Raw genomic sequence first — 72089 nt, forward strand, 5'->3', positions numbered from 1 at the left:
TATTTATTTACCTAAGCACGGGGCTAAATAACTAAGCTGTTATCTGGGACAAAAAAAGGTTATTAAAAACATATATATCTTTATAGATCTAGAGGTCGTCATCAATTCGTACTAGGAGTCGCAAGTAGCTGATATACTAAGTCATCAGGGCACAAGCTCTACTAGATATATAAAGTCAGAAGTTTTGTAACCCCGGTTACACTTGAGAGAAACTCATTATAGATCTAGGCATAATTATGAACAATGACCATTAAAAAACTTGTGGGGTAAAATGAAAATAGATCTAAATAAAATTTCTTTTGATACATTGTCAGATGATGCTAAAGGTTCCTGAAAACAATCAAATGCACACGCTAGGTGAGATGTGCGATTGAGATAGATCTACTGATAAAATTCGTAGATTTTAATCCAGCCTAAATAATTACAAAATTCGTTAGAAGTAATGGATTTTGATTTTCGATTTATGATTTCTTTTGTTTGATAAATGCCCTTGGTGCACTAAATAGTCGACAGCAACGTCAGAAATACTTATCATTCCATCTTTTTTATCATAGACTAGCCATCATATTTTTATGAGACATCCTAGATTGACAATATAGCTGAAGGGTATTAATATTATAATTAAAGCTTTAAAGATTTAATACTAGACCAGACAATGAATGATTTTTTAAATAATTTTTAAAGAAACCAACTCATATCATGTTTGGCGAGATGGATGTTGCGTCTACATTTGTTCTGGTACTGTTTTTGAATTTGTAACTTTCCTAAGTCACAGGCGTACGGCACATTTGCCATGCGTATAATGGTAAAATTATCATAAAATAATCACCCCTTGATAAGATGATCAAGAACAAAATTACTATCCAGCACCCGTTTACTATGTAAAATATATACTTTATAAACGGGTGTTGGATAGTAATTTTGTTCTTGATGATCAAGTGGTATTATTTTATGATAATTTTACGATTATTGGCATGGCAAATGTGCCGTTCGCCTGTGTCCTAAGTTTAGTTGAAGGATCTTAAGCTCAAAATGCGTCACCTGGCTTGAACAATTGTTATGCTGTTGCCATCCGACTGTCATGATCATACCCGATAAAAACGTAATATTGCAACGATTACATATTTTGTGTACATGTGTTTCATTTTTTCACTAACAATTAATCCAACCGCTTAATTGTCAAAATAAATGGAGTGTTTTTAAACCCGAGAAATTACATTTTTGTTAAGAACTTACTAGCCTTTTTAGTTGGGACGTAGTCCCAACTAGTGCACTTACAAACCCGAAATTTCCAACCATACAGGGTAACGCCCACTGCTGTGACGTTTCATCGCCACTCTAAATGCTATATTGTATTCTAACATATCAAGCTAAGCTGAATTCATAGTGATCACCCGACCATGACCGACGCATAACCGCCGCGAGTGAAAAATAGTGCTCTGAATTTCTGAAAACTTCGATTTATTGCAAACAGAAGTGGAGACAAGAAATTTATTTTTTGAAAATAATGTGCAATTGAGCTTGAATTACGGTATTAGAAACGTAGCGGATATAATTTGAAAGGTCACATAATTCTATGAATGGGAATATGAATTCTATGAATGGGATAGTAAATTAATTGGGTCATAGTGCTTGACGGCTTGCAATATTTAACTTACTCATCCGCCTTATCATCACATTTTTTTGTATTATATTCCAGAATTTTTGAAAAAGACATTATTTATCGGATAAATTTTGTAGTTTATAATTGCAAAGTGGATATTGAAATAGAATTAGCCAGAGATGTAGATAATCTATTCGTCTCTGAATTAGCCGATAATTAGGTTAAATGAATCCGACAACTTCCGGTATATTTTTCGACCTACTTCACGAGCATAATTATCAGCCTGTTAAGCTCATAAGGTATGTTATAAAGCAAAATATGTTATGAATTTGATGACTAATAATATTATGTATATTTATTGATGCCAATTTGTTTCCGAGGACTAAAACTTTCGTAAATAATTTCGAAGTAATTTGGAGATCTCGAGTCTTTCGTACCCAAGACATTTCGATCATACTTAGACTGCAAAACCGACAGATTTTACAAATTGATATTACACAGATGTCTGCCTTTACAGGAAAACCGGCATATACGCCTACAATTTTTTGGTCTTGCCACGGCCGTTACGTCTCTACCAAATGGGGCACATTCTTGAATATTTCAGAATAATTTTATTTTGACCTTTATAAATTATTATATATCTATTTAAAGTCTAGCCATTTCATTTTGGGTCATCTTTTTACAATTTGAATAATTATTCTGGAAAAACGAAGTGCGCAAATGATCTAAAGGTTTGTACAAAGATTAGTGTTCTAAACATTCATCAAATGGTACATTTATAGTATCTGGAAAAAATATTTCAGTCCCATCATGACAAAATACCTCAATGGAACCCCTTTAAATTGAATTACACTTTTTTTAATGTATGGGTAAATTCCATTTTCAGTGGTTGAAATTTTTCCTCTTTTCTGATTAATCAAGCTATAGTTTCCCATTTATAAAGCCACAGGTTGTTTTGAAAGTTGAAAAAAAAATCACTGCCACCTTGATAATTGTTAACCTGAAAAATCTTCAGGCACTTAAAGGGATTTGAACCCCAGACCTCTTGATTACAAGGCAGACACACAACCATGTCGCGAAAATGTCAACACAACAGCAAGACTGTTGGAAATGATCTATACCTGTTCTCAATACATGGTTGAAGTAATTTATCAGTGTTAATTTGACATTTTATATGATTTAACAATTTTTGACACTGCTGATATTCACATTTTTTTCACAAATCTACATGTAAAAAATAGATATCATAATAAAATGATAGAACATTTTCTATTTTAGTGGTAATACTGTGGAGTAATATGAAGAAATATTATTAATATTTTATTATCATAAATTTTTCAAATTTTAATTATGTCATTACATGCTGTACACAATCATATTATAGTGTAAACATATATATACATGTACATTGTATAGACACATATATACATTGTATATACCAGAGACGTTAAAATACATAAAATGTATTTATATGTCTCTGTATATACACACACTAAGAGAGTAGTATTGGATGGTTTTGAAAATGAAATCTCTAAATTGATATTTTCAGGGAAATAAAAGATTATTTACTTTAATATTCACTTGGAAAGGCTGGTACATGTAGCTAGAAAAAAGTACAGTATAAGATTAAAGAAAGACTAGAAGATTATTACAAACAACAGGTACTTATATAATATTTAATGTATATTTCACAAACCAAACTGTTTTCCAAAAAAAATGAATGAAAACATGCATTTTTACCAGTGTCACCACGGGTCAGATTAACAGACCCATTCCCAGTGGCAAATAATGCCAAATATGCTTTTTTTCTTTTCCAAGTTTAGAAAAAAATCATAAGTCAAAATTCCGTTATCAAAGGTGACAATTTTTCTTCATTCCATTTCAATCCAATATGGTACCAGACAGATGATGTTCAAAAACACATTCCATTGTCAATTTTTTATGCTTTGAATGATATACAATTTGTTGGATTAACAACTTTGTACATGGTACTAAATATTTTTCCCAATCAAGATGCAAAATTTCTTAACCCATTACTTCATGAGCATTTTGTGAAAATGGCTGTTTCCATTGAAAAGTCTCCCGTTACAAGTTCAAATTGCTATAATACTATAAAAACTGCTTCAACACTAATCAAACTTGGCACAAATGTTGACTGGACCATTGCCCTTGCAACAACATGCTCAGGCTTAAATTTTCTGTTCCCATGGCAACGAGGGGACATCTCAAAATTGCCCAAAATCACTACTTTGCCTCGATTTTTTCAATCAAAATTGATTTCAAAGTGATGCCACTTCTCAATGGATTGAGATATAGTCAAATGCTTTTCAGCGTTGGTTACATGTTACCTTATGATCAATCTGGGGTCATTTACAGCCTCTCACAAGTCCAAAATTTTCTTGGCATCATGCTTAGAATGGTTTCACACAGGTCAGTAAGACCGGTGTACACAATGTACTGTCTGCACATATGTGTCAGAAAAAATATCACAAAAAAGCAATTTAGTATTACTATGAGTATTTATTAAAGAAATTGTATTTCAAATGTATTTAAATAGTATTATTGAAAGTCATTTTGTATGACAGACACACAAATCTAGTGCTCTGCATTATAAATGTAAGAAGAGACAAATAAGATAAGCATTTTTTTGCAAATTATTGCACTTCATATAATTTTTATTGCTTTTTTTTAAGGTGGACATGTGTCACTGTCAAGCGAATGAAGATAAGCATCACACTCGGTGGGAATCTCCAGTTTCCAGATGTAGTGATCATAACTGTATAGGCACCATTAACACTTTGGACTAGTTGGAGTATTTTAGAGGGCTAGTCTGAATTGAATCCCCTGTCAATAGTAAAGGCCAGTCATGAACATTGTGTTGAAGGAAAATGTTAAAACTCGGATTTTCCGCTTAACCAATCATTACTTTACCTTATATTCAGTGCGGTAATGTAGGAAATGGTTACTTTCTGGAACAGAGCTATCAATTATTTTTAATTTATTAGCTTGTTAGTGTTATCGTCGAACAGTTGTGAAGTAAAAACATCGCAGTTTGACTGTATACAAGTTGCCTTAAAGAAAGTATGTCGAAATCTTAACAGTTATTCGTTGATTTTGTAGAAATTGACTAGAATTCACCTTTGTTAACATGCATCGCTTGGACGTCGAAAACGACATGCAATGACATTTCAGTGAAATTTGGAAACTTGCTCGTATTTTGGAGCATTTTGTAGGATTTCGATGAAGTAAAAAGTGTTTATGATAGGATACATTATTCCTAGAGACAACCATAAAGATAAAATAGTGATCTGGTGTATTTTTACCGAACAGTTCTTGTTTGTTTTGCATGATATTTTTCTCTCGTTAGGGACCTTTATTCTTTATATATAGTATTATGAGCATATATATGGGTAAATGTGGTATATAGTGTCTGTGGTTTTAACATGTATCTTAGCTTGCCTGGTGTAATGATAAGTAATAAACCTGAGAATTGAAACTATGAGAATAAATTGTTGTTATTAGTCCCCTTCTATTTTCATTAAGAGGGGACTAAAGGCTGATCCATTTCTGTATGTCAATGAAAGCTGAAAGCTGAATTTTGCTATAACTTAAATGGTACAAAAGTAAGGTTCATCATACTGGTATCTGATATAGAACTATACAGAGATTTAGCATGTTATTATAATTTATGCTCCTATGATTCTGGATAAATATCTGTGTTCATTCCATACAGACTTGTACTTTTGGGGAAAAGGTTGCTCATGGGAGGAAAATATGTTTTTAATGGTGTTTTTGAGATTTTAGTTGATAAAGGAAAAAAAAACATAGTCTGTACTTAGGAAGACATTTGTCCTTCACACTCTTGTCCGAAATATGAATATAACTAGATATGTATTGAAGGGATTTTATGTAAACTTCACAAAGTGATAGAGACTTTTAAGAGGAAGTGCAATGTTCAAGAAACATAACTCTACCTTGCTTCATGTTTTAATTATATTCCTTAAGTTAAAAATGCTTATTCCAAACTATCACTGAATCTACATCAACTTGAACGACTCGAATTTTCCAATGTGTCAAAGAACCATAACTCCATTCCTTAGTTTTTAGCTCACCTGTCACAAAGTGACAGGTCAAGCTTTTGTGATCCCTTTTCGTCCGGCCGTAAACTTTTACTTTAAATGACATCTGCTCATAAACCACTACGCTAATTTCATCCAAACTTCACAAGAATGTTCCTTTGGCTGTCACCTTTAAAAATTGTGCAAAGAATTTAATTCCATGCAGAACTCTGGTTGCAATGGGAACCGAAAGAAAAAAACTTTAAATATCATCTTTAAAAAAACCCTAAGAGCTAGAGCTTAGATATTTGGCTTGAAACATCCTTTAGTGAGTGTCTACCAAGTTTTTTAAATAAAAGCCCTGGGGTCAAAATTGGCCCCGCCCCAGGGGTCTTTGTTTTTCCCTATGTGCATATAGTAAAAACTTTATAAAATCTTCTTTTAAAGAACCCAAAGAGCTAGAGCTAAGATATTAAGCATGAAACATCATCTAATGAGTGTTTACCAAGTTTTTTCAAATAAAAGACCCGGGGTCAAAATTGGTCCTGCCCCAGGGGGTCATTAATTTTCTTTAAATGCATATAGTAAAACTTAAAAAAATCTTCTTTTAAGAAACTAAAAGAGCTAGAGCTAAGATATTTAGCATGAATTATCTTCTAGTGAGTGTTTACAAAGATTGTTAAAATAAAAGCCCTGGGGTCAAAATTGGTCCTGCCCCAGGGGGTCATTAATTTTCTTTAAATGCAAATAGTAAAAACTTAAAAATCTTCTTTTAAAGAACCCAAAGAGCTAGAGCTAAGATATTTAGCATGAACATCTTCTAATGAGTGTCTACCAAGTTTGTTCAAATAAAAGCCCCGGGGTCAAAATTGGCCCTGCCCCAGGGGATCATTGATTTTCCCTATATGCATATAGTAAAAACTTCAAAAATCTTTTTTGAAGAACCCAAATAGCTAGAGTTTTTATTATAAGTTGAAACATCTTCTAGTGAGTGTCTACAAAGTTTGTTCAAATAAAAGCCCTGGGGTCAAAACTGGCCCTGCTCCAGGGTTGTCATTGTTTTTAACAGTATGTGTTAGTAAAAACTTAAAAAATCTTCTTTAAAAAAACCCAATAAACTAGAGCTTTGATGTTTAGCATGAATCATCTTCTTATGGATGTCTTCCAAGTTTGTTCAAATAAAAGCCCTTGGGTTAAAACTGGCCCTGCAGGGTGGGGGGGTATATACAGGTGAGCAACCTCAGAGCCATCATGGCCCTCTTATTTAATTATCTACCTTTATTATACATGTACTTAATTATGCTTGTCCAGAGAAATACTGGAAAAGAGTTGATGAAATTTGATTAAACTTTTACACAGCGAAAATAATCAAGTGAAAGAAAGTGTTTTTTCAAAGAACCCTAATTTTTGTGTCGCCTTGAAAAGGTGACATAAGAGGGGTTACTTTTGTCGGCGGTGTCGTTGTCGGCGTCCCCTAAAGCTTGTCCGGAGCATAACTCAGTCACTATAAGTCTGATTGACTTCAAACTTGGTATGCATGCTTCTTTTAATAACCCGAAGTGCAGTGCACAAGGACCGGTTCTCTGCAGTTCTTATTTTTTGAGTTAATGCCCTTTGTTAATTTTCATACTTTAATTTTGTCTGGGCCATTTCTCTTCAACTAAAAAAGCTATGGACTTGATACTTCATAGGACGATAGATCTCATTAAGAAGAAGTGCAGTGCACAAGAACCAGTACTCTGTACTTCCTAATTTTTGAGTTATTGCCCTTTGTTAATTTTCATATTTTATTTTTGTCCGGGCCATTTCTCCTAATGAATAAAAGCCATGGACTTGAAACTTCATAGGATGATAGGTCTCATTCAGAAGAAGTGCAGTGCACAAGAACTGTTACTCTGCATTTCTTATTTTTTGAGTTATTGCCCTTTGTTTATTTTCATACTTTAATTTTGTCCGGGCCATTCTCCTTAAGTATAAAAGCTATGGACTTGAAACTTCATAGGATGATAGATCTCATTAAGAAGAAGTGCAGTGCACACGAACTGGTACTCTGCATTTCTTATTTTTTGAGTTATTGCCCTTTGTTGATTTTCTTTCTTTATTTTTGTCCTGGTCATTTCTCCTCAAGTATGAAAGCTATGGACTTGAACCATCATAGTATGATAGATCTTATTGATAAGAAGTGCAGTGTTCAGAAACTGCTGCTCTAAACTTATTATTTTTTTAGTTATTGCCCTTTGTTATTTTTCATACTTCATTTTTGTCCTGGCCATTTCTCCTAAACTACATTGTTCACAAGGCGACACATCTGACTCGCGGAGTTCTAGTTTCTAGCTTAATTTTACAATTATCATCTCTTAAAATACATGTACAACAACTTTTAAAATAATGGTTGTCTGGAGTAAATCTTTTCAATGATATCACACTCAAACTAAATACAGTTGTAGAGACTAGTGAGCAGAAGTCTTGTGTCAAATAACCAAAATTCTACATTACTTAGTTTTTGAATTATCTCCGTATATATTTCATGATACTGTTCTGAGAGAGGATTAAAATATTGAAGGAATTTGATTGAAACTTTATAAACGTTATACAGTGAAAGAGATTAGCATGAGAATTGAAGTAAACAAAGGCCATTATAAGTTCTAATGACATGGTCACATTCATATAATGTGATGCAAAAAATATTGACCATTTGAGTGTTTACTTGATACTGATACAGAAAATTTGATATATATCACAATTGATTATTTTTTCATAGCTTTGTCTCCCTTTATAATGTCATGTGTTAAAATAGTCAAGCTTGCAGTTTCCTCTGGTAGCTCTAATTTCACTTGTTGCTCTTGTCAAAAAAGGCCAATAACGGTTTATGATCGACCTACACGTACATGTAACCTAAATATTATATTTGAACATGTGTGTCATAGAATAATTGTATCAACTACTGTTCATTTACTGAATTGTGCACTTTATATTTATAAACCGGAAACACCCTTCACTCATTGAATTATCTGCCCCGAAATAGAAAAAATAGTTATTTGATCCTTCATACGTCCCAACTGCAGTGCCTTCAGCACTTTGATTAATTCTCATTTGTACGTATAATACGCAGACCTATATATAGCAGTATATCTGGCTTTCGGAATAAATGACCGTCCATTTTCATTTTAGTTGAACATATATCATGAAAATCTTTTTTTCTTTTCGAAACACTGTCATCTGCCTAAAATTCCCTTTAAACATATAATTTTTCAGTACCTATGAAAATACACATGAACATACATGCTTCATAATTGCCACACAATTTCACGTTTGAAATTAAGAGTAATCACTCGTCGTGTCATTGCGATTTTTATTGTATAAACGTTTTTATGATCACACACATTTAAAGGGGAAATGCATTGCTAATACATTTAAGCTACGTTAAGTTAAGTATACATACAAGAAAACATGAGAAAATATGAGCTTTAAGTTTTATACAGACCATCTTCTTCTCTTCTTATATGATAAAATCGACATACATGTATTTCTTTTTACCTCACCTTAGCTATAAGTGGTCAGAGTTGAGTTCTTGTCATGAGATAAGATGTGACAAGGTGTCTGTGGTCTGTTGTCCTTCATCACCCGCTATGTCATTTAACAACCTGGATTTAAATTATTCATGTTAACATAATGTGGACCTTTACAAAATTTTATGTTTCTTTGATAAAAGTTGGCCTGTCCCAGGTTCAAATGTGATACCTAAAATTATGAAATTTGACATGTAGAATCAATTATGTGGTCCTCTACATTATACTTTTAATAATGTATGACCTCGAGGTCACAATTAGATGCAGCATATCCAAGTAGTCCTTTACAAGTTTTATAAATGCTGTACCTGGTGTCAATGGGATCCACGTACAGTGTACAAACTTCTGCATTGAAATATGATGGCCTTATCTAGCAATAATCTTAGGTGAACAATCCATGGTCATCAGCTATTGTAGGAAAATTTTCAATTCACAGAAAAGTTCAAATTGTGGACTATTTTCAAAATGAATCAAATCTAGTATTAGCTCAAAATGCACACAGATTACACTACATTGTTCAATGGAAGTGCTGCACCATTTTGTGTTTTTCTCAGACATGATTTTGTTCACAAAGGTCTTTCATTGACTGTCAATATAAGTGGCATTGACATAAACAATTTCAAATTATTGCATAATATACAACCATTTTTAACAAAATGATTGACAAGAGTAAAGACTCTGCCTTAATTTTTATAGTTATACTTAACAATGCTTGTTTCATACTTTATTTGCTTAAACAGACTTTATTTAATTAACCAATGTCTTTCATATTTGGTAAGATGGCAATAACATACCTGTGATGGTCCTATAACTAAGGTAGGAGATAGGAGTCACTGGACTTAAGGTTTTTATTATTTATTAATGAGCTGATATCTTTAATATTTAGTATGCAGATACATTTGGTGGTCCACTAACTTTCAATGGAGAAGTCAGCCACTTAGGTCAAGCTAGGTCACAAATGATAAAATAGATTTTCACATATTTTTCATACAGCCTTTATTTAATGACTGATATCTTTTATATTTTGTTGGTGAATACCTTGGATGATCCAATTACTTTGGGTGCAGTTAGGGGTCACTTGGGTCAAGGTCATCAATACATAAAAAAACAAACAGTTTTTTACACTTTAGCTCATACAACCTTTATTTACTGACCAATTGTTATCAAAATATATCAACACATCAGCAAGTTCGGGATGCACTTACTTCAATATTGTTATGTTAATTCTCCTAGTCCTTAAGGTAATGTTATAATCTAAATTTATCTTGTACTTTTTTGTCTGTTTTGTAAGTCTTAAACAGTTCATGCACATATACTTTAATGTATAATTTATCTATAAATATTAACTTCTCTTTCTTACTGAAGTTTTATTCTTATTCATTTAATTGTGTACTTGATTATTTTTATTTCAACTATTGTCACATTTCATATTAAATGTGTCAAACTTAAATTATAACTTAGATTAAATCTACAGATTAAATTGCAAAATTAATATATCCTGCTTAAAGGTAAATATAAAGGGATGTTAATGGTTCTAGGTGACAATACTTTTTATATGATCAGGGATTTTATGCCCTTAGGGAATAATTATAAGATCTGCCATCACATATCTTTTGAATATGTGATTGTTTTATTTCCTTTCCCTTTTTAAATGTGTCAATATCTTCCTTTATGATTAAATCTGCTTCACTTTCTTGTTTGTATATATACTGGTCAGAAATTCTGTGAAGTCATATTCCATCTTGACTGTCACAGAATAAAGAATTAATGTTTTTCAAAATTTAAATCTTGGATTTTTATTTATCAGGTATGTTGAGTTATTTATTTTTCTATATATCTGCTGTTCTTCATTCAATGTTTCACTGTAAGAAATATGTTTTATTTTATCTTAAGCTGTTTCTCTCAAATATGTTTTAATATATATATTTTGTAGATTTTTCAATACTTTGCATATTAAATAATCATTGTATTTTATAACCTAAATAACTGAGATCTTGGAATATTTCTTATTGTAGAAGTAAAGTAAAATGTCCTATAAGATAATGTATAAAGTTTAGTTTTGCTTTATAAAAAATGTTAAATCTAAGTTCTTTACTTAATATAAAGTAATTTGTAAATAAAATACAATTATTTTAGTTATTAATAAATTGTTCCATAAGTAATATTTTTCATATAATTTATATTGATATAGTTGATTTTATTCAATCATCAGTTTCATTTCAAAGCTATTTAAAAGTTCATTTTTATAAGTATCGGTTGATTAAGGATTTTTATCATCGACCAAGATCTCGGTATCTTCTCACATGCAAAGCGAGTTATTGTTAAATTCCCCATATCATGTATTTGTTAATTCAGATATTGCAATTACTAAATAATTATTATAATTATTTATAATGTATTGTAATATAAATATATTCCATCTTGACTGTCACAGAATAAAGAATTAATGTTTTTCAAAATTTAAATCTTGGATTTTTATTTATCAGTCCTCTAGTATATCTCCAAAAAGGGGCGCGCATCGAACCGGTATAACAAGTGGTGGGTAACAGTGGTGGTCGATGTCAGATCCAGTCAACCGATACTACCTTCGAAGTGGAGAATCATCTTCATCTCCAGTTACTCCAACCAAACTTCTAATGCGTAACCAATAAAAGATTTCCCTGTCAGCAGTCACAGGTCGACCGGTAGCCACTACTTCATTAATCGCAAGATCGTCTTCAAGACAAGGGTCAAGTGATCTCATAAACTTTCACCTTAAAGTATTTAACTGCATTGAAGGCTTAAATTCTTAGCTTAAAAAGTTCAAGCTGTTTCCTCAGTTTAAAACATTGACACTGTAAAAATGTATGAACAACTGCGCCTAGTCGATGGAGCCGGACTCTGGTATAGTACCGTGTCTAAGAAAATGCAAACAATTAAAGACTATGTCGTCTTCAAAGCGGCATACGATGACAACTCCAAATGGAGCACTAATTAATAAAGATGCAGAACATAGCGAGTAAATAATATTCATACAAAAAGAAAAAAAATAGGAAAAGATAAAAAAAATAATACAAAAACAAACAAACAAAAACTGCAAGTAATAATGTATATAAATAGTATTCAATATATTTTTAATTGTCTTATTCAGTCTTGGTAACGTACCACAGTACATGTTCCGGATTTCTTTTAACATTGTCATGTAAACAGTGTCATTTCATGTAGCAAAGCCAAACCTAACAAATTAACTTTGTTGTCTCATAGTGCTATAAGATGGTTGGCCACCATCTAAACCGGCTGAGCTACATCTATATTGTTTGTATCTGTCTGTGTCTGTGTATTTGTTTTTCTTATATATATTAGATGATAATTTCATTTTTATAAAGATATTGATCCCTCTTATTTTGTGTCACACGAATCATGTTGAATGAGTCAATCTCTTAATGAAGGTTTCTACTGCCATGACATAAGAATATGCGACAAAGTCTGGAAATTGAAAAAAAAAACATTGTTTTGTTTTGCTTTGTTTGTTCATTGAACAAACAAAAACAAGTCATCTCTTTGCTTAAGCAAGTGGACCCTTCTGCCCAGACTATGCATTGCATCAATTTGAAACTACAATTTCTAGTTCTTAATCTTGCATAAAACAAATGATTTATCTCGGAACTAATTGATAGTTCATTGTTATAATGTAAATTTGTCTTGTATATATTCATGCATATTACTGTATAATTTTAAATGCTTACATCTCTGTATATATTTCTTTTCCAGTTTCATTAATTCATTTAATTGTACAGGTATTTCTATTTCAACTTTGGGGACCAAAGTTAAGGGGGACTGGGCAATTGTTATAATCTAAATTTATCTTGTACTTTTTTGTCTGTTTTGTAAGTCTTAAACAGTTCATGCACATATACTTTAATGTATAATTTATCTATAAATATTAACTTCTCTTTCTTACTGAAGTTTTATTCTTATTCATTTAATTGTGTACTTGATTATTTTTATTTCAACTATTGTCACATTTCATATTAAATGTGTCAAACTTAAATTATAACTTAGATTAAATCTACAGATTAAATTGCAAAATTAATATATCCTGCTTAAAGGTAAATATATAGAGGATATTTGTTTGTTTTGCATGTAAGATTGAAATATAATTTCACTGAGTGAACACCAGATGCAATATTTTCACGAGTGGCGTAGCCACGAGTGAAAATATAATAGCTGGTGTTCACGAATGGAATATATTTCAATCTTATATGTAAAACAAATAAATTTTCTTTTTATTTTATGCTTTTTAAGTGATTTTAAGTTATTTTTTTACTGATTTTGCCGCGTAACGTCGCGCATTCTCCTTTGTGACGTCATTATATCATGACGTCACATCATCAGTTTTGAAATCTAGTTCCGTTAAATTTCTCTAATTTTGTTAAATTTCTAACATGATGTAGGATGACATTGACTTTCTTTTTCTTAAGAAGCAAAATTTACGTATGACGGCATTTATTTCTGCCTGTTATTCCATTTAGTTATGATTTTCTGTTCATCCGCATTCAGATATAGTCCGGCTACAGTGAAAATTATATTTTATAAATTTCACTAGTGGTTTATCAGAATATAATCATCTGATATATTACAATAAAACACCGGAAAGCATGAAATAAAAAGGGATGTTAATGGTTCTAGGTGACAATACTTTTTATATGATCAGGGATTTTATGCCCTTAGGGAATAATTATAAGATCTGCCATCACATATCTTTTGAATATGTGATTGTTTTATTTCCTTTCCCTTTTTAAATGTGTCAATATCTTCCTTTATGATTAAATCTGCTTCACTTTCTTGTTTGTATATATACTGGTCAGAAATTCTGTGAAGTCATATTCCATCTTGACTGTCACAGAATAAAGAATTAATGTTTTTCAAAATTTAAATCTTGGATTTTTATTTATCAGGTATGTTGAGTTATTTATTTTTCTATATATCTGCTGTTCTTCATTCAATGTTTCACTGTAAGAAATATGTTTTATTTTATCTTAAGCTGTTTCTCTCAAATATGTTTTAATATATATATTTTGTAGATTTTTCAATACTTTGCATATTAAATAATCATTGTATTTTATAACCTAAATAACTGAGATCTTGGAATATTTCTTATTGTAGAAGTAAAGTAAAATGTCCTATAAGATAATGTATAAAGTTTAGTTTTGCTTTATAAAAAATGTTAAATCTAAGTTCTTTACTTAATATAAAGTAATTTGTAAATAAAATACTATTATTTTAGTTATTAATAAATTGTTCCATAAGTAATATTTTTCATATAATTTATATTGATATAGTTGATTTTATTCAATCATCAGTTTCATTTCAAAGCTATTTAAAAGTTCATTTTTATAAGTATCGGTTGATTAAGGATTTTTATCATCGACCAAGATCTCGGTATCTTCTCACATGCAAAGCGAGTTATTGTTAAATTCCCCATATCATGTATTTGTTAATTTAGATATTGCAATTATTAAATAATTATTATAATTATTTATAATGTATTGTAATATAACAATATTCCATCTTGACTGTCACAGAATAAAGAATTAATGTTTTTCAAAATTTAAATCTTGGATTTTTATTTATCAGTCCTCTAGCATATATCTCCAAAAAGGGGCGCGCATCAAACGGGTATAACAGTAAGGTAACAAAGAGACAAACAAACATGCCTTATTTTGATCTATGAATAATTATATGAAAATGCATTCCCATGTTTAATAATACAAAGTTTCATCAATGCATGTAAAAGGTTTCACATTCTAGATAACTCATGTTAAGGATCACTAACACTAACCTGTAACAGTATTATAAGAATGTGGCTCCAAATTTTAGAAAAATGTCTGTTTTACATGACTGCTAAAATGCTTCAAATATTGTCAGATATCATTTTAATTATTTTTTCAAAAGTTATAACAAACTACCCCTAATACCAGGATTTAAATACAATGTACTCATTTTCAGTTTTTCTATAAAGTTACTGAATCTCAATGTAAATCCACACATTGTGCAACACTAGGTTGTATGGCAAATTTATATCTAATACATGAAGTTAAACCTTTTACCTAAAGCTAACATGCTGAGAGAAACTTTTTTTATCTAATTAACTTTATAATGATTATAAATATATCAAATCTATTTGACCTTAACATTTTTTTTGTATAAAATATATTCACTTTCATACTTGAGAACCGTATCATAATATTAAATTAAAAGAAGTTAACATACACCTTTACATGTATTTATTTACTCATCTTCTAATTTTACTCATTAAAACTTGCCCAATATGTTTGACAACACCTGGATCAAGAATACTATTAATGACATCAGCAGTGCTAATGTTTATGTCCTTATCTTCATCAAAAATAAGATTAATATCACCAGTATTTGTATCTCTTGAGTCAGAATGATAGTTATTTCTATCTATTGTTGGTTCTCTTTTAATATTGCTATGCATATTTTCTGAGTCACAAACTTTAATATTTTTATCAACAGCTTCTTTTGTACTATTCAAAACATTATTTTCACAATTATCTTCAGATTCCAGTTCAAAATCAAATACTATTCTAAGAAATTTTAGATATTCGTTGAATGTTAAAGATTTAGCTGCATAAATTTCAATAACAGATTTATTTGTCTTCACTTTTGAGAGACTGTATTGAGAACGCAATGAATCATCTTTAAGCTTTGATAATAAAGTTGCTTCTTTTTCTATTCCATGTTTAATATCTGTCTCAGGTCCTCGTCTGCTACTCATCAATTGATCTGATACATTACTAGTTTCTATCTCATCATGTATATCCTCTGTATCATTGCTCTTCTTTTCTGATTCTCTAGAAACAACATCTTTTCCTAACTCAGTTTTTCTTTGTTTAATTCTTATTTCATTTTGATCAAATGTTTTCTCCTCCTTAACTTTCGTATTTTCATATTCTGTAGGATTTTTCCTTTTTCTATGAAACGTTTTGGTATGTTGTTTATTTTCATGTATATCAATACCACAAAGACACACTACATTGACAGTATAATCCTGAAACTTGTCACAAAACTTCCGCCAGTTATTACTAAAGTTTTCTGACAAATATCTATTTTCAGTCAACTTATCTTGTTTTGTTTCAGCAGAGGATAGTTCAACAGTATTCAAGTCACGCTCATGAAAGCTTTGGCTAAGATAAGTTTTGACAGTATTCTGTAAGTAATGGAAATTAACATCATTACTTTGTAGCTCCTGAAAGTAGAAAAAAAAAACAAGCAAATTTAATGAACAGATATCTCCAGCTATATGACACAAATCAGTTCATTAAAACCTCTTCATTTTGATGTACCAATACCTCAAAATAGATGTTAAAATGAATTTGATATCTTTACTTATTATGAGACAAATCCCCAAAAGCTGAGCAGTGTCAGGCAAAATAGCTCTTATAGTAAATGGTATCCTTTTGCAAAATATAAAATGATATCAAATTATTATTCTGAAACTATGTTGTGTCACTTGGTCATTTGTTTCAAGTATGCTACTTAGAATTACAATTATAGGATTCAAGTGTAGTAAGGCATGCTTTCTTATATATACTAATATTCATTGCTTGCAAGCTATTCATCATAAAATAACAGGAGACAATAATTCAACAATACACATGTGAGTTATGATGACAATGACAATTAAGTATCACCATCTCTACATTAATATAAAATGTGCATTTTTAATTAACAAGAGCCACCGCCGGGCGGGGGCAACGCTTGACTTTTTACTTTTTCTAAACGCAAACATAGAAAGGTTTGAACATATATTAACGTTTCCTTTTTATAAATTTAGTTGGTCTGTCTTGTCACATTAGTTTTGTTTATATATTTTGTATATATATATGAATAGAAACATTAAGCATATTTCTAAAAATAGCAACAGTACGCAATTTCTTAAAATAGCAACATGACACAATTTTTAAAAATAGAAAAAATAAGGCAATTTCTAAAAATAGAAAAAATGACGCAATTTCTAAAAATAGAAAAAAATGACGCAATTTCTAAAAATAGCAACAATTTCTAAAAATAGAAAAAAATGACGCATTTTCTAAAAATAGCAACAATTTTTAAAAATAGAAAAAATGACGCAATTTCTAGAAATAAAAAAAATGACGCAATTTCTAAAAAAATAGAAAAAAATGACGCAATTTCTTAAAATAGCAACAATTTCTAAAAATAGCAACTCTGACGCAATTTCTAAAAATAGAAAAAAATGATGCAATTTCTAAAAATAGAAAAAATGACGCAATTTCTAAAAATAGACGCAATTTCTAAAAATAGAAAAAAATGACGCAATTTCTAAAAATAGGAAAAAATGTCGCAATTTCTAAAAATAGAAAAAATGACGCAATTTCTAAAAATGGCAACAATGCTGCAATTTCTAAAAATAGAAAAAAATGACGCAATTTTCTAAAAATAGAAAAAAATGATGCAATTTCTCAAAATAGAAAAAAATGACGCAATTTCTAAAAATAGAAAAAAATGACGCAATTTCTAAAAATAGAAAAAAATGACGCAATTTCTAAAAATAGCAACAATGACGCAATTTCTAAAAATAGAAAAAAATGACGCAATTTCTAAAAATAGAAACAATGACGCAATTTCTAAAAATAGAAAAAAATGATGCAATTTCTAAAAATAGAAAAAAATGACGCAATTTATATATATATATATATATATATATATATATATATATATATATATATATATATATATATATATATACGTATGTGTATATATATATACATGCATATATATATATATATATGTGCATGTATATATATATATATATACACACACACACACACATTTATATATGTATATATATAATACATATACTATACATGATTTATATATACATATTATATATACACACACACCAATAAATGCACAAATCTGAGAAAATTCAGTAATATAACCTTCAAGGTCAAGGTCATTAAAGAGCCCAACCAAATTTGGGTTTGATAAACAACAAGGTCTGGTCCTTAAGAATGTTCTGTTATAATATGAAGTTTATCCCTTCAATAATAGCAAAGTTACAGTTAGTTACCGCCAAAACAATGAAAATTTCAATAATTTGACCTTCAAAGACAATGTCATTAATGAGTGAAGGTCAAGGTCTTTCGGTATATTTTTAACAGTTATCTTTGAAGATTATTATGTTCAAGTTTCAAGACAATCCATTCAAAAATTACAAAGTTACAGCCAATAATAGCCAAAAAAATGAAAATTTCAATCATTTGACCTTCAAAGTCAAGGTCATTTATGAGTGAAGGTCAAGGTCTGACTGGTTATTTTTAAGGGATATCCTTGAAGATTATTATGTTCAAGTTTGAAGACAATCCATTCAAAAACAACAAAGTTACAGCCAATAACAGCATGAACAAGCAAAAATTGGACTTTTAACCTTGAAGGTCAAGGTCATTTATGGATGAAGGTCAAGGTTAGTGTGGTCTACTGAAAGGTCTTGTCCCAAGGGTTGTTGTGGCCAAGTATGAAGACAATACACCAAGAAATAAAAAAGTTATGATCCAGGTACAAGTTTTCGGACGGGAACGGCAACGGCAACGGCAACGCCGACCTGACTATAACAATACCTCTACTTTTTTTTTCAAAAAAAAAAAAAGTCGAGCTAAAAAACTAACATAGCAGTTCAATACATTTACATGAAAACTGGACAAACTAACTACAATGTATAAGCTTTGGATCCAGACAGAAAGAAGTACAGATGGACAATACCATTTCAATATCCCTCTTCCATTTTTTATCAGCCAAGTATAACAATGAACTTGTTGAAGTTTTAATAAACTATTTTATAACTGAAAGGAATATACTGACACATAAATTGATATAAAGTAAACTGATTACATAGTGTATAACTAACCCTGTTTTGTTACCTAAAATAGCGACATACATGGACATGTATATAAAGTGAATGATAAAATAACACAGATAATAATGACCTATGTTCAGAATGAAACTAACAAACTGGCAGGAAATATATCTGTATCTAAACATCATTATAATATGCAAATTAAATCAACAATTGTTGACTACATACCTCCCCTGTATTGAGATATGTTTTTCTCTCTGTTTCACTAAGTAAGGTAGTTGACAAACATGTATACAATAATCTAGTTACTGATTCTTCCAAATGTGACTCAGCATCCTCTATCTAAAGATAGCAACAATAAAAATATGAGAAACCTAACCTTTATGTAGTATATGTATTAGCATGAAAAAAACAACAATAGGTCAATGATGGCCCTGAATCAACACTGTACGATATGTTGGAAAATTATGAATGAATAGTTTTTATAAAGTAGAACAAACTTTGGTAAAAGGAGCACCTAAATAAGTCTAGGCAAACTTAACAATGTATCCATTAATACATTTGAATATAAAAGATTACCTACTAAAGTCTCTTTGAGCATACCCTATTGAACATCATCTAATCGTACATGTATATGATGCTACAGATTACTGAAGATAATGAAAAGCATGCATAATTCCAACACAATGTTATTTTTGACTACTTATTGAGGATGATGCATTTATCAATTGTATTGAGATGCTAAAATTGTTAATAGAAGTAAAGATAACCAACCACAGGAACCCATGTATTAATGCTTATAGATGGTTCCAAACATTCTACAAAATGCCACCAATGTCTTGGTACATAAAGCACATCCCCAGGCACCAGCTCAATGACATATGGAGTAGTTTTCTAAACAAAGAAAACATTTATTGAATAAATCTATAACAGAATAGGAAGCAGAGATATACAAGCTTCTAAATACATTGGTCAGATGAAAGTTTTTCCTGTATATAAAAGGAAGCTGTTTAATGCTTTGTTTGCTAAACATAAAATAGCAAACAGGTATCTTATTTAGAACCAACAAACAAAAAATTGCCTTGAAAATTAGAATGTCTATGTCGTAACAAACCACTCAGATAAAAAAAGTTTTCTTCAACAATCTATGTTTGACATAACTAATAACAGTACAAGGTTAAGCATCTGGTATGTTTCTTCTTAAAAGCTTTAATATCATTAAAAACATTAGACATTCCTTTTACAATACTGTTTTTTTTTACCTAAATGGCCAAGTGATTAAGTATATGACTTTGTGAACATGTAATTTGTCCCTAACAACAGTGAGTTGAATCTTGCCAGATAGATTGATCTTTTTATATGAAGTAAATTGCATAAGACAGGAACTTCTATGTCATATAACATTTTCAGTCAGCCATGTAAAGGTTAAGAACATTTACAAAAACTGCATTGTCACTTGCTTAAAACATTTATGAGGAATTGAAGTTTATCTTATAACTGTTAGAACCTACCTGAAACATTGGATGCCTCTTAAGATCAGGATATCTAACATTTACCTCACTGTAAATACTTGACTCTTCATATGGTATCCTTGTAGGATACATGCAGTCTGTTTGATTAGGACTGAACAAGTACCAACGTTTCCTAAAATATAAGACATAATTATCTTCAATGTAAATTGAAAATCTTTAAATATACTGCATTTCTAATTGTGAAATATGTGAACTTCTGCCAATCTCCCACAGCATGCTTGAATTCCATGGGACATTCTGATGAAATCATAGTCTAAAACAGTCTTCTTTCTAAATCCATAATTTGTCTGAAAATATATATACATGTAGTTATCTTTATATAGATGAAATATTACATGAAAATAATGTGAATTAATCTTTTAAAATAATCTGAAGTAAATAAATAAATTATTAATAAATGAAATCTGAAATAATTACTTATTCTGAAATAATTGCAATATTGATAAATGAATAGAAAAATGAAACCTGTAAGTACATAAATATTAGTACCTGCCTTGTATCTGGGCCACCAAGTTAAAGCCATATGTATCCTGATGACATGGTGTGTATGTACCACAACTTCCTATCCAGATTGTACTCTCTTCTCCTCCATGCTCTGTCAGGCCAAACATATCCCAGGAAATAGACTGAAATATCATACAAAAACATCTCAGGATTTCAATTAGGCAAGAATAAAGAACATAATATAATTAAAAGACTTGATGCAGACTGTTTATTCTTAAGCCATTTCATTTTACTATAACAACAAACAGAGTAATATAGCATTAGGCATATTATTTTCTTAAGTTTTTTAATCAATTAAATAAAATGTCTCTTTTTTTAGGACTTCTGCCAGAGACATTTCGGACTTGATACTCCTTTGTGAATGTTGCACAGTTGGAATTAATGGAATGTGTCTTTGGTTTTAAAATTTTTTTTATTTATCAGAGTGACCTTAAATCATTACACTAAATTTCATGTATGTAAACTTCTGAAATTCAGAACTTGAGTTATCTTTCTTCTTTTCTGACAATTCATTGTTACAACACACTTCAGGTTTTCCCACTGTATTAATGAAAAATCCTTAAGATTAATTTCCAACAAGATATCTAAACAGTGTAATCAATTATTAAATGCAAAATTTTACCTCTAATAGATGTGGTTGGTCTTTAAACATATCCTTCATGTACTTATAATCAATGTAACAGGAATACTTGGTTTTATCAAACAATCGGAGAGGGTTGTTCAAGTCTGCCTCCCCAACTAACCACTCTACATAATGTCTCATTCTTATCTTCAAATGTAAGCAGTCTGGTTCCCATTGAAATTCTGCAATAAAAATACACCTACAAACATAAACTTTGATGTTCCAGTGCAAATATAATGGTTGAGTTAAAGAAAAAAAAAGTAAACTCTGGCTTCTAATCTCTGACTTTAATCCATAAATTGAAAGAAAGGCAAACCCTAAATAATGAAACTGACAAAAACACTGCTTCATTACTCTAATGGGTATACAAAGTTAACAAACCTTCATGTTGTATTATTGATATTTTACAATCTAAAAGTTGGTCTCCTAGACAGTTGCACAAATATTCTGGTGTCCACTGAAGACTCTGCCAATCATCCACAGCATGCTTGAATACCATAGGACATTCTGATGTAATCATAGTCCGAAACAATCTTCTCTCTAAATCCATAGTTTGTCTGCAAATACAAGTACATGTATAGATATGTTACTATTTAGTATTAGTACTATTAGTCATTCAATTCTAGAATTTCCTTTACTTTAAATATAAAGTATGTAATTTTTAATATATTCTGGTTTTATTGAACTTTAATATCTTCAACATCAATATGATAATTTAATGCATATGAATAATTTGTAAAAAAAAAAAAAAAAGATTGTGTTTAAATGTTTACAGTTCTTGTTTAAATTTTAAATAGTACCAGTGATTTTTCTCACTTAATTAATTGGGAAGTGGCCTTAGCCTCTTGATTTTGGGAAAAATTATCGCTAAAATTGCTGATTAGGGAAGTAAAAAAGCTGGTTTAAGTTCAGATTTTGGGAAAACTGCATTATTTAAAAAAAATTCCAATTGGGACGAGGCCTTTTTTTCGGAGTCTGTTATATTAGAAGGAAAATCACTGAGTACCCATACATTTGCTGGATTAATTTTAAATGTGTTGCCACTAATATATTTCAATAATCTAGCCTCTACATGCATTTGATATAAAAAAATTTGGCTGGATAAGGCCAGTTACAATGTGCTGCTATAAATATTGATACATGACAAAAGATACTGATTGGCATATCAAAATTTACCTGGCATGTGTTTAAAAGAAGATTTTTGGCAATATGAGCACATGGCCACATTCTTGGTTAGACCACTGGGTCTAAACCAGGAGTATATATACATATATATACATGTATTCTATATTTATAGTTTATTTGTTCGGCACCAATATATGCCTTTTAAAGGCTGCCTACTTTTCTTATCTTGTCTTCTGAAGGTTACTTTACATTTAGTTCCTCATTCAGTGCAATTCAGTAACCTACTTTTGGCTCAAAATTCATATCTTTTGCTAATACTCTGTGGATATTGCATAAAGGTTAATTATCACCACTTTGAATGTGCTTCAAAATTAACTCTTTAAAGGCAAGTCCGGGCCCATAGTTACAGGTTTACTAGCCCATCAAATTGTGCGCTTTGGGGCTTTTTATTATATAAATGAAAGACAGACATCTATGTTATATCAGATTGTAAAATCAATTGGTCTTGCAGTCAAAATATTGAGACTACAGGTTTACTTTTTCTGCAAAACTTGTCGAATTGTAAATGTGAAGTTAACATAAAATTTTCGTGATCCAGGGAGTTCACAAGACGCTTTTATCTTAACAAAAAATAATGACAATTCAAGTCATAAAATTTATATACAGTACCGATAATTATAAAAGTGGGCCGAATGTGTACTGGACCGAATGTGTACTGGGCCGAGTTAGATTTCGGCCCCGGATTCGCGGACATGGAGGGCTATTTTGCTCAATAAACAATACAAACTATAACAATCATCTCACTTTTTCTCAACACCTTTGAAAAGGGCTAATTTTCTTCACATGGTTACAGTATTTTCATGCAATTTAGCCAATTAATAGAAATTGGACATTTAGTCCTCCGCCGGATGTTTACAAATTCTACATCCGGTTAAAATATATACTGAAACAAGTTTTCTTTACAGGTAACTTTAGGCATTTAAATAAGCTACCGAAAATATACAATAATAAATCAAACCAATATTTATATTTTAACCGTATATTTGTATCTATATAGACACCAGATCTGGTAGCACTATTAAAGTTATTCGATTCGGACTCTTAATTTTCGTAACAAAGGCTAAAGTCCAACTAAATTAATTTAAAATTATATCTGTTTTATTTGTAAAACATAAAGAATACCCATTTTTAAACATGTGTTTGTTTTTATTCAAATTCTTAACATTTAAAATAATATTTAAATAAAGTGATCAACACATAAAATGAAGAACCAACTTTTCAAAATGTGAAATAATATCAAGATTTCACCATCGTACCATCGCGCTTTCACCATCTTACCATCGGGCAATCATGTTTTCACCATTGTACCATCACGTTTCACCATTGTACCATCGCACCATCACAAACGTGCCAACACTCTTTCAACATCAACCATGGCGTTTTTACCATTGTGCCATCGTCATGATCGTGCTTTCAATATCATACCATCGTGTTTTCACCATCATACCAATGCCTTTTCGCCATCGTACCATCATGTTTTCATCAGCATGCCATCATGTTTTCATCAGCATGGCATGCCATCATGTTTTCACCAACATGCATTTGAGTTTTCACCATCATGCCATCGCATTTTCACAATCGTACCATCGCGTCTTTGTACTATCGCCTATCGTTCAGTATAACCAGTACACATACAGAAAGAGGTCAGATTCTGATAAGGCAGATAGTAAAATCAAGTTTAGAATACTTACTTTTTAATTTGAGTCATAAATAATAAAACCTGTCATCTTTACATTAAATTTTCCATTTATGTCATTATACTGTATACAGATCAAAGACTATTCAATATATGCTTAATATATGTTTGCAATTTTTAGCTCGACTATTCGATAAGAATAAGTAAAGCTATTGTAGTCACCCGAGCGTCGGTGTCAGCGTACGCATAACCACTTACGTTAAAGTTTTTGTAATACCTCAAATATTTTCAAAGTCCATTGACATATAGCTTTGAAATTTTCCACACTTGTTCACCATCATGACACCATGGGCCAACCTGTAGACAGGAGGAGGTAACTGTATCAAGCATTTTAACAGAATTTTGCCCCTTTTTCGACTTAAATTTACGTTAAAGTTTTTGTAATACCTCAAATATTTTCAAAGTTCATTGACATAATGGCTTTGAAACTTTGCACACTTGTTCACCATTATAACCCAAACCTGTTGACAGGAAAAGGTAACTGTATCAAGCACTTTGACAGAATTATGCCCCTTTTTCGACTTTGAATTTACGTTAAAGTTTTTCGTAATAAAAAAAAGTTAGAAACAAACAATTTACTTTACACTGCTCAATCAGGTTTCAGGGCACATCATTCATGTGAGACAGCTCTTACAAATATAATTGATAATTGGATCAGTGCCTTGAATGACGGCAAACTTGTCGGAACTGTTTTTCTAGACTTATCAAAAGCCTTTGATTTAGTAAACCACCAAATTCTTCTAGAAAAACTACCTTTCTACAATTTCTCTTCACATGCTATTAATTGGATAAGATCTTATCTATCAGACAGGTCACAAAAAGTAAATGTCTCGGGTGTTTTATCTGAACCAGCTGAAGTCGTTTCAGGAGTGCCTCAGGGCTCAGTCCTTGGGCCCCTACTATTTTTGATATACATTAATGACATCCATCTTCATGTTAAACAGTCAACTACTGATATGTTCGCAGACGACACTTCCCTAACTTCTACTGGAAGTACTTTAAAGGAAATGAATGATAATCTTCAAACAGATCTTGATAGTGTTAGCACATGGTGTAGGCAAAATGCAATGATATTAAATGCACAAAAAACTAAGGCCATAAATTTCTCTATAAAAAATACTAAATCAAAAAATACTGCTTCATCTACTCTGCACCTTCACAACAAAGAGATAGAATTTACAAACACTGAAAAACTTTTAGGAGTCCATGTTGACAAAAATCTTAAATGGAAAACACAAATTCAAAATACTATAAAAAAATGCAATTCACAGCTCTATTTGCTTCTCAGAATCAAACAGTACCTTGATCTCCACTCAAGAAAACTCTTTTTTAATGCTTATATTCTGCCACATATTGACTACTGTTGCACTATTTGGGGGAACTGCAGTAGTGAATTACTTTCACAAATTGTCAACTTTCAAAAAAGAGCTGCAAGAATTATTTTAGACAAAAGTTTTGATACCCCATCAAATGTTTTATTCAAAGAATTAAACTGGATGTCTTTTGACAAAAGAATTATGTATAAAAAGGCAATCCTCATGTATAAATCTATAAATGAACCATCCTTTCCTGTTTATATGAAAAATAAATTCCAAACAGTAAATGACAAACATGACATTTACTTAAGATCTATACAGAATGGAAAACTAACTGTACCTAAGCCAAAAACAGAATTTTTTAAAAAATCATTTAATTACTCTGGTCCTGTGGTATGGAACAACACACCAATACATATTCGAAATTCTGATACTCTTGAGGAATTTTTTTAAATTTCAAGCCTTCATATCCAATGGCAATTTTCTAACTAATTGATTGTACATATTGTTTCCAAAAACAATAATTTAATGTATAAAATAAAAGTATAATAAAAACTGTTATTAGAACAGCCCTATAAATGTCTAATTCTTCAACATTGATCTACTTTTTTGTACTTTCCATGCTGAAGTTATGAAAATGTCACTTCTCTATGTAAGAAGAAAAAAATGTTTACTTATTTATAATGTACATATTTTGTTGTCTAAATGTTGATTGTATATACTGAGGCCCGCATGGAAGATCGGGAAACTGAATGTGTTAGCCTCATTAAATAAAGTTGTTACTTACTTACTTACTTACTTACTGTAATACCTCAAATATTTTCAAAGTCCATTGACATATGGCTTTGAAACTTTGCACACTTTTTCACCATTATAAACCCAACCTGTAGAGAGGAGGAGGTAACTGTATCAAGCATTTTGACAGAATTATGCCCCTTTTTCAACTTAGAATTTACATTTAGGTTTGCATACCACCTAAGGATATTTTCATATTCTATTGAAACAAGTTGAAATTTTATACTCTTCTTTGAGAGCATAATAGGACTCCCTCCAAGACCTATAACTGTAACATGGATTTAAAGAAAAATCTTGTCCTTTTGTTATTAACTCAGAAAAATTTTACATTATCAAGGCTCTTTTACTATCAAGCACTAAGAATAGTCGAGTGTTGCTGCCCTACCGACAGCTCTTGTTTCGTTTGCTGTATTTAAGATAGCAACTTAAAACTTTATATGTACAGTGCACAAGGATGACAACTTTAATTTTTTAAAGTTTTGAGCGATTGCTTTTTGTTTTTTCTCAAATTTTTTAATACTAAGATATCAAAGATACGCATATAGAAAGGGTGCGGGGTTAAATAATGACAAGGTATACATTGTTGATAAAAATGTACTATTGCACATGACCACCGGAAGATGATGGCACCATGATGAAATCACGATGGTACGATGATGAAAACCCTATGGCACGATGGTGAAAGGCAATGGTACGATGGTGAAAACTCGATGGTACTAAGGTGACTGCCATGGTAAGATGGTGAAAGCGCCATAACATGATGATAGAAATGCGATGGTACGCTGGTGAAAACGTGATGGTACGATGGTAAAATCGTGACGGCATGATTGTGATAAACGTGATGGTACAAAGTGAAAACATGATGGGACAATGGTGAAAATGCGGTGTTACTATGATGAAAACAAGATGGCGCGAAGATGGTAAGATGATAAATATGCAATGGTATGATGGTGAAATCGCGATGGTACGATGGTGAAACTGCGATGTAGCATCACGTTTTCAACATCGTACTATCGCCCCATCGCGATTTCACCATCACACCATCGCGTTTTCATCATCATACCATCATGCATTGCGGGTACAGACTAAATAAAAAATCATGATTGTCTAAATGGAACACTGTATGTTTTTTATTTCAAAATTGAACGACACGTATACTATTTCATGTCTCATGGTACAAGACCACTAATATCCACTAGTTGACTTGGTTTTTCAAGGTAGAATTATTATAACCCAAATCTTTTTTACTTGTAGGTTGATGATTGTGGATGCTTTGACGAACAACCATGTCTAAAGGACAAGTTGTTTTGAAGAACTTCTTCATTTTTAACCCAACCTATGGCCCAAGAGAAGGGGAGGTAATAGTTGGATGAAATTTTTTTCAGCTTTTATGAATGTTTACCCCACCAATTAAATTTGATGGGGATTTTGAAATTGCATTGTCTGATTGTTTGTTTGTCTTATAGATCAGTTTGGATAATTATATTAATATATCTTAGAACTTGTTAGTTTAATTTTAATAAAGCTTATGATGAATGTATTTATGAACAGGGAATTAAGGCTCACAAAATGCCATCAAAGTCCACCCATAGAATTTTGAGTTTTAAAAATTTGTTAAGATTTTTAATTGGTTTACATGTAAATCTCAAAACAACATTGCCAAATAAATCAGAAATAATATTTAAATTATGTTCATTTCTGGACTATTTTGTATTTAATGAATTTGATAAATTGCATTTTCATTGGACGTTTGTTGACCTTTCAGTCACGATTAATTACAAAGTATACTTTGTCAAAATGTTAAAGTGTCATCTCCTTTAACAGGAACATTTTTGAAACTGGTTGAGTGTAAATGGTAGAGGTAGTTAAGTAATAGAAAAAGCATCGAAACACGAGGCTATCTGATTTGTACGAGGGGGCATAGCCCCCGAGTATAAATCTGATTGCCAAGTGTTTTGATGTTCTTTCTCTTTTGTATCATAGTCAAAAATAAAAACACGCTCCCTGATGTCACAATATGAAACCCCGGGAAAAAGTAACCAATGATGGAGCATCTGAATATGATATTTCTATCGCTATCCCTTTCTCTGTCGTCACAATATGTAAACCCCAGACAAAATGAACCAATCAATGGGCATGCTCTGGAGTGCGGGTAACTAATACCTGCACTCCAGTTAACGCACTGTGCATGTATATGTATACCATTTAACTCTGACACATTTTCAACAGAAAGGTCTCCAAACTATGATACAAGCTACATGTACTTGATCTTGATCTTGTGTTTCACTTAAAATATATTTGAATATTTTCTTTTTCTCTTAAGGTAATCATTATTTGCCTTTGACATGACAAATTAAAGAAAACCTTGTTGAATATTATAAAGTGATTAAATGAAATAGCTATTTGGTCATAGAGGGAAATATGATTTTCAGGTGTAATAAGTTTGATACTTTGTTGTCACATGATTCAGATTGATTCATATTATATGAAATATTAATTATCCACTATGATTTGTTTAAAATGTGTTACTTGTTTTATTTCAGGAACATAAGAAAATAATGTTTTATTTTCCCAAGAATACAGATATAGATACACAGATAAAAACTATAGGTCTTTGTGAAGCTATTGTCACATTTACACAGTAAGTGTAATTTAAATGATTTGCAGGTTGAAGCAAATTTGTTTTAGTTTGATTTGTTAAAATAGAATTAAGCCTTTAAAAACCACTGGGCTATTAAATATACATAGTATTATGTAAGTGACATGTAAATAAACATGACTGTGAAATTTTTGATTTCTTAAACTTTCGAAAATACAGTTCCAAGAGCTGAGTGTCAGACATGTTATTATAATTACAAGGCTGAAGTTTAATTTACTCTACCCTTTATTATTGGCCAACACTGTTAGATTTATTAAGGGTTTGCATGTAACTTCATTTCACGTTAATAATGAAAGTATTGGCATGATGCCCAAACAAAGCCAGCACATTGACCTGGCAGTGTGCAGATAGACTGTTCTTCTTGGGAGGATGCAGTCATTTTGGGGCAGGAGTCCCGGTTTGCAATTGACTGGTACTTGATGGTGCATCAGTGAAATACTTGAATCAGTTTGATGTTACTCCTATTTTACCATATTTCTCATTAGTAACAGTATCTGACAATATACATTGTATACATGTACATTACATCACACAGAAATTGCTTACACAAATTGTATTTTTTGTTGGTCAGTTTCAGTGATTATGTTGCCATTTAATCTAAGTGGAAATTTGTTTTGTAAAAACTGTATAATTATAAATCCTACATACTGCATGTGTAATTATGTGTATGTTGTAGCTAAATTTAACACAAAATTAAATCTATTCACAGTACATTCTCAGATCGACCATGCGAGAGTTTACATACACAGAAAACTAGGCAGCTTTTTTTTCAACCAGAGAAAGACTTTTGGATGGTTATGGTAAGATCAAATCTATTTCCTGTTTAAAGTTGAAATATATATATTTAAGTTGCCAAGAACAGACATTCATCAAAAAACAGTTATCAAAAATAGCAGGTGCTTGTAATTCCTAGACATGAATTACATTAAAATTATAAGTGTTCAAGACATGGTACAGTAAATTAGTTTATCCATTGTGAAGATTGTGCTTACTAAGATATGGAGGATATTGAATGAGTGTAGGTTCTATACTGAATTGATTCAACATGTTGAATAAAATATCATGAACATTATTAATTTAATAAGTTAAATATATTTAGTAATAAAACTATACAAATACAATATTTATACAACCACAAACCCAAAATTGTTTTAAAAGATAATTTTTCACGGACAGACTTATATTGTAAACCTTAACATTTAGTGTGACTTTACTCTATGTTTGTATGCATATGACTTCATGTTTGAATATATGCACATTTGTGTCATGTTTTTATATGCACATTTGTGTCATGTTTTCATATGCACATTTGTGTCATGTTTTTTCTTTACGTAGTTCCAAAAATCATACATGAGTCTCTACTATTTGATGGGTTTGAAGTTGACAGGTCACAAATTCTAAAATATGATATATCTACCTTTTCTGACATATAAGTTTTGACAGAATGTTGGGGTAGAGTTACATTTCGATGACAGCCTAAGCTTTAAGAGGAGTATGAACTAAGTGCTTAAAATTTATTTTTCTACTTTTCAATAAAGTTTAACTGTGAATTTTGTATTTTTGTGTGTTTATAGAAGTGGTGCCATCTGGTATATATTTGTACTGATATTATGAAGTGAGGAAAATTCTTATGTCTTGAATTATACTATATGACTAACTAAAAATATAATTTTATAGACAGTTAGTGTGCCATTCAGTGAGAAGACAAAAGAAGGGCAGTCATATATAGAGTACCATGAAGAGGATGTCCAAGATCCGGTCATGGATTCTATACTTAAACAAGCATATAGAATGTTTACTGTAAGCTTTATATTATCTTTTCAACAATTTTAAATTAATGTCACCTTCTTAACTCAAGATGAGTTAACAAATTTCTGAAAAAAAAAACAGATTAAAGAAAAGTACAAGTTTTAGATTTAGAAAGGTATTAAAATAACAGTTTAATGTGCACATTTACTCATAACAAAATTTTCTATTTACTATCATCAACATCAGTATGAATAAGAAATGTGAAAGCTGTAACAAAAAAATAAAATAAAAAAACAACATTCTTTGTACTTTCTTGATATTTGAGAGTGATAACGTTGGAAAACATAAAAACAATTTCTGACAACAACAACTATTGTAAAATAACAAAAGCATGTCTAAATGCTAGCAATGTACTTATTATGGTCATCTAATAGATAGTAAGAAAATTAGTTGAAAGTGTAAATTAAAGATGATTTAAAATGGTGAGTGTTTGTTTTTTTATACATATTAAAGCAAGAAAAATATGCAGGGTCTTTCAATGCATCTTTATATATCAATGTGTAGATAAAATAAGAAAGTTTTTATTTCAGTTGTTTAATGGGTCCATCTATTACCTATTAGAGAAAGTCAATGGCCAGACACATTCTTTACAACAAAGATTAGACCATTTCTTTTCTAGGGTAAGTATAGAAAATGATTTTAGTTTTGTTATTGTAATTGCACTTATGTTTGATTTCTAAACTACAAAATTTTTTCATTTCTTTTTGTGCTTAACTTGGCAGTTTGAAAAATAAACTATTAGATGAAACATGTTAATCATTTCAATTAAACAACATTATAAATATTATCAAGTATTTATGAACAGTAGGTTTTGTATTGTATTTTTTTTTAATCTTTATAATAATAAATTGTTATTTCAGTATTTACTAACTCTACGACTGGGAAACAGTGATCTATTAGATGTATTTAGTGGAATATCATTCCTACCATTGGATAAGAACACATACCTGAAAGTACAGTGCTTTATCAACATTCTTGAGTCAACATTCCCAGGAGTCAAATATACAGCTTTCTTATATAATGACCAGCTTGTATGGTAATAAATGTTTGTGTACTTTTAACATATCTTAAAAGAAATATGTATAAAATTAAATCAAGCACTGTTTATGGAAAAGAAATTAGATATTGTTTACTTACTATTGAAAGATACATATCCCGGAACATGAAATCTTCTAGTTTTCAATTTCTTCATGACTGTACAGTTATTAGACAACATGATTTAATTTTTTTAGCCTTAGTTGAAGCCAGATGTCATTTATAGAAAATTATGAATTAATGATTTATGAATAAATATGTGTAAATCAAAGTTTGAAGGTTGACTGCCAGAAATTCAAACAAATGTTGGAATATTTAATTTCTTTGCACTGACATATACATTTGAATGCACAGTGTATTTAGTGTGACATACTAATATTACAGGTCAAGTTTATGTACCATGTATTTAGTGTGACCTACTAATATTACAGGTCAGGATTAGAGCAGGATGATATGAGAATCATGTACAAGTACCTGACTACAAGCTTGTTCCCGGCTTATCTAGAGGCTGAACTACAGTCAAGTGGGCAACAACATACGTCACCCTCACTCAGTAGAAACATGTCCATGCCAACACTTGGAAATGTACATTTTGGCAAGTAAGTCACTCAGCACTTGATAAAAAAAGTTCCATTATCCAGATTTTTTTTTGAATAACAATGTTTTCATATGGTGATATCCCTTTAAACATGTAGCATAAATCTATGATGTTCTTGATTGCCATCTTTGTTTCAAATAAATCCTGATGTTATCACTGAGGTATTTTTAGCATCGATCTTTGCAGTGTGTTTTAGCTTATTTTTTAATGTTCGTTGAGTTTTATTTAAACATAGGCACATTCAGTATATACTTGTGTTTGAGTATATTAATATATGTCAAAAGTCTTGAATAAATAATGGTACAAGTTTGAGCATATGTTGAACTTTGCACATTTTGACTTTTTAAAAATTGCATGCAATAATTGTAGAAAAAAAATCAGCTACTGTAAAGTGTTGTATCGTTGTAACTATATAATAAAGTCAAGTATAATAACAAAGTCCGATATACATATATATACAGTTTATTTACAAGACTAGTAATATAAAGATATGATCAAGCGATCTTACTACAAGTGTAGCTGGTCAACGACTGACGGATAATTCCAGCCAGGTTACATGTATAGACTAGCTATAGTCTGTTTCAAGATAACAGTATGGTATCCCTTCTTTAAGTATTAAAAAAAAATAATATTCTTCTATTATCAGAAATCAATTCATAATTGTAATAAAGTGTAAAACAAGTAACACACTTTTTTTTTCATTAAGTAAATTAAATATAGATGTAACATTGTATGTAAGAAATGAAAAATATCTATAAAGTTTATAGTACATGTCAAAATACTAATTTGTTTTGATTAGAGTACAACAAGTGGTGTGAAAGTTAAAATGATCTGTTTATGATGTTTATTTCACCCACTGACTACTTGAATAGCGCTGATTGCTTGATAAGCTCCAAGCTTGTTGGATGTCTCTCCCTTTCTCATCTACCCATATTAGGAGATACGCAATTTTTTCTTCTTCTTCTTTTCCTTTCAACGGTCCGTTGAAAATTAATTCTGCATGCCTGTGGAATCTTTCCCATGTTTCAGGCAAATTAGAAATATCCCAGTCCATTCTGGGCGGTGTAATTCCCGACATGTCCATGTTTATCAATTATCCACTTAAAATGCTAATAATAGTTATTAAATCCACAAAATTTCTGACACCATGTTGTATCGTTGTAACTATATAATAAAGTCAAGTATAATAACAAAGTCCGATATACATACGTGGGGTTATCAAAAAATTCGTGGACTTTTTAAATATCTCTTGAACTTCAAGGTGTATTGTAATGAAAATTTATCAGTATACATTAAAGAATATTATGAACACATTTTGAAAGGAACAGTTAATTGTGTTAATAAATAATGCTTTTATATTGCTTTTAAACAAGCACATACACGGCACCCGGCGCACGGTAGAAAAGCGCAGTAAGTCATCGTATATTTCTTGCTAAAAAACTAAAAAATTGACGTAGAATACCATCGGAACATCGCATGTTTCTTCTATGATGTCATTTAAGTAATTCTTTAAAATAATGGACGCCATTTCCGTTTATTTTTGTTGATATCGCTAGAAACGCCAGACGCCTTTATTGTTTACAACGGGAAAATGACGGACACGCGGTAATTAGAAAATCGCACGATCATAAACAAACATAATCTTTTTTTGTTGTAATTTGGAAATGACACCTACAAAAACATTTAATAAAAATCAGCAGAAGAACAGAGAAAAGAAAATTTCACGATCATTAGTGTTAAAGTGGCATAAAAAATTTAGTGATGGACGTTACTTTAAAAGGCAGTAACCGTCATTGACTGCGTAACGTTGAAGCACGAGTTGTACGTTAATATTATGACGTTGACGTCAATAACTTTTTGGAGTGCGCCGCTGTCGCCGACATGTGTTTATGTAAAATTAAATATTGTTGTAATGTTAGAAGCTACTCACATGAATTTTTCTGTGTTTATTTGTTATTAATTCTGCTAAGCAGTGTAATAATTTCAAATTAATATCTCAAATATATTTTACGCAACAAAGAAAGTCCACGAATTTTTGGATAACCCCTCGTATATATACAGTTTATTTACAAGACTAGTAATATAAAGATATGATCAAGCGATCTTACTACAAGTGTAGCTGGTCAACGACTGACGGATAATTCCAGCCAGGTTACATGTATAGACTAGCTATAGTCTGTTTCAAGATAACAGTATGGTAAACATACTACATAAAGCACTTTTTAGTATCATTATTTTTATTCTTTATATGGTATTTTTGTATTGCAATTTTAAACAACATTGTAACACTTTTACTTGCTACTCCTTGTGTTCTTATTTTTTGGCCAAAAACCAAAATGCCCTACAATACAGAGATTGTACATGTACTATCAATTAATATGTGTACATATTTTAAGTTTTCTGCTTTCTTTCAGATTTATAACTGGCCCACCGAATGTACATGATGAAAAGAATATGGGAAAAATTCCACGTTTGTATATAAACACAGAATTTGAAAATGAGGAGTGTTTCCTGTTAGTTTACAGAGCATTGAGTGCTAGTGTTTGTTTACTACTCAATTGTAAGTTATAGAATGTTGCAAGGGGTGATCAGAAAATACATAGACGTTTTCTGTAAAATAAAACAATTTTCATTGAAGTTTAAAAATTTCAAACAATATGCAGTATCTGCTACAAATTCTATAAAAATAACTAACAAATATGAGATTTAAAACACACTACCCACAACATCCTAGATTAACATAATGAAGTCACAGCTGAGTCCCATTATGATGCCTTGAATAACAACAGCCTTACAGCTTGTGTTGATGTTTCCATATTCTAAAAAGTTCTACATGTGATTCTCATGGTGTCTATAATATCACAGATAGTGCATTTATGGTCTTTGTCAATGTAATTCTTCACCTATATGTTATTTTTGAAGGCTATCCAGGATGCTTATTGTCAAACTTACTCATTTTTCATTCTTTGAAATGTCAAACCACTTTAGGACTGTAAATTTTTTTGTGTATTTGCAATATTTCTACACTGCAAATATTTTTAAATCCATGTTTAATGATAAAATTCCACAGCCAGAAATACTTTTGCCTAGTAGAAAGTGTGTTGTTTGTCGATCAATCAGTCAAATTGTGTAGTTGATGTTAATTTATAAGAAGACAAAATTTTGCACCATTTTATAGACTAAAAACATTTTGATAATTGATTGTACCAATATATAATAATAGTGAGCTGCTACAGGCAAATTATAAGATTCTTGTGCTTAGTTGCATAAATTCAATTGTGCTTAGTGACATAAATTCAACAAATTTTTACAATTATAAATGAAATGCGGCTATTTTAAGAAAACTTACTTGATTTAACTATGCTTACAAATGTATATTGAAAGGTGTTTGACATCAAATATAGAAGCTACATCAAAAGTCTACATATTTTCTGATCACCTCTCATTGTGTCCAGTTTTATACTTTCTTTATTAAGTAATAAGGGCACATATTCATCAAAGTTCAACTTGACAGTCATTATGTTATATATCTTGATGTAGATGAAACTGATGTAATATGTAAAGGTTGCTCATTTAGATGATAAATGATGATCAATAGGTACCTATGTAAAGCAGGCGCCTGTCTTTTATTAATTGTTGTTTGATTTCATAAGCAGAATTTCAACTTGCTTTATGAGGACATAGGATGCATCGTTCTGTTTGTAGTTTTATTCTGAATCATATGAGGCATAAATAGAATTAGACACATTCCAGTGTTGTCATGGTTGATAAGACACATTCCAGTGTTGTCATGGTAAATTAAACACATTCCAGTGTTGTCATGGTAAATAAGACACATTCCAGTGTTGTCATGGTAAATAAGACTCATTCCAGTGTTGTCCTGTGAAATAACTTGTATAAACAATACAGTTTTGTCATTGAAATGGAAGCACTATTAAAGAACAAATGTATTTATGAAATTATATTGATTTTTAAGAGAATGTTATTTTCAGATGAATTCTAGTATTTATTTTTTTTATTTTAGAGTCTTATTTATATTTTCACATATATGTTAAGACAGAATAGGTAGATCAATTATGTATTGTCAATATTTATAATTATTGTTTTGTTTAATAGCTAGCACAGAAGTGAACAGTGACCTATGTAAGAAGCTGGACAGTTTTCTAGGCCAACAGTTATCTAACCTCGCCTCTGAGATTGGGGAACAGTATTCATCTAGGAAGCAACAGCCAGTGTAAGTTTTTATTCTGTTTGCAGGGCATTTGCCCCGAATAAAAATTTGGAACATTTTATTGAATATCAATGAAATGTAAAACATATCTTTTTTATACACATGTATACCAGTAAATATTCTATTAAGTAATGTTTATATTACATTGATAAATACAACATGAAGGATAGAAAATTTGTACTGCATACAATTGTGAAACAGTATGACACTACTGATATAGTAACAGTTTGATATATAAATTATGATAAAAATAAAGAAGGTATATAATAAAAGGATCATTATAAGATTATCTTGATCACACTTGGTGCTTTGCACCTTGTACAATCATTGCTTAGTAAAACATGAGCCAAATAGAAAGATCCAGATTAAGATACAGTGTACTAGAATAATAACACAGATATATTACTTTGCCTGTTTTAACAGAATTTTTGTAATTTTATTCTCAATTTCCCCTGGTATTTGAGGGTTTTGTGCATGAAAAATGTAAAAACTCTTAACTGATTTTATTTAGCTTGAGATCACTGTTTAGAATTAAGACACACACAAGTTTTTTTTATCAGAAAATGTAAATTTAATTACAGAAATATAAAAGTGCTGTTATCACACACCCTTGTTGTATTTGTTACTTCTTAAATTAAATTTGCCTGTTGTGTTGTATTAATTGTGTACACAATGACTGAATTATTTAATTCATGAAAGCAAAATTTCTCATTAATACCATTTTGTTAAACTTGTCTATTAAGTTCAATGTCATATGTATTCAATTTTTTAAAATCTTATTTAATAATATCAGTGTATATTTTAGTTCAGAACCTATATCTTAAGTACATCTATTTCAACCATAGTGTATATTTTAGTTCAGAACCTATATCTTAAGTACATCTATTTCAACCATAGTGTATATTTCAGTCCAGAACCTATATCTTAAGTACATCTATTTCAACCATAGTGTATATTTTAGTTCAGAACCTATATCTTAAGTACATCTATTTCAACCATAGTGTATATTTCAGTTCAGAACATATATCTTAAGTACATCTATTTCAACCATAGTGTATATTTCAGTTCAGACCCTATATTCAAGTACATCTATTTCAACCATAGTGTATATTTCAGTTCGGAACCTATATTCAAGTACATCTATTTCAACCATATGAATCTTGCTCAGAAGACCACAGTTCATGTTGAGAGTAGGAAGAGTAATGGGGTATATGTACACCAGGATACGCTCAAACTACTTTGTGACATCAGCTCAGATCTACAGAGGTACTTAATACTTTATCTACTTCTTTTCAGCTTTTGTTAAAATCTTGATATTTGAATAAAAGTGGAAGTTAAATATAAAAAAAATCTTTTAACATGTAGTAAGTTTTATGTTTTTTTTCATGTAAAAAGCAAGTTATGCACAGGCTGTTGTGAATCTTAAGATTTCTACCTTTCTGTGAAGGAATTTCAGGAAACATGTTTTTATTTTACTTAAAAACATAATAATCCAGCAAACATCAGTATTTGACATTAATTTAGTGAAAATATGATTAACTACTTTTCTCCTTCCGCTTCATAATGTTTTAACAATCGCCATTATACAAACCATACATGTATATGCTACAGTACATTTCCTCACATCTGTATAACTATGGTTTTATATTGCCATATTCTGTAAAAACTGTTCATACTTAATGTTCATCTTTCTTTTTATTATCCCCCGCCGAAAATTTTCGGCGGAGGATATAGTAATAGTCTCCGTCCGTCCGTCCGTCCGTCCGACCTTCCGTCCTTCCGTCCGTCCGTCCTTCCGTCCGAAATTTTTGTCCGGAGCATATCTCTAAAAGTATTTAAGTTATCAACTTGAAACTTCATAGGTGGATAGACCTCATTGAGGAGGAGTGCAGTGCACAAGAATGATAACTCTACCTCGCATGATTTTTGAGTTATTGCCCTTTGTTATTTTTCAAAATTGATTTTTGTCCAGAGCATAACTCCAAAAGCCTATGAGATATTAACATGAAACTTCATAGGTGCATAGATCTCACTCAGGAGGTGTGCAGTGCACAAGAATGATAACTCTTCCTTTCATAATTTTTGAGTTATTGCCCTTTGTTATTTTTCATACCTAATTTTTCACCTGAGTGGAGCATAACTCAAAAAGTGTTTGAGATATCAACATGAAATGTCATAGAAGGATAGATCTTATTGAGGAGGAATGTTGTGCGCAAGAATGATAACTCTTCCCTATACAATTTTTGAGTTATTGCCCTTTGTTGTTTTTTTCATGCTATTTTGTCCAGAGCTTATCTCAAAAAGTATTTGAGGTATCAACTTGAAACTTCATAGGTGGATGGATCTCATTGAGGAGGAGTGCAGTGCTAAAGAATGATAACTCTACCCTGCATTATTTTTGAGTTATTGCCCTTTGTTATTTTTCAAAATTAATTTTTGTCCAGAGCATAACTCAAAAAGCCTTTGAGATATCAAAATGAAACTTCATAGGTGCATAGATCTCACTCAGGAGGTGTGCACTGCACAAGAATGATAACTGTACCTTTTATAATTTTTGAGTTATTGCCCTTTGTTATTTTTCATACTTAATTTTTCAATTCAATTTTTTTCTCAAAAAGTATTTGAGGTATCAACTTGAAACTTCATAGGTGGATAGATTTTACTGAGGAGGGATGCAGCACACAAGAATGATAACCTACCCTGCATTATTTTTCAGTTATTGCCCTTTGTTATTTTCAGCCATCAGTATTCACATAGGTTTCAAATCTGTAATCACTATAGCCATCAGTTTTCATTACCAAAAGACCTCTTAAAATGGAATTATTCTGCTCTACTACATACACATTCTTCCAATGAGCAAACACATTCGGCGGGGGATGGCCATGTTGACATGGCTCTTGTTTATTTATTACATTTGTCTATGGCACTCCATGTTGTTTTACAGGAATAATCAAGATGGTGAAACATTTGTTAAAACAATGACAGATTGTTGGGTTGTTGGCAAGAAGTCCGACCAGAGAGAGATGGTTGTTGTTATTAACCAGAAAAATCTTAACCTTATTGAAGTTAATGGTTGGTTTCATTTTCAACACCTCATGTACCATTGATAAAAACATGTTTACTTTTAACTAATGTTTATTTTTTAGTATTTACTAATGTAAATTATTTACTGATATGTTTTTATGCCCTCACAAAATGGAGAGCCTATCATGGCAGTTTGACTGTCCACCAGTACTTACATACATCCTGTTATTCTTGTCTGATAAATGACTGAAGAAGGAATAAGTATGTGAAAAAAGATAACAATAATAATAATAAAGATTTTATATAAAGAAGCAAATAGTAGGGACACTGCCTGAGGTAGGTACATTGTATATAAACCCTATTGATTTTGAGGTCAAGGGTCAAGGTCACAGTAACACTGTGTAAATTCCTTATCCACTTAGTAACTTGAGAAGGAATAACCCTGTGCTTGTTTCACACATAGCCTGTATTATTTTGAAATCACCTACTTTGTTGTAAACTTTGCTAAAAGACTATAAGAATCTTACACTGGTGGCCGGTACAGACTTGAATATCTAGCTTGAGGTTAACTGTTTATGGCAGCAACGAGGCTCTGCCGAGTTTCCGCTAAACAGTTGCCCAAGAGCTAGATATTCCTGTCTCTACCGATAGCCAGTGTTTGATTCTTTTTCTTGCATATTACATATCAATTATTTTCAAAACAGAAATTACGAAAACTGATATTCTCATTAGGCATTTTTTTCTTATAGTAGCGTATGAACTTACAACTTCATTCATAACGATAAAAGCACGTCATCCTAATAATGCAATTCATTCATAAAAGGCATGCGGCAGTGACATCATTTAAAGCATGCGACTTGTCTAACATGGAGGATGTATGACAGGTTTTTCTAGCACCAGAGTAAACGGTAGATAATCCTGTCTGATATGCAAGAAAGTTAAATATGCTCACATGTTATTTTTTTGTTTCTTTATTTTTCAGATGAAGTGAAAAAGCTGTGCAGTTTAAACTTTAACAGTATCTTTTTCCAGGACTGAAAAAGTTATTTTATGAACATCTAAGCTGTGATACAAAAACATTTCTTAACACTTGGTTTCCAAAATCATGAAAAACTTCTACTGTGAATGCATAAATAGCTGACTATGTATAACAAATAGAATTCTGTTATTATTATTATGAAAAAGGTGATAAAGAAATATAATACATGCACTGTCCTCAGCATCAGATAAAATGGCTGTATAACAATATAAAAAAAGAGATTTTAAGTAATGTATCATTACTTACTTATATGATAGTGCTATTCTCAATTTGTTAAAATGTTTCCGGTACCTTGATCAATTTGATCATATTTCATTCTGTCTCTATTTTCTTCACTATTATTGAAATTAACATACAGTATAATAAAATGGCTGTTAATCATGTGCAATATAATGAGATGTATGATTATCATATATATCTATGAAATTAAACATTATTATATTTTATGTTGTCTTGCTGTTTCTAATGGCATTTTAATTTTGAGGCCCACATTAAAAAGATTGAGAAACCGAATGCTTAAGCCTCATTGAATAAAGTTGTTACTTAGTGACTGACTTGACTTGCCTCGCCTTGCATTACCTTGCCTTACCTTACCTTACATTGCCTTACCTTACCTTGCCTTGCCTTACCCACCTACCTACTTACTTACCAATTGTAAGTAAATATAACAGGGAGACATATAGAGAAACAATATTACCACATCAATACAAGATACTGTTTCATTCTATTAAAATTATTATAGTGATATTTGCAATTATAATGACCTTGATTGTTGAAAGTGACAAGTCGTATGTTATCTTTGCATTTGATTTCATCTAAAGTTGATAAATACTTTGTGAAGTTTACAAGCATTTTGTACAGTAATTTCTGAGAAACTTTCATAAAAAGAAGTCAAAACATCCTTTACTGTGTTTGTCAGTAAGTAGAAATATGGCAATAAATACTGCAAAGTTAGTCATTGCACATATTAACATGTAAAATATTAATTTAATCATAAACCTTACTTGTCTTGACAACTGGTACATTTTTCTCATGTTTGATTTTTTTTTAAATATTTTGACTCATCTGGAGGAATGTAGCTTTAAAGTGAAGTAAAATATTTTTCAATATAATCTTCAGGGTTATTTGATTGCCTTGCTTAGGCATGAATGAATATTGAAAACTAAACTCAAGTAATTGACCTCCACAAGATACAGTTTTCCTCAAACTTGAAATAAACCCCCTCAACTACACAAAGTGAAGGAGTGATTATTCAATAAAAAGGATGGCAGTCTTTTCAATGAAATACTTTTTCAACAACAACAAAAACCAACTGCTACTGCCAGGCTGGAGTAATGCTCGACTTTATTACTTTTTCTAAAAGCAAACAAACAAACAGTTTAAAACAAATCTTTAAAATGAAAATAAAAGAAAGAAAAAGTATTTTTCTTTTTTAACATGTTTAAATTTTAAAAGGTCTGTCTAGTCACACTTGTTGTGTTGTCCAAGTATGAATCTTTTCCCTTAATAAATGACAAAGTTAAGAAAATATAATCAAAATTCAATCATTTGACAGTCAAGGTCATATATATATATGTCAAGGTTATATCAAAATTATTCCACATGTAAGTTTTGTCACAAGTGTTGTTTTGTCCACATACCTGTTTGAATCAAATCCGTACATAGATAACAAAATAGTGAAAACTTAACCAAAATTTAATATATTGACCTTGACAGTCATTTAAACTCAAGGTCAAGGTCAGTTCAATCTGTTAGGATGTCCTCTCCAAAAGGTTGTTTTGTCCAAGTATGAAAATAATCCATTGATAAGTTACAAACATACAGCCAATTATAATGTAAATCAGTGAAATAAAATTATTTGACCTTCAAGATCATACATGTGTGAAGGTCAATTTAAGTTTCATATACATCAAGGTCCTGACCTAAAAGATGAAGTAAATCCATTTCTAAGTAACAACGTTATAGCCAGTTACAGAAAAAGACACAAGACAATATCATTAATTTGTCATTAAAAGTCAAGGTCAAGGTCACATCTACATTATTCAATATGTTTGTTTGGTAGCAAGTCTTGTTTTGTCCAAGTTTAAATGAAATCGGTACATAAATAACCAAATTATGACAAGATAACCAAAATTCAATAACTTTACCTTTCTGGTCAAAGATCATTTAATGATCAAGTTCAAGGCCAGTTAAACCTTTTTGAAATTCTTGTCCAAAATGTTAATTGTTGTGTCAAAGTATGAAGATAATCCATTTATTACCAAGTTATAGTCAATTATAACAAACATCAGTGAAAATTCAATAATTTAACCTTCAAGATCAAGGTCATAAAAGATCCAAGGTCAATTTGGGTTTGATAGACATGAAGTTCTTATCCTAAAGAATGCTCTGTTATATTATGAAGTCAAAACATTCTCATAATAAATTGATATAGCCCGTTATAGCATAAAAAAAAGAAAATTTCAATAATTTGACCTTTAAGGTCAAGGTCATATATGAGTGAAGGTTAACTTCTGTCCCAGATCTGACCCACAAATTTATGTGTGTGCATGTGATTTCCATGCAATTTTTAAGATTTTAGTAGTAAAAATACTTGATCTACATGAATCGGTTCAATTAAAGAAGTCTTTTAAAACGTACAGAAAGAAATGAAATAAATTAAGATAGATTGTCTCGAGTTTATTCAGATAATTGATTCAGGAAAATAAGGTAAATTTGTTTCCGTATTAAAATGTCCTTTTCGGACTTAACGTACTACCGTATCTTACTTCTGATTTGACAGATGCGTCACTTCCGGTTTCATTTCTGTTGACATTTGCAATACACAAATTGTGTGTTGCTAACTTTTTATTTTGACTGCTAAAAGATAAAGACAAAGATGTCAGGCAGAGGGGGAAAGAAGAAAGTAAAGATTTTATCAAAGTCTGCAAGAGCAGGTGTACTGTTTCCAGTAGCGAGAATGCAAAGATACCTGAAAAGAGACACTCACCATTTCCGTATCGGAGCAGGTGCCCCTGTGTACATGGCTGCAGTAATTGAGTATTTAACAGGTTATTATTGAATTAAAATGTATTAAAAGATTGTTACGATGCTTCGGCAACGTATTAATTTAGAATTTACATTAGGTAGACGAAACATTAATTTTATTTATACACAAGAGGGGCACTGAAAATTAAGTACAAAGGTGCTGACTTTCACTATTTCCTAAGGGAGAAATTAATTTTGTGTTTTGTCCCAACATGTTTTGAAACGTCTCTAGCTAGCAGTATTTAAATTATCGAACTATACAGAGAAGTCAGGGATTTGGCTTGCCTGGCTATAGACTACATGTGCGTATTCAAAAGAAAATGAAATTAAAAACAATTTAAAAAATATAGATTTCTATACCTATCAGTGAAATTTTCAGTAACTTTTTAGGCTTAAGATTAATTTTCTGATTTAAAAAAAATGGAAGCAGTGCATGAAATACCTAAAAACATTTTTGAAACGATAAATTTTATAAATAAAAATGAACAGAAAACTTTTTTTATCTGACTTCCCCATTCAGCAATTATATCCTGGAACAGACCCCGGGATTTAAACCAGAATGTATATGAGGTTCATTCCGTTTTCTATAGTGTATTATATACAAGTTTTACTTCTGAAATATACAAAGGGGTTTAATCCAGGAGATTGCTCCCCGTTTATAGGTTTTGCCTATATTCATTTTATATTCCTTCTTATACTTTAGTTAAAAAAAGATATTGAATACAGCATGATAATTTTTTTACAATGTTGCCTTCTACTTCTCAGTCAGGTCTGCTTATTGTTATCAGTGACAGGTGAACAAATATTTCTTACTTTGTGCTAATGATGTTTGCAGACAAACTGGAATTTAAAGTTGGGTCGCTTGAATTGAAATTCTACACTGATTGAGCTACCAGTGGCTGCTTATGCTTTTTCTTCCTTATTGATGACATGCAGTTCTTTATTTGGATACTTTGTTATGAAATATCCAATTAAAATTCACTGGAAACAAAATTTTAGTTTGCTCATTTTTAATATCATGAGCCTTTATTAGGGTAGAAAAGTCTTGAATATTACAATAAAGATTTTCATTTCTTATTCTAATATTAACTTAGTTTGAATTGTTAATGACTTCAAAATTATAAAAATGATATTTGATTTTATATTCAATTTACAGCTGAAATATGAACTTAGTTTGAATTGTTAATGACTTCAAAATTATTAAAATGATATTTGATTTTATATTAAATTTACAGCTGAAATATTAGAACTAGCAGGAAATGCTGCCCGTGACAACAAAAAGACGAGGGTAACACCAAGACATATTCTTCTAGCTGTTGCAAATGATGAAGAACTTCATCAGGTATAACATGTTTTTCTGTCTGTATCATTTATAACTTATTACCGGTAGACTCTTAGTTAGTTTAATTGTTATTTAGTTTTTTCTGACTTAATTGTTTTATAGAGTTTCAAACACACATTTCAATCTTTTTAGCATTTGTTCCAAACAGTTGATATGATGTAATGTCTTTGGTTTTCAGATGCTGAAACATGTAACGATTGCCTCAGGTGGTGTCATACCTCGTATTCACCCAGAACTCCTTGTACGGAAGAAAGGTGGTAAAGTTGTTCTTCCTACAGCTCCCAAACCAGTAGCAACCTCTAAACCAGCAGTAGTAGCAAAGACTACAAACTTAATGAAAACAACAAATAAGAAGACAAAAGCAGCAGCAGCAGCAACAACAAAGGCAGCAGATAAAGGGCCCAAGAAAGGGGGAAAGAGAGGAAAAGCTGTGAGTTAATAAAAATTTCTTGATAAAATATTTTAGTGTAGTCAATAGAAAGAAAAGTTAGCAAGATAGATTAAACTTGTTAGCTGTCCTCCATTTTGGCCAGTTTATCATAAATATCTTATAAGAAAGGAAATTAAAGAATGTAATAAAATGTATACATTCATGTTTATATTGGCTATACTGTGTGTAGGTTCTAATGAGAATATACATCAAGGGGAGTAGTGACCTAGTGGTTAAGGTGCCAGCAGTCTCAGCCCAGGGATCATGGGTTCAAGCCCAAATCGTTCTTCATTTGACACCAGTACTGGTTGGTTCCAGGAACCGGATTCCAAAGCAATATATATAAGTTGAAAGGTCTTGTTTCGTAATCTAGCTTAAATAAACATGTTTAAACTATAATTAGAATATAATTATCATATATCACTTAAACATTTTGTTTCTCTGGTGATCGAGTTAAATAAAATATCATTATAATTATTTTAATAAATCAGAAAGATATTTTTTAAGGGAACAACATTTTTTGTTATAAAAACATTAGATTATCATTGTGCCATTTTACTTTTGTCTATTTTACAGAAAAGAAATTCACAATAATTGTATAATATTTCTTTATATTTTATGTTTTATCACCCTCTATATTTTAAATCTGTTCTATTTAATGTTCAATGATTCTGCCAAAATTTGTTTTTTTATCCCTAGTTTATTTGTTAATAATAATCTGTGCACCACTTACAGTCAATATTACTGTTCTGCTTAAAACACAATATGTTGTGTGTTAAACCTTTGTTTGTTACAAAATTGAACCAATTTTATTCCGATTTTTTCAAAGAAAAAATTCGAACTATTGCTACAGTCTGTTCCTGTTGCAATTGCTGTTTCTGTGCTAAACTGGTCATTACATTTATATTTGCAAATTGATTGTCTTCATACTTATAAAACACCCTTTTGACAAGACAGTAGACCAGACTGATTCTGTCCTTTACAAATAAATGAAATAAGTGACCTTGAAATTCAAGGTCAATTTTTTAATTTTGCTTGATTTTTGCTATAATTGGCATAAACTTTGTTGTTTATGAATGGATTATTATCATACATGGACACAACGATCCTTTTTGTTAGACCTTGAAGCAAACCAAATTGATTATGACCTTTATTCATCAATGACCTTGAAGGCCAATTTGATTTACACTAGTCTTGGACAGAAGAACTATTATGACAAAACCTGTATGTTGAATTATTCAAATATGTATAACTTTGAAATATTCTGATATGGCATTGGCCTTTAATTGAATTGACTTTGATTATCAAGCACAAAATATTGAATTTTGCTTAAATTGTCATAACTTTGTCATTTTTTTACAGACTTGATTTACACTGTGAATAAGGAACTAATATGACCAAACCAACATGTTGAATTATTCTGATATGACCTTGACCTTTAATTGACCTTGACCATCTAAGTCAAGTTAATGAACTTTGCTCATATTGCTCAGGGTGAGCTTTTAGGATCGTTGCATGTCCATCATCTGTCGTCCCTCGTCTGTCGTCCGCATACGTCCACACTTGTTTGTTAACATTTATCGACGCACGAGCCGAGTGATCCACTGCATAGAGTTGTCTCTGATTTCTGAACAGGTGTCGACCGCCCGCGCAACACGGGCGGAAGTCCTGCGCTCCATCTCCCGAAAGAGCCCGGATACAGAGTCACGCATTCAAGCGCGGAGTACTAGGGGGGAGTCCCCTGCTCGCCATTTTGGCCGCAATCATCATCAAACTTTGTCAGGATGCTTATCTAGTTGATAGCTCGGATGAGTTCCAACATGGGTCATCTTGGATGAAAAACTAGGTCACAGGAGCTAAAAATAGACAAACCTTGTTAACACTCTAGCTGTCACATTTTTGCCTCAATCATCATCAATCTTGGTCAGAATGCTTGTCTAGGTGATAGCTCAGATGAGTTCGAACATGGGTCATCTCGGATGAAAAACTTAGTGAGGTCTCCGGAGCTAAAAATAGAAAAACCTTGTTAACACTCTAGCAGTCACATTTTTGCCTCAATCATCATCAAACTTGGTCAGGATGGTTGTCTAGGTAATAGCTCTGATGAGTTCGAACATGGGTCATCTCGGATGAAAAACTAGGTCACCGGAGCTAAAAATAGAAAAACCTTGTTAACACTCTAGGGGTCACATTTTTACCTCAATCATCATCAAACTTAGTCAGGATGCTTGTCTAGGTGATAGCTTAGATGAGTTCGAACATGGGTCATCTCAAATGAAAAACTAGGTCACAGGAGCTAAAAATAAAAAAACATTGTTAACACTCTAACGGTCACATTTTGACTTAATCATCATCAAACTTGGTCAGGATGCTTGTCTAGATAATAGCTCAAATGAGTTTGAACATGGGTTATCTCGGATGAAAAACTAGGTCACAGGAGCTAAAAATAGAAAATCCTTGTTAACACTCTAGTGGTCACATTTTTTACTCAATTGTCATCAAACTTGGTAAGGATGCTTGTCTAGGTAATTGCTCGGATGAGTTCGAACATGGGTCATCTGGGATGAAAAACTAGGTCACAGGAGCTAAAAATAGAAAAATCTTGTTAACACTGGAGTGGCTACTGTTTTGATCCAAATATCCTGGAATTGGTCTGAAAGTTTGTTTTGATGATTGCTAGGTCAAGTTCTAAAATGGGTCATCTCTGATGAAACACTAGGTCACAGGCGCTAAAAATAGAAAAATCTTGTTAACACTCTAGTGGCAACTGTTATGATCCAAGTATCCTGGAAATTGGTCTGAAAGTTTGTTTTGATGATTTCTTGGTCAAGTTCGAATATGGGTCACCTGGATAAAAAAAACTAGGTCACACTGCTCAAATATGGATAATCCTTGTTTACACTCTAGTACTCACCTGTCATGAAACTTGGTCAGAATGCTTGTCTAGGTCATTGTTCAGATGAGTTTGATGGGTCAGGTGAGCGATCTAGGGCCATCATGGCCCTCTTGTTTAATTTATTTATGGATTTGATTCATACTTGGTATACATTATAACAAATAGACATGATAATTTATTCAAATGTGACATTTTAAACCTTTGAAAGACCTTGACTGTCAAGGTCATACTTTTGAACTTAACTTAAATTGTCATATTGTTTATTAATCCTTAAATTAATTATACTCATACCGGGACAAAAAATAAACAACACTGACATGTTGAATAATTTTAGTATGACCTTGATCTGTAAATGACCCCGGCTGTCAATGTCAAATTTGAAATTAATTTTGTATAAGAATTATTTTTTTTGTTTTCGTTAAGTACTCTTTACAACAACATTTTTTCTTCAATGTGTTTTACATAAGAATAAGAAAAAGTCTAGTGTAGCCCTCCCCTGTTGGTTGTTCTTGTTGTTTATTGCTTGCATTACAGTTCGGCTATTTTTTTGGAAATGTTATCAGTTTTTGATTGACAGTTCTTCAAGTTTTAAAGTTTCATATTGAGAAACAGGTATGTATCATGTGATAGTTTGTCATATATGTAATTGTTATATATAATTTCAGCCAGCTTTTTTCAACTTGTAGGCCCATAAAAGGGGGTCCGGGGGCTTAGCACACAAGTTCAGATTAAAAAGAGCAAATTGCGCGTTCCAAAGTATGGTCAAGGAGATTATCAAAATAAATATTTTTAAACTATGAATCTGATTAGATGCAAACTTTACTGAGGATGGTAAATCATGCATAAGCCTAAAACACACTTAATTAGACCTTACGGCTTGAACACATTACCAATGCCACCCACGCCTGTTTTTATTGTATTTTTGGGACTTGAAAATGTCAATTTCTTAACCAACTTGTAGGCCCGGGCCTACATGGCCTAATAGTGGCTATGCCACTGTATATACATATATGTTCAAACTTTTGTCAAAGTATATATTTTTTGAGGTTGTGTGACATCAAACAATCATGTATTAGCATGTAGTCTATTTTGAAATATTCCACAATATTTACCACTAATTATTCAATTTTAAGAATTCAACCTGAAATTACTCTCAATTACTTATTTATAAAAATGCTACTTATTAAGCTGCAACTATTATCACTGCAACTGTTAAGAAGTATCATCAATTATTAAGTTGTATATGTGATTTGTCTCATTTAGTGTCTTCTTGATGACTTAGATTAAACAAAGCTTTAATGAAAATAGGGGATACATAAATTGTAAAAGACAGCAAAGACATGAATGTAATAAATGAAATTTATGGCTGTATTTGAGTCCATGCATGATCTGTACTGGTAAATTGAGCAGAGTCTTGGCCTTTAATGGCACCTGATCTTACCAGTAAAAAGCATTATTTAAGATGTAGAATTAAGACACAATCATTCTAGTTTTGAGTAATAAATTAAATTAATTGGTGAGTGGTTAAATGTATTCAATCATCTATTTTGAATAACTAGGGATAAATGATAAAAGAACATCAAACAAGAAAGAAATTTGTCCATTTTTAGAAAGTGAAAATATGTTATATGCTTATCACCTGAAAAAAGGAGTGCTGAATATGTAATTATTTGTCATAAAGGTACTTGATGTGAAAGAAGTGTTATGGTGTTTTGACTTCCATACACAATTTATATATGCAGATTTTGAAAGAACCCCCCCCCCCCCCATTGATTTATTTGAATTATTCTTTCAGGAAACATGATATTTGATATACAAAAATAATAATGTGTACTGTTATTTTCAAAATGAAAATGGCTCCAATATTTTGATACGAGTACTATAGTATTACATTAAACATGAATGTCTGTACATTTGAATACTCAATGTTTAAACAAAGTATAAAATTCTGTAAACTGAAGTGTTTTCTTTTTCAGATGATAACATGACAAGTCTTCCTCAGTATATTAAGAAGGATACAACAGGACCAAAGTGATATAAATATAGGGATTAGAGATGTGTTTTTGTGGGAAACTGAAATAATTGTATTATAAAAGATAATAGTGTTAAAATACATGTACTGTTAATAAGTGATGACGGTTGATACTTTGGCTTAAAACAATACCTTTAAACTAAAGAAACATGTACATCACTGGACAGATGGACTGATTTACAGTATATCTATCACTGTATTGTGTCTAAGTTTTGTTATACACATTTGTCATACAATGTAATGCATATCTGACAGTCATAAATGATTAGAATTTAACAACTATTGTGTAACAAGATTTAAGACTTTAAGTAAACTTTAAGTCTACATTTGTAATGAATCCTGTATAAAGATTTTAGAATATTTTCAGATACCTTTTTGTTCTCTCAGAAGAAACCATTTTTGTATTTTTACAAGTCTTTTCAATAGTTGACTTTAATAGACTAGATTACATCTAGAGGTATAAAAAAGTCACAGCGGTAGTTTTTGAGTATGAGAACAATAATTCTTATATAGAAATTTATAGTGTCACAACTGCTATAGATACAACATATATTTTACACATGGTTCTGTTAAAAACAAAGTTTGAAGTAAGTATACATTATTGATAGTTTCAAGAATGTTTTTGTTACTGGTTATTTTTAAGAATATAATGTTTTGTTTAGTTTAATTATTTTATTTTAGACTGTAATATGGATGTAGTGTCAGAGTATGATGCCTAATGTTGAAAAAGAAAATAAATGATTTGAAGTAGTTGTTCTTTTGTTGTTTATCGCCACTGTAGGTAGTTATTTTTAAAATATGATATCCACTTATTTATAAATCTAAAAGAATTGGTCTGAAACTCAAGACTTGTTTCTGTCATCCTCTATGAATTTTCTTTTCATTGTTTAAAATAAATCGATGTGTTCCACCAGGTTATGTATTGTCCATTTTGTTTTACCCTAGCTTGATTATGTAAGAGAATGACATTAGCTGAATTTTGTTGCTAGTCTAGATTGTAACAGTCTTATCTGAGCAGTTTTTCATTATCCCTCATGTACAGACTAAACCAAACCGAGTCTGCAATTTTCATGTATTTTTGCTGTTTTTAATGCTTCCAAGGGATCTTATTTTTTCCAGATATTTATCATAATAAACATTATAATATTTTAAATAGTACTATATATCTAAATTCTTAACTGAAATGCTATAATATTACAGGCAGCAAGTGATAACACTGATTCAGCACCAGCAGCTAAAGGAACAACAGCTGGCGGCTTCACAATACTTCATGAGAAAAAACTCTTCCTAGGACAAAAGGTAAAACTTGTATGCCATTTATCATCGAATGAACAAGAATTATACTATCTGTCACTTGTATCCTGTTAAAAGGAAAAAAATATTACCATTTTGAAAATCCAGTTTGTTAAATATTTTTTGTATCTTACAATTTTTTCAAAAGTGTTAATGACTATTTAAAACATGTACACATTGATAACATAGTTTGATTGTAAAGACATGGGTAATAGCTACACCCTGATGTGTTTGTCAGCATTAATTCAGAAATATTTTAATGAATATTTAGCATACAAACATAAAACACTATATTGTGGTTATATTGTCTACAGATTACAAATTATATTGTCATAGAAATGATGGTTTATGATTATAGTTGACAGTATTACAAGGTGATATCGTCAAGGTTACAGCTGATGCCATTGTTCACCCAACTAGCAGCAATTTCTACATGGGAGGAGAAGTTGGTAAGATTATTATTCTTGTGAAACTTTCTGATATATAAATCCTAGAGTTTGTAAATAGTGTGTAAATAGTATAAATAGAACCATGAAAAAAATTGTTAGGAATTGTTTATTGCTACACACATGTTTTGTTTGTTTTAAGAAAACTGATTCATCCTGAAGATTATATCATATACAAATATCTCAAATCATAGATTTTCTATTGACATTATAAACAGCTGTTACTACTTACATTTGAGTGCAAAAATATAATATTGAGATGAATTATAAATGTACCAAAGGGAGACCAGACAGTATTGTATATGTGTTTTGACTTACTATTCCATTTAGCAATATGATATTTGAATACAAAATACACAGAATATTAAAGAAATATAATTTGTTTAGGTTCAGCATTGAAGAAAGCAGGTGGTAATGAGTTCCAGGATGAAATAAAGTCACTGCAATCAACACATGGTTCACTAGACACTGCTAGTGGTATGTTCATTATCCAATCAAATTATGTACAAAATGTTCAATAATGTGTTACTTATTTGCTTTGAGAAAAAAATTAAAAAAGTTAAAGGGCTCTTTTCTATTTCTGAATGGCTAAATGCTAGGTAAAATTATTAGATAAAATAAAAAGGGTTGTGGAAAATGTGGCAATTTTTCAGTGACATTGCACCTATAGTAATGTGCATACATATTTAACCATGACATCATGTTTGATGTAAAGTTGTTATTAGCAGTCAGTTGATAAAGAAACAAACACATTTTCTCAATTATGTTAATAAGAATGAAACATCCATATTGATATTATTATTTTAGTGTGTACTCGATATATTAAGTGTTATGGTGTAGGAACCTTATAGCTTAAAGACACACCATGATCACCATCAGATCTGTTCCTGGAACCAATCAGTACTGAGCAATGAGCGTAAAGGTTATTGTTCAAGGAAACCATTGCTCGCCCCTGATGGGGTTTGAACCCTCGCAGATAGTGATCCTTAGATTAATATTATCTGACACCATAACCACATGCTCATGCAACCACATAAATTTACACATATATTATTTTGTACCATGTATTCAAGTGTAAGGAAATACTGATAAATATGCTGTGAATATAAACTTTCATCATAATAATAAGTTTTCTGGACATTGTTTTCAGGCGTTGTTTAAGTGTTTTCAAAAAAAGTGCACTATTATTCGGATATAACATTCTAGAATTTTACATTTAAGTAAAGTTTAATCTACTGAATTGATCTAAAATGCTTTTACATTTAAAGTTTTACAAGTAAGGTTGTTGTTTCATAATAACATACAGGTATTATATCTTTTAAATTGCGTGTTATTTACAGCTGCTATTTGTCCAGGAAAGAATTTCCCAGCAAAATATGTAATACACGTGAACAGTCCAAGCTGGGGGTCGTCTAACTCACAGCAGCAGCTAGACACTGCTACTAAAAATGTTCTCAAATTAGCAGACGAGAAAAATTTGAAATCTGTAGCACTTCCATCTATAAGTAGTGGAAAGTAAGTGAATACTGTGAGGAAACCGTATTATAAAAGTTATCAATGCTAATGAATGAGCTAGGCTCATTTGTTTTAGAAATAAGAAAGTTAGTTTTCAAGATTTTTGAATGAGCATAACAAAAATTGATGACTTGTATTGTATGTGAAAGAAGCATTCATTAACATTGATAACTTATGTTTTGTGAATTCTCATGGCATGCTAGATTTTGTGATATTTCCCATTATGTGATGTTTGAATTTCTGGAAGAAATGAATTTGCATACTTGCTTGTAATCTGGATTTTTTTAATTTCGGGCAAAGAGTAAAACAAGGCAAATGTCAAAACATGACATGAATTTTCAAGAATTATGACAAACATAGTTCTTATATTCAAACATCTGAGGTTAATGTCACAAAATTAAGTGTGGTATACCTTAAATCATAAAAAAGTATTGCTTTACTTCATTTTTTCATTCTTTCAATAGCTGCTATATGTGCTGGGCACAATATTCCTGCTAAATATGTAATCCATTGCAACAGTCCTTCATGGAGTGCTTCAAATCCTGCTGAACTATTAGATAAAACTGTGAAAAACTGTCTTAAGTTAGCAGATGATAAAGATCTAGGAAGTATAGCTCTACCATCTATTGGCAGTGGCCGGTAGGTTTTCCTGCTTTGCATGGCTTTTTCATAATTACATGTTTCTGTGATGGAACAGTGTTAACTTTGATATCTTACACACTTACACAATTGTTTGGTTCAGTCATACAATGAGTAATTGAATAAACATATATATTTCTAATAATAAGAGATGTAGCAGAAAAAAAATTAACTTTCTTCCTGCAGCTGGAAACACAATATTCAACTCTTTTTACAAACACTTGGAATTTTACTTCCATCGAAAAACATGAGAACACAGTTAGATGTTAGAAATGTTTTGCCTTGAGGAAATAGCTTCTCAGCTGTCTTCTTTGACTTTTATCTAATAGACATTTTTTGGAAAATATGAATGTTTCTAATAATATGGAAAATTTGAATCAAAATTTTACATTAAACTAGAAATTTTCTGTGTCATGATATCATGATTGGTGCCACAAACAAAAATATGTGGAATGAAGACACTGGATGTTGTATAGATGAATAACCTCAGAAGTTGGTCCCAAGTTGTAAAAGTTATTTATATTCCTAACCCTGTAATTAACGTTCATTTGCTATAAATCATTTTATACATTTTGGCAAGAAAGTAACTTCATTATTACTGTTTCTGTTATGTATTTGTATTGTTTAGTACACAACTTGTAGAATATTTACCATCTTTTGTAAGATCTAACTGTATGTAGAGCAGGCAAGTTGTCTGTTTTAAATCTTTCCAGATAAAATGTATATTGTAGTATCACACATTTACAGTATCATTTAGGCCAAATAAAATTTTCCTTCAGTGTAGATGTATTTTGTAATAGTACTGTCCTGACATTGTTAGTTTTGTAAAATGATATTTAACCCTTTCACTGCATACAAGATTGGTATACCTTTTCTTGCATTCTTTCTTTTAAGGTAGTGGTGTTATAATTATACATTTTGTGAAATCCTAGCTTCCCCAATTATTTAGTGGAGGGAGGAAGGGGGCCATTTAGAGTTTACTTGTCAGGGCAAACATCCAATTGTATATGAGCTGCATTCTGTCCCTAATCTTAGTAAGAAAAAACCTGTTGGTTTAAGAGGAAATTTTCACTGGTTTATGTGGAAAAATGCCATATTATGTTGTGTCTGTTTGTACCACTACCCACACTCACTCTGGTGACATTATCAAATTAATGTCTGTTCATTCTGCACAGAGTGTACTTGTGTTGGAAAAAGATGCTTATGGTGGGAAAAGACTCCGGAAGAAAGTCTGTGCCCTGTCCCTCCGTAGAACAACAGTGGAATGTGTGGGTATCTGTATCCTATGGAAACATTTCTAGTTTACTTCAAATTCTAAGAATTTTTAGAAACTTCCCTAGTAATACATCATGATCATGCAATAAAAGCTCTGGAAATGAAAGGGTTGAATGTTATACCATTAGCACATATGGAATTATCTAAATTTTGGTTTTGTATTTTCAGTGCTGGATTTCCAAAACAAACAGCAGCACAGATTATTTTGCGAGCAATCAGCAACTATTTTGCATCAAGCATGTCAAGCTCTATCAAGCAGGTTTATTTTGTTCTCTTCGATGTTGAGAGTGTCACTGTATACACTACAGAACTTCAGAGACTTGATTCATAAACTATCCACTACCTTTCTGCAGATGTAAATGGCTGAATAATCACAACTCTCAGAGCTATTCACTACCATCTGCAAATTTTGTAGGTTTTAAAATGTCATTTACTATCCATTAGTCTCATTTACTGAGACATAACTGACAATAACTCAACAACAAATTTCATTGGTTGAGAAAGAAATGTTAAACTATATGTTAGTATTTTAATTTTTTTAAAATGGTCATTTGATAGCATACATGTATTTATAATATATTTGATGTGATGTTTATAGAAAAACCTGTTTTTAGTTATTGTTAACTTTATGTTTGATAGACATTCTAGTGTGGTTTGTTGTTTAAAAAAACATTGTTAAATATGAAAAATAGGACATCTGTATAACTGTAGAATAAATTATAGCAAATGATTATAAATGTTAAGAGAACAAATTTATTTAAACTAAAGAAACTTAGTAATGTGCCAATCAATTTTTGAATTGATTTTTAAAGTGATGTTTTTAGTTTTGTTTTTTGTTGTTTTTTTTCTTCAAAAGCATTTAAAAGAAAATAACAGAAAATCTTGAATCTTGATTTTTTAAGTTGCTGTAAGAATATATTGTAACAGGTGAAAATTATTCCTGTAGGCTGAAATAGCCTACATGTTTATATTTCAATTATACCATTAAATATAATACCCTTTTTTGCAATACATGTATTTTATTTCTAGAAATGCTGATTCTAGCAGAACATTAATATTTATACTTTAATGAAATCTTATTAAATGTGTCTTTTTTACTTAAAAATCATCTTTCTATCACATTTTATATAAATCATATTTTAAGTAAAGTTATATACATCTACTTTCATGTTATTGATTTTTAGATATTCTTCTTGTTAAAATGTAAGAATGTCATAAAAATAGTTACACTGAGATTATAATTTCTATATTGTATCTTTGTTTTGACACAATACATTTGAGCCGCGTCATGACAAAACCAACATAGTGGGTTTGCGACAAGCATGGATCCAGACCAGCCTGCGCATCCGCGCAGTCTGATCAGGATCCAAACTGTTCGCTTTCAAACTCTATTACAAGTAGCGAAACTGATAGTGAACAGCATAGATCCTGATCAGACTGCACGGATGTGCAGGCTGGTCTGGATCCATGCTGGTCGCAAACCCATTATGTTGATTTGGTCATGACACGGCTCATTTATAGTTGTTGGGATTATACATCTGTTCTGTTTGTTAAATGATGATGATATGAACAATGTTGGATAATAAGATGCAGGAACCTGTACAAGGTTATAAACATTTTCATAATTTATCAACTTTAATCTGTAACCTACAGGTATGACCTTGATATGATACATTGTCTTTAACTAGATTGATGTTAAAATATTGTCTTTATTATCTATATATTATATAATAACTCTAAACATTGTACCAGTATACTTTATGATACATGTAAAACAACACTCATGAACATTAAGATACTGACAACTGGTCACTATACATAAATAAAAATATTGATATGATCTAAGCTATGATATTTAATTCTTTAGTTGAACAATTTTAGCTGTGTATGTGCAGGAAACAAATGCCATTTTGAGTACATTTTATATAATTATAATTATTAATTCAATAAATGTACACCTTAAACATAATACGAAACTATGATGGTTTTTTTAATATATATATTTTTTGTTCTCGACATTTGAAAATACATATTTGAAAATATATATACTTCTATTTTTAAATACTTTTTACTGGTTATTATTTGAAAATTTCACCATTACATATAACAGGCATTTTCTTTTAGTATCTGACATGATTTTACAGTTCATATGGGTAGTATTATTATAGCGACATTTTAAGACAATGTCCAAGGTAGAAAATCATAATGAAAATATGTGTTACTTGTCAAGACATTAGATGATGTATTATCACATGTTAAGTTTATATAATATGTATTAAGTTTATAAACATTGCATAATCACTGCCAGATAATATAACATTACATGTTTTAATGAAATTGCTGTTTAAAATAGAAAATCATAATTTTTTGTCTCAAAAAATTGAAAATTTGAAAAAGATGGCTGTTTAAAAGAGAAAATAATACGGTAGATTTACATGTATTCACAAAAAATGAAAGAGTAGCAAGTTTTATTATAAAGATTTATATGCTTAATTGTTGTGTATTATTATCATATGAATTTTTAACTTAAGAATTTTTTAACCAAACACATATGTGTATTAATCTTTGACAACATAAGGAAGTGAAATTTTGCTAAATGAAATTTGTTTCAGTGAAATAATGTTATCTGAAAGTTATCTATAAGTAAAGGAAAATATTTGATAGTCATTTATAATGGCAGCTCTTGATGGAGATTTCTTTACATTTATGAATCTGAAATGTGTGTTTGATTAGTTCTGTTGTTGAAAGAAATATTAGTATTTATTTTACATTATTTGTATGTTGTTCTTTTTAAAGGGCACAATAATTGTAATTGGTCATTTCTGTGCTTTAGCTTTATTTTAGATTATTCTTAAATATATTTTAATTATTTTTGCATTATTTGTGTCGTGTGGAAGCTTAAAATAATCAGTAAACTTTTTTTATTTCCGTCTTGACATAGCTTGTTCTTCTACATGTGTGTTTGTGCATGACTTTTGTAGACATATATTAAAGTGATTTGTCTGTTAACTTTTTTCTGAATAATTCATATAAAAATACATATAAATGATAACACACTTTTTGTATGGTAACTTTTTGACTAGATTATTGTAATTTCATATTTTTAATAAAATTTTTGCAAATTGTAGAAAATCAGAGAGGAAATTTTGCTATCTAATTCCATCTACACGTATTTATCAAACAAATAAAATAGTATTGGGTGTAGTAAAAAGGTAACATTTAGTCAAAAGAGAACATTAAAATGGCACTGTATTGTTGACTTAAAAGCTTTTAATATCTAAAAATGATAATTTTTATACACAAATTTTTAAATATTGTTGGAGTTTACTCCATTGTTAGTGATACTGTCTGTTAGAGTTGTTCCCCTTGTTAGTTATTGAGAGTTGTTTCCCTTGTCAGTTATTGTACGTGCACAGAGTTGCAGCTGTTGTTGAATGGTCCATATACTTGTTATTGTGCTTATTAGAGATAACCCTCTTCCTTGTTAGTGATAGCATAGTGTGATAGATATTATTATTTTTTCCTTATTTGTGATATCTTAATAAGATGAAAGAGCTGATGTTGAGCTTCCTATGTTACACAGAAATAATACAACAAAAATAAAATGGAAAGGTTTTAGACCAGTAACTGACTCAAGACATTATTTTTATAAAATTTGTAAAAAGGTTTCATCTATATCAAAGAAAATGATAAATTGTAATATTTTCAGCTTGAGCCTGTATACAAAGAACTGTTGTTGTCATTTGGCTGTTGGCTTGTCATGAATGCTAAAATATTAGGTGCATATAGATAAACAGTGGTGTTTTGTTACCTTTAATATATATATATAAATCAAATTTTGGTTCAAAGATTAGCACATAGGAGATTGTATAAATGTCTCTACTTTTTTTTAAATGAATATCAAATTTCTACATTATTTTAAACATAACATTCAAACCATCAAAACATGACATGCATTTTAATCATGTTAGTACATAAAAGCTTACAGAAACCATTTATCAGATCAATGTGCCATTTATTCTTCAACAGATGACACCATAAACATGCAACAACATTCATTCATGTTATTTTGAGTAAAGTCAGAGTATATTCCATCTAAATGATCATTGTTTTTCAACGTAATGTCATCAAATGATCAATAATTGTCAAAATTTTCTATCAAATATTCATTTTTTTGTCAGAGTTTGTCATCAGATGATCATTATCCTCAAATATAGAAAATTTTGCAGTCAAAATGATCATTGTTTTTAGACTTTGTCATCACAATGATGAATAAAATCATTTTGTAAGAATTTAGAATAAGAGAATCAGTATTATCTGAATTTGTCACCAATTTGTCAATCAATATTTGTCAGAATTTCCATCAAATGATCAATATTTGTCAGAATTTGTCATCAGATGATGAATATTTGTCAGACTTTTTCATCAATATGAATTTTTCATCAAATGATCGATATTTGTCAGAATTTGTCATCAAATGATCAATATTTGTCAGAATTTGTTATCAAATGATCAATATTTGTCAGAATTTGGCATCAAATGATCAGTATTTATCAGAATTTGTCATCAAATGATCAATATTTGTCAGAATGCTTCATAAAACATCAGCTCCATTTTTATCGACTACTTTTTCATCTTGTGATTAATTTTTCTTTCACCCTGTAGTATTACAGTGGAAATAAACAGTGTAAAAAAAGGTGTGTTATGTTATATTTAGACTGAAGAATATTATCAGATGAATTTCTTTTACACATGTCCAATTATCACAATTGTACTGTTGTAACTGATCAATTCTACATAAACTTTACCCTACTGGAATCAAAAGTGATAAGCCTTTGCCACCAGCATAGAGCCAAGCCAGCCTGCATTTCTTTACCGTTGGCTGACAAACTTCAAATTTTCATTTTGATCTTCCCAAAATTGTTAATTGACTGTTCCCAAAATAAAAGCTGCACTAGTCCATGTTAGAAATCTTAAATACATGTATTATGCTTTGTAAAAAAATTGCTTCATCAACAGATAACAATTATTATGTAAAAAAATGTTTGTAAGTATTTTCCGCAACAGTTCATTTGTAGGTGTTTAAACCCAGAAGCTGTCCAGATTCTCAAAGTCTAGTTTTAATTCTTTAACATTTGTTGTGTCTTGTGTTTGTAGGTTTATTTGCCTATGACTTGTTTGTCTGTATGATGATATACAGCAAACACACAGTCTTCTACCTAATGCTCTCATATCATATCTGAAATCTGTTTTCATCAAATAGAATACAACAATTTTAACAGCATTACTTAGATATAAACATCCATACGAGATAACCGACAGTGTACGAAGGTCCATGGAATCAAGTTTAATCACATCAAAACGTGTTAGAAAAGTTACTAACACAGGGATGTTAGCAATAACGTGAATCAGGTTAACACTGATGATCAACTTTGCCGTGCTTTTAATATTTCTTGTTAGAATTCTGTGCACTTGTGTAGAACATCTCATTTTCACAAAGTTTAACAAGAATAATAACATCACAGATTGTGAATAATATGACTGGGAGTGCAACATAAAATCCTATACTTGACAAATATGTTAAAATCATCAAAGTACCCGACTGCTGCATATTTTTAACATTGCAGTATTTTAAACTTTTTCCTTGTCTATTTATAGTAACAAGATCAGCAGCCAGACTTATTGGAATGTTCAATCCTGCCAGCAAAAGTATTATTATTCCACAGATAATGACCGCACATCTAGTTTTATTACTCCGATGGTAAAATTCAACGGGAAAGCACAAGGCCATTGCACACTCTATTGTCATGGCAACTGAAACCCAAACAGATAACTGTACTCCAAAGTATGTTGTAAAATCATAAACTTGCACATCAAGTCATTTTGTGTGCGTAACTGTATAACGTTGTCAGGGATGAATTTAGCAGGCTGTCAAGTGCCAGGTAGCAGAAGAACAAAGAGATCACAAGCTGGAAGGATTTTGAAATAAATTGCCAAGGTGCTATTTCTACACCTTGTACCTGTAGTCCATATTAGTATAGATATAATATTTCCAATTGTTCCAATACTTATGACAATGCACAAAATAACAAATGTTAAAACATAGAAATCTTTAACATCCATGTTTACTCCTCGTTCACTATATACAAAATGTATATAAATATAAACCAGCTACAAATATATTTTAGTTACAATGATCATTAATTTCAACATTAACATATTTTATAATAAAACTCATTTTCTTTTATCATTTACTGAACAAAACTTCAGTAAAATTAGTTAATCACACAAATATTAACTATAAACCAGTTGTTTTTTCATTGTAGATGTTAAAAGTTACCATTATTCTATATAAAATTTTCTGACAAATGTAACATAGCTTTTATCAAATGATATACATACACATATATATGAGTAGGAGTGAATTATTCAGTTCATGCATATTAACATAATGCAGCAATAAATATCACAAAGGTCTCTTGGCAATTATATTTCCTGTTATAATTTCACATTTCTAGCAGACAAACTGTATGTAGATCTACCTCATTATTTTTACATAAGCAAAAGTCACATAAATATATACTTGGTCCTTGATCAAACATAAACTTCTCAAAAAAATTGATGTATTTTGACAGAGAATATATCTATGTCTCTGATTTTGATTTGTTATGGTCTTTGTTCCTACTTTGATGTTAGGGTAACCAGTAATAGTGCTCTACTTAAACTTGACAAAGAATAAAATATTAGTCAAGTTTATTACATAAAGTGACACTGTCACCTTGACCTAGTGACCTCAAAATGATTTAAGATCATCTCCTGGCAATGGGCAATATCCCTACAGATTTTAACAAAAATGCATAATTCTTCTCAAGTTATTGATTGGACAAAAATTATAAATAGATATTGATTGGACAAGAATTATACATAAGTGCTAATTTGACCATGATCTTTGACCTAATTGCCTTAAAATTGATAAAGTCATTTACTGGCCAAATGCTGGAATGTTCCTGACTAGTGACATGAACCACACAGTGTTTTGTGTTTTAACAAGGAGTTTGCATGAACTGTCACTGTGAAATTAAACTTCAACAGCAAAAATCAAGATGGGTAATCTACTGGCCATGAGCAATGTCCCTTCCAAGTTTCAAAACATGGTTAATTCATTCAAACAAGGGTTTTACATTAACTAGCACTGTGACCTTGTCCTTTGACTTCAAAAAATGTAGCAATCAACTGGGCATAGGCAATGTACTTACCAAGTAATATGAGCCATAGCTTATTCCTTTTTAAGTTAATGATTGGACAAGTATGGGTTTTATATAAAGTGTCACAGTGAGATTTACCTTTAAATAACGATCTCAAAAGCAATAGAGTGTAATCTAATGGTCAAAGGCAATGTCACAACAAAGTTCTACAAAAATAGGTTAATTACAAAGTATTGCTTGGACAGGGATTTTACACCATGTGCCATTGTCCTAATGACCTCACAGTTATAAGGGGATCATTCAGTGGCCATCAGCAATTGTCCTTATTTAGTAACACAAACCACAACTTGTTCCTTCTCAAGTTATTGATCAGGCAATGATAATAGGACATATGGGTGGGATCACCCACAGTATGCTCCTCACTTTTTTAAGCAGAGATGTAAAAAATATAGTTCATCTTGTCTAGATTTGATAGCTATACATTACATACGATTCATATGTATTATGACCATATGATTGCTGCAGCCTCATTTAAAATAAATAAATGATCTGTTCTGTTTATGAATGCTTCTAAATAAATAGCAATAAAAATCATACAAAGTTTCATTGTAAAATCGGCAAATAATTACAAAGAATCTTTTTTAAATGATTTTCAGTACACATAATTGCTTCCTAGTTTTTTAAGGGTGAAAGTGTTGTTTCGCCTTATGAACTATATTTACCATGTAACCAGGTCATATTGTTGTATGATATTTTGTTCATTAAGTAAGTGATTCTATATAATTTTTTATATATTTGTTTCAGCATTATGTGACATAAGTAAAATTCAAAAATTTATATCAACTTTTCTAGGACTACCCTGTCATATGACAAAACATAGACATAATCTAACCTCTTTTCCTAACTGAAAGACTAACAGTAAACCATTAGGACACTGCATTCCCCATGAACTATATCCTTGCAGAGGTCCAGATATCTTGTTAAAAAAAATAAGTCAGGGAGCACAGGATTTGTGTTATACTATCTAAATGGTGTTAAATCATATCTCTTCTGTCCTTGTCCCGTATTTTTATTATTCCCTGGCTAAGGAAAATCTATAATTTCTCAATTAATAAAATGACTATGAATTGCACATAAAGTTTACCAACCTCCTTTGTGCAATAGATAGAATATAATTTTTCCGGAGTTGTTTTCTATAAATCAATATAAAAGAACAAAAACAGACTTATTTTTTTCTTGTAAGGCCTTATAGTGCTTGCAAATTCATAAGGTAAAATGACACCTGAAGTGGTCTATGTCAGCCAAACAGCAAATTTTATTATACGCAAAATTGTTTCGTCTTGGTCTGTAAGTTTCCGGAATGGATATTTCATTTGGTTCAAGTCCGATGCGTAGCCTTAATAATCCAAGAAATGGCGTCAAAGATGGCCGCCAAATCCCTAAATATTCTAGAATATTAATATTTGCCCTCATATTTGTTTCCGGTTTTGTATTTCAAGTGAATTTTTTACACGGAATATATCATTTTAAAGCGGTTAATGCGAAGAGATTAAATTTTATTAGAGAAAACAGATCGCTTTTTTTGCTTTTTTATACGTAAATAAGCAAAATAATGCTAAACTTATGGGATTTTTTGCTATGATAACTCCTTGTCTTTGCTTAAACAGAGAAATATCTATTACTTATTTTGTTATTCCACTATTGTAATGTACTCATGAGAGTAATGCTTTAAAATTCATTCATATCATATCTTAAGAAATCTTTTTTTTGTAATTATGCAGTAAGACATGTAAAAATGAGAGGCGGTACATTAAAATAGTTTTGAAATGTAAGGTTGTAACTGGTACTTATTTGTTCTATCAATTATTTTCCCAAATTTTGTGTTTCTGTCAAATTATTAGGCTTCTTTAGTGCAGTCGCATGTAACTGAATTTAACACCAATAAACCAGAAATATGATAATTTGCTTCGTGGTTTTTTTTAATGAATCTATTGTAACAAATCGTACCGCCACTCCAGCTATGAATAAAAATCTAGAGAAACTCTGACCGCCTCGATTATGCTGAATTATATGGAAATGACAATATTTACGTAAAGTTAATAAACATAAGGTAATTTTCAAAAGTGTGATACTATTACAGGTATCACTGTCCAGAATTCTAAAAATTCTTTCAAAAAATGTGTTACCATTTAAAATAAGCAATATGATTTTGTTGTAAGTTCCACCTAAGGGATTTGAAAGAAACAATGTATGCAAAACAAACCTGTGTTCATTTATTTATATGTTACACAACTTTTTATGTCAAATGACAATGCAATTTACTCTTTTTAAAGTTTCTTTAAATGACAACACAGTCATTTAAAAAAACGTTTGATACTTTTATCTACATAGATCATTACTCTGTTGACCTTCGGTTTCAGGATATACATGCATAGTAGTCGGATAAAAACATAAATTTTATATTAAAATCGTTCAAGCTTGGCATTATAATGTGTTTGGGTGTTTTTTTTAAAATTTCTTCTATTTGACCTTTTTCGATGTAAAATATTGGTGTGGTTCTTAGTAATTTATTTTTAAATAAGGTGTAATAATTACCCTCTTGGATAAATAGTGTATAACAACCCTTTGGATAATAGTGTATAATAACCCTTTTGGGTATGTTACCTGCTTTTTAAATGATTAATATTTGACCTTTGATCCGCTTAAATAAATCCAGTTTTATTTAAGTTTCGCCAACTTGTTCTCTATTCTCTTGAGGACAATATGTTGTATGTCGTGAAAATTGCCACGAACACTTTACATTGATAGAAACCATTGATCACTTTCGTAATAGATAACATCTAAGGACGGTGTCTACTTCTTTAAGTGTACCAGTTTATGTAAAATTGAGAAATTTGCTTAAGCCGGTCTAGTGGGTATGATGGTAAATGATAATTAACACTACCGTGTAAATGTTCCAAGTAGTACGACACAGTGTTATAAAATCAATTCCCCGCCAATAAATATTCTAATAATTGTTATGTTCACATTAGAAACTAAATAATAAATAAAATACATACAGAACTTGTAAAATTTGTACAATTAAGTACACAGCCTAATTTACACATAACCAAAGTACTGCGATTGCCTAAAAGGAAGGCAGAGCAGAACAGAAATCACTTACCAACGAGCAGAAGACGAAATTAAAACAATTTTAAGAGAGACACAAAGACGTCAAAAATGAAAGTGTTGCAGACTCAGTTTTGTGATTGAGCCTGTTCATGAAAGCGGCAACTGTCAGAGTCAAACTACAGTACACACCGCCTAGCACCGTGAATAAAGCAGAAATTCCAACAAATTAATCATGTATTGGTGAACTTTTGGATTAAAGAAACAACCGCAAGACGCGCTTATAATGTGGTTATCATGGAACCTTCAATATTGACACTTTAGTGTCATTCCAATATAAGCGCATATTGGTCCCCCATGTACTAAGAACATGTGGTGCCCTGAAACAAGAAACAATGAGCGGAACTAATAATTAATGGAATTTTAAAGGGGGTGCAGAGGTTATGAAGCCTTGCATGCCACAGATAAGCTGTCATTGCTCCACAATAATCAGACCTTGCTTATACTAGACGTATAACAGAGTTTTTTTAAAGGTAGCAGATTTAAATTTTAAATTTATCTGAATTACGAACGACAGGGACTTTGTAACGATATTTACGTAAATTTGTAAATACGATAGCCTTGTTAAAGCAAGTTTGCCAATTATAAATAAAATTGCATTCATTAGAATCATCCACACGACAGCAGCCCAGGCAAAATCTAATATTAAAATTAGAAAATATATTATACTCTATGATGTGCATGAAGAATCATGTGAACAGTTACAACGGTTTTTTTTTAAAGAAAACAATTTATCGATAAAATTGTTAGTTACTATGTTAATTGTTAATGATAGAAATGTTAAAATTTTGAAAAAATATTAAGAGTTTGTTTTATCATTTTACTTTTCACTTGGATATAGTTAGAATGTTCCACAATTGATCAAATTGTAAAGTATTCATGTTAAGGATATTATCTAGTAGCGGGCAAATGCTATTCTAATGCAATGTATAGCTTCCGGTTGTGAAATAGTAGAGAGACTTAACAGTAACTAACATGTCGTCATTGGCATTATAATTGTAAAAAATACGGAAAGAGAATATCCATTTGAGAGCAATTAAACATTGGCAAAGTTGATAATTCAAAAACCTCAGTTTGATGGGGTGTGTCATCTAGAGACCATATCTCACGTCTCTTAGTACCAACTAAGTAGTATTCCGATCCTCAACTATATAAAGTTTCGCAATCAAGTGATCCTCGAAGGACTCAAGTCGTCCGGTTAGCTCAATAGGTAGAGCGTTGGACTGTGAATCGGGCAAACCCGTGTTTGATTCCCGGACGGGGGCAGGTCAATTCGTTATGACTCATGAAATAGTTTTCTATGGTTATTCGCAAATGTAAACCACCTGCTCTTGCTATGTACAAAAGTTTCAGTTCCTTGCGACAGTTAGGCAACTAGTTACTTGGTAAACCTGTTTTGACAAGCCTAGTCCATGGAAGATTCGGTGGCTGAACGTGCTCCTGGTAAAATTCAATATGGTTTAGCTGCCTGTGAAACCGGATTGAAAACTACCGACACTCACATCCCGAAGGACCTATTAAGTATAACACTGTTAACTGCTGCTGTTGCAGACTCGGTTTGACTGAGCCTGGTCTCATGGACGGGTACTTGGGAATTCATGTTACTGCTCTACGTCCCCCCCCCCCCCAGCAACATAGTATTACTTTTAAGTACCCGCTCACGGAAAAGATTAGCTAATTTTCGTCCAAATTGAAAGGCCCATGAAGTTACCAACAAACTTGAAAACAAAATGCTCAAAATCAATACACCAGGAGCTGTCAGTAGGACAGCGTTGCTCATCTATTCTCGGTGCTTGATAGTAAAGAAATGGTAACCATAATATTGTAAAAGAAGCTTGATACAGTGAGCGCTCCTCAGTACAACAGTTGAGATTATGATGGTGAACAAGTGTGGCAAAAGGCTCAAAGGCGATATGGTCGATGGCATTTTTGAAATTTTGGTAATGTAAATTCAAAGTTGAAAAAAGGGGCATAATTCTGGTCAAAAATGCTTGAATAGACCTCCCTCCAGTTTCTAGTGAGGGCATGATCATGGTAACAAGTGTGCAATAGTTCAAAAGCCATATGTCAATGGACTTTGAGATGGTAACGCCGACGCTCTGGGCCGACTAGGAAGTTTCCTTAATGCGTCGAATAGTTGAGCTAAAAAAAGAAATGCCCTCATAATATATATTATTTCAAATTTCACTCAATAATATATATTATTGTATTTATATAGTATATTTTATTCATGAATTCATAATATCAGTCTATTGCAGAGAAGGTACTTACTGTAAACCGAGAAAAGCCTACCCAATTAAGATGTTCTATTGCAAATTAACATTTTAGCATTTTAATGTATATATTATATCCGTCATCAATAATGACAAAAACTCCAAATATGGTTCACTTGTAGATTATCATATGTTAAGAGCCAAATGCCTTAAAACAGAGAGCTGCATGTCTGACAGCACGCCTCGAATATTTAAAATCAACAGCCTGCATAATAAAGAAATTCTCTTATTCATGAAAGTAGAGTATAACTCTTTGAAATTAAAAAAATGTTAGAGGGAAGTAACCTACAATAATGATCTCAAAGATGTGTTTAGCTTCAAGTGCATTACCTCAATGGTTTGTGAATATTATAAATAGATATTCTTATTTCCTAATAAATGCTTAGCTTATGGGTCTTGAAACAGTGACCTACAAGAATAATCAAAAACACATTTGAAGACTAACAATGAAATGTTTATGGCTAAGTGAGAAAACAAACTTGCCAAAAAATCCTTAACAAAAGGCTAGCACAGAGGTCAACGCAAAAATACCGGACTTGCAAAGTCAGTCATCTAAATTCGTTCCTGTAAGTGTGTGCATTTAAACAAATAAAAGAGATATTCGCAACATTGAGACACACATGTCTCAACCACTTACCAATTAAATAAAATTGTTAATTCTTTGTTAATATATCACTATTATAATTAATAAAAACAAAAAAAGTACTTAATTTAAATTGACTCCCCGTTCGTAATACCCCACCCACTTTGTATATGAATTTAGATCAATAAAACACATTTATGGTGTAGTAGGGCAGGTTGTTTCCCTTTGTAATTAATGTTCTGATTTTTGACACTTATTGAATTAAGTTCTAAATGTTTATTTCACTTTTCTTTTGTAACAATGAAATTGTAGATTTGTTAATATTTTTATGAAAATAGTTGTGATACAACTTATCGAGTAAATTGTTAGCTATTAAAATTGTCAAGATAAAGAAGGTCTCGAGGTAATAGAACTTTAATAATTTTGTTTTAAGAAGTTATTCTTAATTTATATTTATGAAGCTAAAATGTTTTAGAGAATGATATGCTGATATATTGGTTGATTAGAAATAATTATTACTTTGGTATTTAAGGTTCAGATTTTATTGGCATCATTGGTAGCAAAGGTTACAAAGCCAAGCTACCGCCCTTCCCCTATCTAAATTCATTAGGTATTCATAAAAGTAAATTATTTAGTATTTCTTTATTAAAGTAAAAGTACAGTTTATCTGTTATCCATTACTCTGCATTGAAAGTTCTTTATATTAAATTTGATAGTTGTTATTGAATTTAATGTCTATACTTTGATAAATTGAAGTTTATATGTTAAATAAATAAAGACATTGCCGTATAGTATTTAATTTTGTATTAAAATCAGAACTGGAAACTTGGTGTTTTTGTCATTTCTTGCAGCAAATATCGGGGTAAAGGGACGAAGTGAGTCCAAGCTTTTAAGGCTCTATAAATCAGTAGCAAGTACAAAGGAGAGGAACTTGCGAAGCCAGGTTGTGATAATTTGCAACCTGTCGCCTCGGAAGTAGCCCTCTCCTGCTACAATGGCATAGTTTGCTTATTCTAACTTATTCTAAATATGTGTAGATATAGTTTTAAAGCTGTATTAAACGAAATCATGAATGTTATTCAGTTTAAACAAGAATAAAACTAATAAGTTACAATATTCAGAAAAGGACACCCAGTTTGCAACATACTTTTTCTTCTTTACTTAAAATTAGGCGATGAAAACTAGAAAAAAATCAATAAAGTCAAAATTTATAGCATAAGTAAGTTTGAAAATTTAAGAAATTTTATGGCCAATTTCAATTGATTTACAACAACTGAAAAAGGAAATAAGCCAACGTAAATAGTACTAGAATATTTAGATGATTTGGCGGCCATCTTTGACGCCATCTTGGATATCTTAGCTTCGCATCGGGTTGGGCAAAATGAATATCCATTCCAGAAACTACAGATCCAGACGAAACATTTGGTATATGAAACTTGCTGTTGCTGACATAGATCCCACTTACCCCCTCTAAATAGGCTATGTAAAATGGGCTGATTTGCAGCACTATCATTAGTGGATCATGTATATATGTATATATATATAATTAACAAAAAAAAAACAATTTACACAATACTAAAAAGCATGTGCACATATGTAATTAAGTAAGCACTATGAACCTATGACAATGTTGAGCTATCATTAGTATTCCATTAGACTATAAGACCTATAACTCCAGACCATGAACAGTAACTCCAATAATAAATAATAATTTTGACTAATAAATGATACACTGTTATTTAGAGAGGCTACAAATCATGAACTTATTGCTCAGATGAACAAGCAAATCATGGGCTAACAGAAACCAGTTACCAGTAAACTATAACTCAAGTGGCTCAAAACATTGAAATGATGTAAATGACCACTATACATTTACTTAAATTTCTGACAGTCTATTTTGCATAGCATCTATTTAACCATTCAATTGTTTTCTTATTAGCATCTAACTATTACATTTTCTCTGTGTGTGTGTGTGTGTATGTGTGCGTGTGCATGTGTGGAGGGGGTTGTTAGGGTTTACATTGCACCAACACAGTGTAGGTCAAATGGCAACTTTCTTGCTCTATTGGTGGAGGATGGAGGAAGACCTATGTACATTATTTCAGGCACAAACAGGCACCTGACTACAACCATCAATGTTCCGTAAGCTAGCTACATAGCTTTCTCATGTGTCATATCCAATGACGCTTGTTTGGCTCGAACCTACAGCGCTGAGAGACAAGTAGTATGAAGTCAATGACCTTAACTATTACATAATACCAATGAAGTCTGTGAGCTTTGTTCACTACTCTTATTGCAAAATGGCTTATTGAAGTAGCATGCCTCATTTAATTCATTATTTCAAAAAGTTTTTGACCTTTCTTTGCCATTTATTATAAATGTCAGACATGAAAAAAAACAACTATTTAGGATCAAAGAGTTGTGAATATTAATCAGCAAATTAGGAGCAATTATACATAAAAAGTAAAATAATTAAATAAATAATTACACCAAGTCTTCAGATAATTCTATGTGGGAAAATACAGAATTTCATGAACTTTCAAAGCATGAGAAACTTCCTTTTATATGAATATAATGGAAAATTATTTCCTTACATTCTGGATTACATAATTGGTTATTCAGAAAACAGTTATCTAATATCAGCTAGATTCATGCAATCATGCTACTTCACTTGCTTACATCCAAGACATGTGTAATGGCCTCAACCTCAAAATACTGCTAGCTGTTTGGTTGTTTAGTTTCTGGTGTAAAGTTAAAGCTGCAAGCCTCCAGATGAGCCAAAATACACCAAGAAAATCAATATTAGGAAA

At 31.0% G+C, this 72089-nt stretch overlaps 3 protein-coding genes and 1 long non-coding RNA gene across 8 annotated transcripts; 3 read left to right on the forward strand and 1 right to left on the reverse strand.

Annotated features, from left to right (window-relative positions):
* Positions 1-1253: 1253 nt before the first annotated feature.
* Positions 1254-5112, forward strand: LOC132730468 (uncharacterized). Its single transcript, XR_009625763.1, has 3 exons — positions 1254-1902; positions 3153-3264; positions 4297-5112. It is a non-coding gene; the product is annotated as an uncharacterized LOC132730468 (long non-coding RNA).
* Positions 5113-14902: 9790 nt separating this feature from the next.
* Positions 14903-23823, reverse strand: LOC132730473 (HSPB1-associated protein 1-like). 2 transcript variants are annotated; one of them, XM_060716415.1, is made up of 8 exons: positions 23698-23823; positions 22150-22325; positions 21769-21950; positions 21132-21268; positions 20622-20754; positions 19885-20004; positions 19339-19452; positions 14903-16482 (listed from the first exon to the last, which is right to left on the reverse strand). In XM_060716415.1, exons 2-8 carry the CDS (start codon positions 22316-22318, stop codon positions 15505-15507), a joined length of 1833 nt encoding a protein of 610 aa, XP_060572398.1. In that variant the 5' UTR covers positions 22319-22325; positions 23698-23823; the 3' UTR covers positions 14903-15504. The 2 variants fall into 2 exon arrangements, with proteins under 2 accessions (XP_060572398.1, XP_060572397.1); XM_060716414.1 differs by having other exon boundaries at positions 23681-23798.
* On the forward strand, positions 23592-41601 carry LOC132730474 (vacuolar fusion protein CCZ1 homolog). Of its 3 annotated transcripts, none has more exons than XM_060716418.1 (13): positions 23592-23739; positions 28015-28118; positions 29304-29401; positions 30129-30219; positions 31097-31219; positions 31759-31848; positions 32089-32264; positions 32695-32862; positions 35276-35421; positions 36978-37095; positions 38209-38358; positions 40037-40164; positions 41099-41601. In XM_060716418.1, the coding sequence occupies exons 2-13, from the start codon at positions 28047-28049 to the stop codon at positions 41152-41154; spliced, it is 1416 nt and encodes a 471-aa protein (XP_060572401.1). In that variant the 5' UTR covers positions 23592-23739; positions 28015-28046; the 3' UTR covers positions 41155-41601. The 3 variants fall into 3 exon arrangements, with proteins under 3 accessions (XP_060572401.1, XP_060572399.1, XP_060572400.1); XM_060716416.1 differs by having other exon boundaries at positions 23719-23858; XM_060716417.1 differs by lacking the exon at positions 23592-23739 and adding an exon at positions 26794-27680.
* A 2326-nt stretch (positions 41602-43927) lies between these two features.
* On the forward strand, positions 43928-59139 carry LOC132730470 (core histone macro-H2A.1-like). 2 transcript variants are annotated; one of them, XM_060716396.1, is made up of 8 exons: positions 43928-44205; positions 45418-45524; positions 45703-45954; positions 52083-52181; positions 52534-52624; positions 53009-53098; positions 54601-54775; positions 56219-59139. In XM_060716396.1, exons 1-8 carry the CDS (start codon positions 44034-44036, stop codon positions 56379-56381), a joined length of 1149 nt encoding a protein of 382 aa, XP_060572379.1. In that variant the 5' UTR covers positions 43928-44033; the 3' UTR covers positions 56382-59139. The 2 variants fall into 2 exon arrangements, with proteins under 2 accessions (XP_060572379.1, XP_060572378.1); XM_060716395.1 differs by lacking the exon at positions 54601-54775 and adding an exon at positions 53962-54136 and having other exon boundaries at positions 43929-44205.
* The last annotated feature ends 12950 nt before the right edge of the window (positions 59140-72089 follow it).

The sequence above is a fragment of the Ruditapes philippinarum genome, unplaced genomic scaffold, assembly GCF_026571515.1.
Source record: "Ruditapes philippinarum isolate M1 unplaced genomic scaffold, ASM2657151v2 ctg2922_1_1_1_1, whole genome shotgun sequence".
Classification (NCBI taxonomy): domain Eukaryota; kingdom Metazoa; phylum Mollusca; class Bivalvia; order Venerida; family Veneridae; genus Ruditapes; species Ruditapes philippinarum.

Bases quoted from the DNA above. Each gene is read 5' to 3' on its own strand.
- LOC132730474 (XM_060716418.1), top strand. From the start codon at position 28,047: ATGTCTAAAGGACAAGTTGTTTTGAAGAACTTCTTCATTTTTAACCCA. The intron at 32,265-32,694 runs GTAATAAATGTT...CTAATATTACAG, and splicing joins TATAATGACCAGCTTGTATG to GTCAGGATTAGAGCAGGATG. The intron at 37,096-38,208 runs GTAAGTTTTTAT...TGTATATTTCAG, and splicing joins TCTAGGAAGCAACAGCCAGT to TTCGGAACCTATATTCAAGT.
- LOC132730470 (XM_060716396.1), top strand. From the start codon at position 44,034: ATGTCAGGCAGAGGGGGAAAGAAGAAAGTAAAGATTTTATCAAAGTCT. The intron at 44,206-45,417 runs GTTATTATTGAA...TTAAATTTACAG, and splicing joins AGTAATTGAGTATTTAACAG to CTGAAATATTAGAACTAGCA. The intron at 45,525-45,702 runs GTATAACATGTT...TTTGGTTTTCAG, and splicing joins ATGATGAAGAACTTCATCAG to ATGCTGAAACATGTAACGAT.
- LOC132730473 (XM_060716415.1), bottom strand. From the start codon at position 22,318: ATGGATTTAGAGAGAAGATTGTTTCGGACTATGATTACATCAGAATGT. The intron at 21,951-22,149 runs GTTTGTTAACTT...TTTTTATTGCAG, and splicing joins ATCAATAATACAACATGAAG to AATTTCAATGGGAACCAGAC. The intron at 19,453-19,884 runs GTTGGTTATCTT...TGCTATCTTTAG, and splicing joins TTAATACATGGGTTCCTGTG to ATAGAGGATGCTGAGTCACA.